Source organism: Pinus tabuliformis, chromosome 8 (assembly GCF_031772625.1).
Source record: "Pinus tabuliformis cultivar Carrire ecotype Pingquan chromosome 8, CPIR1, whole genome shotgun sequence".
Classification (NCBI taxonomy): Eukaryota; Viridiplantae; Streptophyta; class Pinopsida; order Pinales; family Pinaceae; genus Pinus; species Pinus tabuliformis.
This window is the reverse complement of record NC_142294.1, coordinates 1,603,724,995-1,603,797,083: the sequence shown is the minus strand read 5'-3', so window position 1 is coordinate 1,603,797,083 and position 72,089 is coordinate 1,603,724,995. Positions and strand designations below refer to the sequence as shown.

At 38.6% G+C, this 72,089-nt stretch overlaps 1 protein-coding gene across 1 annotated transcript; it reads right to left on the bottom strand.

Moving 5' to 3' along the window:
• Positions 1-12,442: 12,442 nt before the first annotated feature.
• On the bottom strand, positions 12,443-55,998 carry LOC149242178 (uncharacterized). The gene is made up of 3 exons (XM_089374183.1): positions 55,212-55,998; positions 13,417-13,482; positions 12,443-13,200 (listed from the first exon to the last, which is right to left on the bottom strand). The coding sequence occupies exons 1-2, from the start codon at positions 55,911-55,913 to the stop codon at positions 13,423-13,425; spliced, it is 762 nt and encodes a 253-aa protein (XP_089230309.1). The 5' UTR covers positions 55,914-55,998; the 3' UTR covers positions 12,443-13,200; positions 13,417-13,422.
• Between the last annotated feature and the right edge of the window lie 16,091 nt (positions 55,999-72,089).

Here is a 72,089-nt window from a genome sequence, read left to right as displayed (position 1 = left end):
GGGTCAGTGTGAGAGATGATCCAGTGAATCATATCCGCACATGGGAACGCGGGGTATCTGCATGCAATCCAGTACAGGCCGAACTTATGAATGTTCACGTACACCTGACGGTCTTCAAGGTCTTCCCCAAAAGTACCTATGAATGTTTCATTCACCTCTTGCCACTTCAATTTGATGTCCTTGTCTAGATACAGCTTCGTATCTTCGTAGATCGACATGCTAGAGGACACTTGTTCAATTGTTGTTCCAACTGCAACACCATCAGTGTCCTGGGATCCTATTCTCTTGGAAGCCATTGAGACAGATGAACACCTGAAAGATCTGGAAACAAGCAACATGCATGGCAAGAAATATGTCAGTGAAAACAAATCAAATCTGGGGAAGGTCATAGCACATACCTGGGGAACTGATGAGCAATATTGCACAAATTTCACTGGGAGGCTGAGTGACTGGCTGCCAGAACTACGCAAAAGGCAGTCTGGACTGACTGGGAGGCTGAACTCACTGCTGGGTCTGCAAAATGTGCAATCCAATTGGGTAGTTGGCTACTGGGATTGCGCAACGCACAATTCCAACTGGGAAACACTACTAGCCTAAGGACAGTTTTGCGCAAATTTTGGGGCCAAGCAGTCACTGACCTCCAAAAATGCGCAATTCAGTGCATGAGGCTAGTGTCGGGCCAGAATGCGCAAATTTGGAGAGAAGGTGAGCCTTCCTTCTCCAGATTGCGCAAAGCCGCCTTGGTGAAGGTAGAGACCAGGCCAAGGTTGGCCCGACTCGCCGACGGGCCACTGAAAGTAAGTCGATGAAATGCATGGTGACACTAAGTGATAGCAAAAGTGATAAAAAATGCATGCAAAACATGAATGGAAGATTGAGCAAACAGATCAACATGCATGTGGGTGAGGTCGTTCGCTAGTTGGGCGAACATCCATGCAAAACAGTTTCATGCATGCGACAGCAGTGAGATAGCAACGAAAATTGAAACAAAACTAGGACAATCTATAATATATGTAAACAATAACAGGCGTTCAAATAAATCAAGCAAACAACACTCACACAAGCGAATACACAAAAAGCGACAGAAATGCTAAAAAAGACAAGTTTAGGCCACTTACCCGTGAACAGCGGAGCCAGATGTGTCAAAGAGTCCTAGATGTGATGTGGGATGTCAGAGCTCTAAGATCGATGTGAATGAATGAGCTCTGATGCGTCGAATAAATAAGTTTAGTCCCAAGACGCGCATGCCACAAATCTAGAAAAAAACGACACTTGGAGGGAAACTTCTAAAACAACTTTGCATGTAACCCTCGGCTGCTAAAAATAGCTCCTTGAATCATGAGATACCCTTTTCATGTTGCCTCTTGCTATTCGGGGAAGATCAAGTCATGCAAGTCAAATTTCCTCAGTCTCAGGTGGAACTAGTCAACTGAACTGTCCATACATGCCAATGCTCCACTGCCTGGGAAAAATGTGCATTCCTAACTGTAAGTTGGGTTGACTTCCCAAGGGGATTGCGGAATTTCTGGGCCCAGCAGCTGACTCCTGCCCGGATTTGCGCAAATCATGGGCTGAACTCCCTGTTGATGGGAAAAATTGTGCAATTCTCACTGGGAGGGTTGGCTGGCAAGATTGCGCAATCCAGGAGACCAGCAGGCTGTCAGAGAGGATTGCGCAATTCCTGGAGGGAAAGGTTGGTTTCCCTCCAAGAATGCGCAATTTCCAAGGGGAAGTTGCTCAGCTTGTTGTTGGACCAAGTCCAGGTAAGCAACCTGTGAGGGAATGGATCGATTGTGTTCAACAAGTTACCTTTGTGTGAGGAAAGCACTGAAGCTTGAGTACTTAACGAAGCAAGACAAGGTGTTGTGTAAGGTTGGTAGGGAGGCTCCAAAACAGGGTAAGGCAAAATTTTGGAGGGTGGTTGTAGCCACTACAACACTTGGCAACACACTGGTAGAACTCCAGCTCTCTGCATAGACCTTGTTCGTGAAAAGCAAGTCTAACACCTCTGGAAATATTGTTCAGTTCTTAGCTCATCTTGGTTTCACACTAACTTGATTGTAAGATGTAGCATCTGCCAAGCCCTTGGTCGATTGACACACATTCCAAGCCAAGGCAACACAGTTGTTTCGATTGGGGTTGAGGGATATATAAGTGAATAAGCAATATAGTCGTCAGAGTCTTAGTTTCATCTCTGGTGTTGCTCCACTGCCAGCAGGCCTGGACAGTACCCCGGTGGAGTCACATAGGAACACAAATATGGCTCTACTGCCAACAAGCCTGGTCAGTACCCCGGCGGAGTTACTTGCATCACCTCCCTATGCAGGAAGCCTTTCTCTTCTTTCGCCTTATTCATTTTGAATTTTGAATTTTTTGACTTTTCATTTTTTCATTTTAATCATTTTTACTATGCATAGCACTTATTCATTTCAGAGGCGGAAGAGGGATCCCGACTTATTGAAAGTAGAGGAAGTTGTTCCAGCAGAGAAGTAATTTATTATATCTCTGACGTGCCTATTAAGGTTTTTCCCCTCACCTTACTCTACTTGATTGAGCTGGCAAGGGTTAACCCAAAAACAATCGACTAGATAAGGTGACACTAATTAGCGTGCAAGCGTTGTGTTTACACCAAGGTTCACTTTGAAGAGAACATATTTTCCTTCGACGTATCATGGACTAAGAGTAACAAGTTCATCATACAGATGCAAGATGAAAGATAACCAAGTAGCGATAGTTGTACAAACCCTCTTATACTTTACCCAGCTTGTTTCATGAGTCACACATGGTTTCATGCAAACTAACCTATGAACGAACGAAACAAACAACAAAGCAAAGCAAGAGCAGAAGTAAAAGTGAAAGAAAAACAAGAAAGCACACAAACAAGCCATCAAAACATGAAAGCATACAAGCAAACGACTAAAATCAAACACTACTCCTACTCCTACACTAACAGTGCATGGGCCTGATCACGTGAAGTGATACTTCCAATGCAACCACCGCGCACGGGTAGACCCATGTGGGTGGAGGCTTGGTCCACAAGTAATCCAATTGTGCGGCCCAGCATACAAGAAAGATATGACATTGAAGACAGCCACACTTTGTGTTTCAAAGTACCGTAGGACATGAGTGAGTGCATGTGCATGATAGACTGTTTGTGGACTTATCATGGTGTTGTGTGACACTATGTGCAACTTTGAAGCAAAAGCACACTCTTGACTGAAACATGCAAGAAAACGAAAAAAAACAAAGATAACTTGTGTCGCGCACTAGTGCTTGCAATGTAAGGCTTCTCCAATGCATGAGCAATGGGATCGTGCAGTTCGAGTGGAGGAAGTGTGATATATGTGTAATATGGGTCTTCAATGCATACAAATGAGTGATGAGGAGCCTTGGGTGATTGAACAGTTTCATGATCAGAAGTGAGACTAACCCCAAGAGAGCAAGGGCCTGACATAACCATCAACTCGTGTTGAAGTGCCTCCACAGTCTTGGGTTTATCAACTTCATCATCAGGTAGATCATCATAAACTGATGGCTTCGAAAGATCAACTGCGATAGATTCATGATTGTGATAAAAAAGTGGAAGCAAATGAATCACGACCGCCACGATTAGAAAAATCAATGAATTCTTCAACATCCTCGTGATCAGTTGAAACAAACAGAGGGGTAGATGAAAAGCGAACGAACTCATCCTCTGTGTTTCTGGAAAATATAGATGAAGGATCATGTGGATCTTCAATGAATAACTTATCCTCTACATTGTCAAATGATGGAATAGCATCCGGTGAGTCCTGCGAGTGATCAACAATGGATACATCCGTAGATGAAGACACACGTACAAAATCATGGATGGCAGGTTCACCAAAGAAGCTAGGAAGGAACGGAGGGCACTTGACAGATGGGAGTCCTAATTAGACCTCAGACCGTTTGGTGTAGAAGTTTAAGCAGTGGGTCATAAGGTAATGCCTTGACCGCGATGTCGCACAAAGGCAAGTAAGATAACTTTGTCAGTGGCAAGAGTGTGACTGATGCAGTGAGTCAAGGAATGAGTATGAGAGGTTCCAACACTTCAAAGGGAGAGGAAGGTGAAGGTGAGTTTTAGGTTGAAAGGGTCAGTCCCAACTCGACTAGGAACACACAACACAAAAGACATGCACAGTTTCCGGCAGAGCAGTCGACACGGATGCGACAGTCACAACATACAAGGTAAGATAACACGAACAACACTCACAGATCAGTGCGAGACGAGTGTGATGGTTGATATAACAAGATTCATGAGAGGTATGTCTAGTGTTCAGCAAAGCAGTGGACACGAACGGTGATAACATTAACAACATATGCAACACATAACAACAAGATTCATATAATTGCATACAAATCAGTTCATATACAAGTATGTATGTTAAACAACGTATATCATTAAGGCAACTGGAACAGTCCAACTACAATAACAACATATGCATGAAAATGTGTTGGCTCTTATTATTAAAGAAGTGTAAGTCACAATCATACAATACACCATGTAAACCTGCTAGCCCCATTAGTGGAACATTATAGCCACATCTGCCTGCTCCTCCAAAGAGATGTACTAGCTCCATGCAGTGGAGAAGTGAAAGCACATTACAATATTGTCCAAGCCTTCTTCAAGGTAGTCTTAGTAGAAGCTTGGTTGACCAAAAGCCTTTACAATGAGTTATGAGGGACTATTTATAGCAAAGGGTGGGGTGATCCTTGACATTCCCCTTTATGACAGTTCAACTACCCTCATGACTCTTCACCTACTCTATGACTGTTACATTCACTCTTGAGACTCGACTTACACTTGACATGACTCAACATTACAATGCACATGTACCCATTGAACAATGGCTTGAACAAGAAAAACTAGGCACCACTCTGACTTAGACAACCATAGAAGTCCAGCTGCTCGACATCCTCATGTTGATCAACTATAACATATTGGTGCCAAGATTGGTAGTCTCTGATAGTGTCTATGTGTTCCGTTGTGACATCCGTCTGGAACCTGAACCTTGCCTCCATGGGATTTGGGTACACTTCTTGGGTTCCTCTGTCCAATTCATCTAAAAGAATGTGCATCATTGCCCTCAATGTGGTCGGACCATCAACATACTTTCGCATGATGTCTGCATTGATAGACAAGTCTGGACTGGTGGCGACGCACATCAACTCGTCGAAGTATGATTGAAGCTCCTATTGGACCTGCTTCTTGGTCTTCGCTTGGGAGAGTCCCAAGTGATGGAATCGCATATGTGTGCACAACAACCTCCATGCTCTTGAATACTCATGCATGGGAACCTTGAATGCCAGTGATGAGTTGTGGTAGGTCCTCATAGTTCCAGATCTTACTCCGAATACGTGCTTGCAACTCGACCGCATTGGCCTTCATCATCTTTGGCAAATGAAACGGGGCTCCTTTATACTTCATCGTCCATGCTCGCAAGCTATCAACGGCAGCATGTATGTTCTTCAAGATGCGAGCTCTTCTCACACATCAATGCTACCAATCGTGAAGATGAACGAATGCTTGATGCACAGTACTGAATTTGGAGTATAATGCTCGCATGACAGTGTCCAAGGAAAATACTTCAACTAGTATTGTCTTCTTCAGTGTAGCTTGGGCAGACATTGTCACCAAATCTCCTCCCTACTTGACCACCTGTAGTTCCTTTGCCATTCGCTCATTCTCAGCTATGAGGAAGCGAACACTTGAGCTAGTGGCTTTGGCATACATTCTAGTTGCATCAGCCAAAGTAGTTGGGTCCTTGTGCACATCGGTCACGATCACTTGTTTTTCAACTTGCGCAGGGGATGTTCGGTCCTCCGCAGTTGGTAGTCTGCACATCTCTGCTTCCCGCTGACCACGAAGGATCTCAGTACATCCTTGGTCATTCGAGACTTTCTCATCATCTGGACGCATGGAAGCAGGCAAGCCAACCTCTCTGTAGTGAGGCATGAGGTCAGTATCCTGTTCCAAGTTCCAACTCCTGTTGCTCCATGTCTGCATCCAACAGTTCAAAAGCTTGTTTTATCTCATGAGCAAAGTCTTGCCCCTGCGAGGGTTCACCCTGTTCGCTTGATGCCGGTTGTTCAAAAGAATCAACTACTTGTATGGGCATTGCTTCGTCTGGCTATACGTGATGCGCCCCCTGCTGAATCTGTGTTTGTTGCGCTTACTTCTCATGTTGGCGCAGTTCTTGTTCTTTCCGGAGTTGCTCCCTCAACTCATGCAATTCCTTCTTTGCTTCTTCCATTCTCTTCTGACCCCTCTACCTTCACGCGATTCTCTTGTCGCGTTGCTGCCTCTTTTGTTGAATAGCCATAGCTGCTTGTTCTACAAGTGGATCTGCTCGAAACTTACAGCTTTGTTCCTCCTCCATGCGGTCGACAATCTCTCTTCCCTTTGTCACGCGCAGGTATGTTTGACTCCGCTGCCTCTGTTGTTGCTACTACTACTGCTACTGCGAGTGTTCTCCGTCACGTTGCTTCATGTTGTCGTGCTAACCATTCTATGGTGAAACTGACCTGGTCATTGGGTCTGGAATGACGGTAACAATACCTCCATCAGTCTTCCTCAGCCCAATGAAATGCCCCATGGATCCAATTCAACTGAACTCTCATGCAGTGATCCATCACAATGCAATGTGGGTCATAAGGGTTGAAGCTTCAGAGGTCGAACGGGTACTTCCTCATTTGTTCAGCTTCGACATCCACTTCCTTGACGCTCCAGATCTCATACAACCCAATCTGCAACGGAAGAGTGGGCCAAGGTGCCTTCTTCTTCCGTTGCAGCCTAGCTGTTAATCCTGCTGAGATATGATACGCTACTTCCTACATGACAAGCACGTCCAAAGAAAACTTTGGCAGAACATGCAGAGGTTTCTCCGCACTGAACACTCGGATGAACGTGTTGTCCGGTGAGGCATACCAATCTGCAATGCCTAACAATGCCTTCATCGCTTCTTCTAACATGCAGGGTGGATCTTGTTCGAATATCAACCTGTACATTGGGGCAACAAGATGGTCAAACAACCGTTTGATCACTCCTCTGAAGCTGCACTCGGAGAATAGCTTGAAATATGTGCTCACAACAATCTCCGCCGGAAACCATGGCCACTCTAAGCCCAGGAACTCATGTCAGGCACAAACTGTATCTAGAATGTAGGCGGACATACTAACCCTTGCATGCATGCCTTCGGGCACCTGTCAAGCCTTCGTGACTTGCTCCTTCAGCTGATGAACCAGTGTGTCGAACCAATTGCATGGTCTTCCTTCTTTAGCCAATTGGTCCAGCGCGACCACCCAACTCTGAGGGAAGGTCTCAGTGCTCGCTTGGCCACTCAATGGGCATGCGAATATGACCAAGTATTGGTATGCCTTCCTCAGTATCTTTGTCTTATAGATCCGATTAGGGGTCATCTTGAAACGCACTGGGTCATTTACCCAATCCTTCAAAATATCTCTGGAGTGGCCTCTTTTGTTGGGCAAGCTGAATGGAGGGGTCATGACAGTCATGGGCTCGTCCATCCAATACATCTCATCGTAGTCTCGTGCCCAGAAGGTTGCAAGCTTCGTCCCACTGACACTGCGCAAGGTCATCGTCTCGGGGTCAGTGTGAAAGACGATCCAGTGAATCATATCCGCCATGGGAACGCGGGTATCTACATGCAATCTGGTACAGGGCGAACTTATGAATGTTCACGTACACCTAACGGTCTTCAAGGTCTTCCCCAAAAGTACCTGCGAATGTTTCATTCACTTCTTGCCACTTCAGTTTGATGTCCTTGTCTAGATACAGCTTCGTATCTTTGTAGATCGGCATGCTAGAGGACACCCATTCAATTGTTGTTCTAACTGCAACACCATCAGTGTCCTAGGATCATGTTCTCTTGAAAGCCATTAAGACAGATGAACAGCTGAAAGATCTGGAAACAAGTAGCATGCATGGCAAGAAATATGTCGGTGAAAACAAAGCAAATCCGGGGAAGGTCACAACACATACCTAGGGAACTGATGAGCAAGATTGCACAAATTTCATTGAGAGGTTGAGTCACTGGCTGCCAGAACTACGCAAAAGGAAGTTTAGACTGACTGGGAGGCTGAATTGGTTGCTGGGTCTGCAAAATGCGCAATCCAGTTGAGCAGTTGGTTGCTGGAATTGTGCAATGCACGATTCCAACTGGGAAATACTATTGGCCCAGGGATAGTTTTGCGCAAATTTTTGGGCCAAGCAGTCACTAACCTCTAGAAATAAGCAATTCAGTCCAAGAGGCCAGTGTTGGGCCAGAATGCACAAATTTGGAGAGGAAGGTGAGCCTTCCTTCTCCAAATTGCACAAAGTTGCCTTGGTGAAAGCAAAGACCGAGCCAAGGTTGGCCCAACTCATCGACAGGCAACTGAAAGTAAGTTGATGAAATGCATGGCGACACTAAGTGATCGCAGAAGTGATAAACAATGCATGCAAAACATGAATAGAAGATTGAGCAAACAGATCAACATGCACGTGGGTGAGGTCGTTCGCCAGTTGGGTGAGCATCCGTGCAAAATAGTTTCATGCATGCGACAACAGTGATATAGAAACAAAAATTGAAACAGAGCTAGGACAAGCTAGAATATATGTAAACAACAGCATGTGTTCAAAGAAATCAAGCAAACAGCACTCACACAAGCAAATACACAAAAAGCGACAGAAATGTTGGAAAAGACAAGTTGAGGCCACTTACCCATGAATAGCTGAACCGGATGTGTTGAAAAGTCCTGGATGTGTTGTGGGATGTCAGAGCTCCAAGATCGATGTGAATGAATGAGCTATGAGGCATCGAATAAATAAGTTTTGTCTCAAGACATGCATGCCACAAATCTACGAAAAAACGACACTTAGAGGGAAACTTCTAAAACAACTTTGCATGTAACCCCCAACTGCTAAAAATAGCTCCTTGAATCATGGGATACATTTTTGCATGTTGCCTCTTGCTATTCCGGGAAGATCAAGTCATGCATGCATGCAAGTCAAGTTTCCTCAGTCCTAGGTGGGACTGGTCAATCGCACTGTCCATGCATGCCAATGCTCAACAGCTTGGGGAAAATGTGCATTCCAAACTGTAAGCTAGGCTGACTGCCCAAAGGGATTGTGCAATTGTTGGGCCCAACAGCTGACTGCCGCCCAGATTTGCGCAAATCCTAGGTTGAACTGCTTATTGATGGGAAAATTGCGCAATTCCTGCTGGGAGGGTTGGTTGGCAGGATTGCGCAATCCAAGAGACTAGCAAGCTGTCAGAGAGGATTGGGCAATTCCTGGAGGGAAAGGCTAGTTGCCCTCCAAGAATGCACAATTTCCAAGGGGAAGTTGTTCAACCTGCAGTTGGGCCAAGTCCAGATAAGCAACGTGTGAGGGGAATGGATCCACTGTGTTCGACGGGCCGCCTTTATGCGAGGAAAGCATTGAAGCTCGAGTACTTGACGAAGCAAGACAAAGAGCTGTGTAAGGTTGGTAGGTAGGCTCCAAAACAAGCTAAGGCAAAATTTTGGAGGGTGGTTGTAGCCGCTACAACACATGCCAAGCTTTCTACCTTCTCTACTCCACTAACTAATGAAACTCATCGAAGAACCTTGACTCGTCAAGTTCCATTAGTTGTCTCAGTCTCTCTCTCAAGGCCATATTTTCGTCATTCCTGTTGCTTCAGATATGAATTTACCCTTAAGTTGTCGTTCACCCTTTGCTACCTCAATCTCTAGGTAATCACCACCCTGAATTTAGCCTTAAGTTGCCTTTGTCCCAAGTTAGATCTCAGTGCATCATTGTCTCAGGGATATACATAAATAATCCTTCGCTACCCAAAGAAGGTAAATAACAACCCCTCACTATTTCAAGAAGACAGACCCCAGCCCTACATTGGCACAAAAAGATGGGTCCCAGCCTTTGTTGCCTCAGAAAAGTAATTTCCAACCTTCATTGTCTCATAAAGGTAATTTACCAACCCTTAGCTGCCACACATAAATAAACTCCAACCCTTTGTTACCTCGGAAAGTTATAACTCGGCCAAAATTTGGTCTTGTAGCAAGAAAAAAGTGGAAGATTGACTAGGGTGGAATCTTTCACCACCGAAACCAATCAAAGAAAAGGGGTCTTAAAACCCTCCAAGAGCCTTAGCTCAAAATCAAAAAGAGTAGCAATCCATGATGATCATAACGACTCTCCTCCCTTCCTTTAATAGCTTCTCTCTGGGGCTTTTTCCTCCTAAATTCAAATTTCAGTCACTTGCAAGTTTCCCTCCATTTGACCCAATTTTATTTATATTATCTAATGTTACCTTAGTAACATCAAATAATAATTCTCACTTTTGAAATGACTAGCCTAGAGGGTTAAATAGGCTACTATGTCCTTGGACAATCAATTCGAAGAGGACATTACACTTTCAATTCAATATACCCATAACCCAATAAGTAGTTGAAGCTAGAGTCCAAGGAAGAGGCCAAAGAATCTGACAGAAATGTAGTGGTGGCAAGCCAGCTTTGCAGCTTTGCAAACATTTTCAAAGTTCAAGGAAGAGGCAAAAGAATTGGACCAAATGGTACCAGTGATAAGCAGGCTCCAATGTTTGTTACAAACATTTTCAAAGGATAGATTATAATATGTTTATATTTGCTAATGACAAATGGGTGTTGTTAGTCAAGCATGCATCCCACAAACCCACATGTTCACACAACACCAAACATGATGTTCAAATCCAAACTACAAAATCAATTCTCCATGAGAATAGGAATTTGAAATGATGTTGCAAACTTTGCATAGCATTAAATGCTATATGTGAAGACTTTTTGGAGGATTTTCCGGTAGCCTTTCTGGTTAAAATTGCCCAGAATCCGGAAGTGACTTACTGAAATCACAAAGTTTGAGATGAGAACTCTCCATACTCAGATTGCTCCAGTAGTTTTTCAACCTGTTGAATTCATATATGCAGTCAAAAATCCATTTTAAACAACAACAAAAAATGAAGATTTCACCAAATTCCAGCCAAAACTCAAAAAAATCTCACCACTAGAGAATGCCTTTATTAAAAACATTCTCTAATTACAAACATCCTCGAGTAATAGAATATAATCCTTTTTTGTTATATTTGCTTGTTTGCTTATGACAGGTAAGTGTTGTTAGTGAAACAACACCTAAATTAATTCATAGTATTAATATTGTCATCTCTTCATTAATGAAAACTTAATAAATAAATAAAAATAACACAAATCCACTTGTTGACAATACCTGACGTTATATTCGAAATCTGTTGACAATTCCAGATATCATATTCAATTTCTAAATTACTTGACTCGATATTAATTCCCGTAGGAATTCAAACATGTTTGGAACTCTGCATAGCACAAAACGATTTACTCCATTTGACTTAATCACTGTAAACATTAATTCTCCTAGGAATTTAAACAATGTTTGGAACTCTACATGGCACAAAACAATCTACTCCATTTGACTTAATCACTGTAAACATATACCACATTCAATAGTAGGCATTCATAAATATTAAGTCAATTCTGCAAAAGTAATCGCTTAGCTCTTCCAGAACAGTGACACAGTAATTGGGATCAAGCTAAACAGTTCAAAATGTCAATTCAAGTTACATAGGGAAAATGTTCAATTACAATACCTGAGATTGCATTAAAAAACTAAATTAAATAAGTCAATATTAATTTTCCTGAGAATTGAGACAATGTTGCGAACTCAGCGTAGCATAAAAATAATTTATTACTCCATCTGTCCTAATCACTGCAAACATATACTACCCCATTGAAGAGTAGGTAATCATAAATGTTAAACCAATTCTGTGAAAGTCATCCCTCAGCTCTTCCTGAACCGTACAATAATTGGGCTCCACATAAATAGTTCAAAATGCCCATTCAAGTTACATGGAGAAAACATCCATTTCCTGAGGTGATCGCTTGGTACCTGTTGGGTTTTTTATAAAGTAGAAATCTACTAGTTTGAGCTTTAACCGATTAAGCTCCAAGCAGGAAACAGATTAAGCAATTATCATCATCACAGAGTAAACAAGACGCAAACAAATTCATGCTTAGTTATGCTAATCTCAACAATACAAGAAAACTTCAAAAGGAATGATCAGAGCTATATTATATCATCTTCACCAAAGCAGATGCTTTAGACAATACAATATATGATATTTTTTAGAAACCCAACCCAAAGTCACGGATGCCTTTACTTCAGATTTCTCTCTATTCTAAAGTTACAAGCTCAACACTAGCCATCCATCCTCTCTCCTTTACTACGGTTCCCATCCTTGTATTTATCAGCTTTGTAAGCCAATTACAATCATGCTAACCATTTGTTTGCTAGAACATCAATAAATATTCTGTGCATAGAATAAGCCAATATGTTACTAATTCCATGGAAGATTCATGATTCATCAAGAATGACTCAACTTCTCTTGAAAATGCCATTACCAAGAATAATATAATACAGACCGGCATGCTCGGACAGTGCTACAAGTACAGACAGAAACTAACCCAAAGAGTGAGAAAGTAGCCCATAACAGTCTAGGATATAATCTTATAGATATCCCAAATGCTTCCAAAGGATATAAACTACCTTAATAGCAGTTCAAAACATGGCCTGCACATACTGGAAGCCTTCAAACTACTTTTATTTCAACACTATTCTAAATTCAATGACTTAGCCGACCATTCATCAATAAGATATGAACACTCCAGACTCATACAACGTGCCAAAATAATATGGCATACTATAACTACACTCATTCTTGTCTTCAAAGAAACCCAACATTTCTCTTGAAGCAGGCTTCAGGCCATCCAATACACCGAATTCATGCAAAACACCTAGTAATTCAGGGGAACATTATAAGCAGAAGACACCTATTATTGAACTAGAGCTACTAAGTGGCATACACATCTCTAGTCAGACCAGTGCTTGAGCTATGAAACTACTACAAGAGAAACAAGAAATCACACCAATGAACAAAAGCACTTCCTCGCCATCTGATATTTCCATTAACCTTGCATGGCAGACAAAATCCATGTCCACTTTGCTTTCTATACATATTCGCAGAGTAAAGCTAAACAATCATCATTAGGACATTCGATTTTCTCACCAAAACTTTTGCTGTTGTTCTTCAAAGAGATAGCCAGATGCCCAACATAGTTCTGCAATGCAGAGAGTAAATGGATTAACATTACATTTCACAAGCATCATTGGTTTTATTCATTAAAATGCTTGCCAATGTCTGACAATTTTCTCCAATGTACACTTACCTATTTGGTTTAGGATTCACTCAGAACAAGCTAGGAAAGCCTACCATTTTCCATCAAATTGTGTACAAAACAATAATAATCTCTTCTTGATTAAGCTACATGTCATACCTTGTGCTACTGAATGGCTTTCCCTGCAGCATTGTCACTCTCGTACCGGAATCTGCCTGATAAAGTCTGAAAAGAAAGAAAACCAACAGATTAAAAAACTAAAATACAGAGAAAAATACATTACATAGGGCTTCATTTAAGTAACTGATACACCATCAATTTCTAACTTTGGCCAACCGTCAAATCATGGATACCTATACATAAGGTTTCCTGTAAACCAGAATCCATGCTTTGTCAAAGTGTGGCTGTGCTGAAGAAGCACCACACTTGAGTAAGTCAAAACCTCTATGTCATTGAATATCCACAACAAGAAAGAAAACTGTGAATCAGCTTAGGATAAGAGGTTTGGACTCAAGTTTCAGAGTTTTCTTATTATTCTCACATTTGGCCATGAATAGCCGAAATTATTTCACATTTTCCGCTTCCATGTTTGTGTCAAATGCACTTCTAACAGGAAACAGTTTGCTATTACATAAGGTCATCTCATGAATGAGGCAGAACTGAAAGCAGATATCAAGGCTGATGTGTAAGCAATATTTGTACAATTTACTTGTGTATTGGTTCAAGTCAATCTCACCAAGATGGTTATTATGAAAAGGTCTCAAAATTTGAATATGTTAGTGCTCTGTAAATTAAAGGACAGCCATGTCTTTTATTCAATTGGGAGCACAAGTGAAAGCAGATATCAAGGAAGATGTGCAAGCGGTTTTTGTACAATTTACTGGTGAATATGCTTCAAGTCAATCTCACCAAAAATGACTGGTCATGAAAAGGTTCCAAAATTTAATGATGCAAGTGCCATACGAATTAAAGAAGTTTCACGTCTTCCTTCATTAAATTGGAAGAGTATTTTTCATTCAATCTTTTGTTTCAATTCTAGTTGATATCAGATTGAAACTTTCGACAAAGAAGAGCTTCAACTAGAAAGCATCTTTACATTTAAACATAACAAATGAATCTATCATTTAGCATCACTTTATACCAGATTGGTCAAATTTGCTTCCAATCCATAAATACTAATGACAGAAAACATCTAGTCCAACTAAACATTTTTTATTCCTCGACTTGAGAGTGTAAAGACAAATATGACAAAAAAGAGATGGGGAATTCTAAAAATGTTAACCACTAACATCTGAACAATCAACATCCTAATGCATCTGTTGCATAATAGATACTAAAGACAGAAAACATACAGCCCAACTAAACTTTTTCCGTCCTATATTTTATTCATCAACTTGAGATTTTATCATTTTACAGAGAAATATGACAAAGAAGAGATGGGGAATTTCAAAATAATACTTAACCAACAACATCTGAAACAATGAACATCCTGATGCACCTGAATGCCCAGCATCTGCTGGGTGCAGAGCAGATGCATATTTGGAATATTCTGTCATTATGCCAATCAGAAGAAAGGAAAATTCTGCTCAAACCATGAGATAACAACTGAAACAGATTTAAATTTCTGTCTGAGATAAGCTCAGAATAGGTATCGTGAAAGTCATTTCAAACAATCAACGGTTACAACTGCAATTTGGATAAACTTCCCGAGACAAATAATCAGTAACATGAAACCCATTTTAAAGAAGTGGCGGTAACTATTAAATATGGAGAATCACTGTAAGACCTATTTAGTATTGATGAATGTTATAAGCTAAATCACTGGGTTCGGCAAATTTTAACATTAAAATTCGAAATTCGCCAAACCTGAAAAAAATCGAATTTGTTCGTTTAAATTCGTTGGAAAAATTCAAATTAAACACAAACATGAACCTGAAAATAATATTCAAATAGATTCAACAAGGGTTTAATCCTATTTAAAATTTGTTCATTTAAATTTGCCAGCAAAATTCAAATTGAACACAAATGCAAACCTGAAATTAATATTCTAATGGGTTCAGCGAAGGTTTAATCATTTTTTTTAAATAGGGACATTAATTCTTGAAGCATCTGATCTGTGCAGTTCAAATGGAAGCTTAGATATGTGTAAAAAAATTATTTACATAAAAGGTTTTTAATACTCATAATTTAAATTAATATAACTTGTTTATTTATGACAATAACTATATGATAATATAAATTTTAATATAGTTATAGATAAAAAAAAAAAAAAAAATTATACAAAAATTTAAATTTATACAATCATAATTTAAATTTACATATTTATTTATTCATTAATATGTAATGATATATAAATTTTAATATATTTTAAAATTAATTTACAAAGGTTAATAATTTGAATTATAATATATAATTAGTATTAGAATTATTTAATATTTTTATTACATTATGAATGTTATATTAGAACATAAAACAATAAATAAATAACAAAAAAAAAAATTATAGCTTGTCGAAGTCAAATTTTATCATCTAGTTTTTTATTGTCGATTTTCTTTTGAATTTGAAGGTTGTCAAATTTTCAAACACGAACTTGAACCAGGTGACTTAGGTTATAAGTGGCAGGTGCAGACCTCCCAAGCCAAAGTGAAAATGTGAGTTCCTAATTAGTATGGAATTATGTAGCCCACAGGAGTGTGGTCTACCAGCAAGCAGCAGTTAATTGGAAACCCAGGTTCAAACCCCACTAGTGGGAGCAGATGAGGTCACGGAAAGACCTGGGTGATTTTTATAACATAGATATGCCTCTCTATGCCGCCCCTCATATTGTTGCAACTTGGCCAAATGAACATCTGTAAGTTCTATAAGCAGTATTTCCCTGCAAAATAAAGAATGGAATTGTGTTTGAACCTTAAGCTTCCTGTCAGATTTTACCTGTTACTCCACAGGAAATTCTCCATCAGCGGTGACACACTCAGCAGATCCATTTTCCAGCCTAGATTCTTGTGCAGGTTTGCTTGTAGTTAATGAGGAAGGCACACTCGAGATTTACTGGGGCAAGCACTCCAGTTATTAGTCATCTTTTCTGTATGACACATGCATGAGAAGCCCTTCTGGAAGGTGCGATTCCCTATGCATGTGAAGGCAAATGCTGTTCTATTCCTTGGAGGTACAGTTCAGTTCATGTTAAGGTACCTTGCATGTGTTTTGTTCTATTCTAGGTTGGTCTATATTCCAAGGCCAAGTCACCTGGTTCTAGTTCATGTTCGAATTCGACGATCTTGAAGTTCAGAAAAAATTCAATAATGCTAATCCAGGCAATAAGATTCAGTATTAAGCTCGACAAATTATTAAATCCAAACATTTCAAAATTTAAAATATATAAAATAAAATAGAATGTGCTGGCTAAAAAATATATGATCAAAATGGAATTCAAATAGCAACTTGAGCTTGCAACTTTGTTCCACCTCCGTGTTGTCAACAACCTTCCTCTTGTATTCTTTGCATCTGGTATGTTGCTTTCAGCTGTCGTTCATGATGTTGCTCGCTGTGATGTTGCGGCGATCACATCTTGATGTCCTTGCCTATGAACAGCTTGATATATTCGTGAGTAGGCAAGCTCATAGACACTTGATCGACTACATTCCCAAGTGTGCTCTGAACGATGTCTTCAACTCTACTCTCCTGGAAACCATTGTACCTGTACTACTGAGAGGCAGATGAACACCTGCGATACCTGAAGACATGGCAACACTCATTGCAAGCAACCTGTCAGTGAAAAACCAAAATGAACTTGAGAACTGTCTTGCAACATACCTGTGTCACTGATCATGAAGGTTGCTCAATTTCCGTCGGGAGGTCAGGAGATTGATTGCCAAGACTGCGCAAGGCACAGTCTTGGCTGCTAGGAGGCTGACTGGCTGCTGGAACTGCGCAATGCACAGTCCAATCTGGCCGTTGACTGCTAGAATTGCGCAATGCGCAATCTCAACTGGCAATGGTTGCAGGCTCGGTGACTGCATTGCGCAATTTTCAGGGCCAACAGTCATTGTCCCTCAGAATTGCGCAGTGCAAGACTGGAGGACAGTCACTGGGCAGAAATGCGCATTTCCTGAGAAGAAGACAGAGCCTTCCCTCTCAGGATTGCGCAACAATGTCTTGGTGAGGCAGACTCCGGAACAACGCTACCCAGACTCGCCGACGAGCAACTAAAAGCGAATGTGAATGTGAATGCATGGCGACACTGAGTGTAAACATAAGTGAATGATCGTACATGTAAACAGTGAATCACAGATTCAAAAAACGGAACAACATGCATGTGGGTGAAGCGAGTTGCCGAATCGGCGACCGTTCATGAAAAACAGTTTCATGCATGCAACAGTAGTGAGATGTTAATGAAAACTGAAACAGTGCTAGTAAAAACTAGTATGTATCAAAATAGCAGCAAGCGCTCACTGAAATCAAGCAGACAGCATTCATACGAAGCGAAACACAAAAAGCGCCAGAAAAGCAACACAAGACATAGGAAGCAGGCTTATCCCAAAACAGTTGAGTTGAATGTGCCGACGGCTCCTAGATGCCATGTGGGATGTCAGAGTTGCAATGTTGATGTTAGGAATGAGCTCTGCAGCGTCCGGTTCATGAGTTTTGATAAAATCGAAGATGTGACACGCATGCCACAAATCTAGGAAGAGCGACACTTGGTGGGAGGTTTCCGAGATGATCCTTACATGCAACCTCCAACTGCTAAAAGTGGATCCTTGAATCAAGGGATGCCTTTGCACGCTGCCTTGGGAGAAGCAGCCCATGCATGCAAGTCTATTTTGCTCGGTACCGGAGGGAACCGGTCAACTCTGTTGCACATGCAAGAGGCTGCTCAACCGCTGGGAGAAAATGCGCATTTATGGTTGGGAGTTGGGTTGGTTGCTCAGAAGATTTGCGCAATTTCTGGGCAGAGCAACTGACTGCTACCCAGATTTGCGCAATTTCTAGGTGAAGCTTGCTCAGCAGAATTGAGCAGTTCTGGGGCCCAGCAAGCTACCAGTCAGGATTGCGCAATTTCTGGAGGGAAGGCTGGTTGCCCTCCATATTTGCGCAAATTCTTGAAGAATTTACTCAGTCTGTTGTTGGACCAACAGCCTGTGAGAGGAATGCATCAAGGTTTGATTGACAGGCTGTCTTTTTGCAAGAAAATCACTGGAGCTTGTGTACTTGACGAAGCAAGACATGCTGCTGTGAAGGTTGGTAGGAAGGCTCCAAAACGAAGCTAAGGCAAAATTTTGGAGGGTGGTTGTAGCCGCTACAACAGAGTATTAGGTTTTGTTTTCATTTTTTATAATTTATAAAGAGAAATGAATTTCAACAAATATCAAGTGAATTAGTTTGAATTTAGGCCAACTAGACAAATCTCAACAAATTCATTTGCTGAATTTGTTCAACTTGAGATTCAGCTTGAGGTTTAGTTTTAAATTCAGTAGACTTGAACAGAAAAATTCGAATGGGATGCAATAGTTTAGCACACTTTGAACTTGAAGCTTAAAGTTTTGTGAACATGATGACTTAGTCCCAAGGCAAAATAGGTACATGACTTGTGGATTTTCTCATGCTTGTGCTTTGTTTTCCACAGGCCAGCAAGCAATTTGGGGCAAGCACAACATGCATATTGAATATTAAAGATGGGCATTGGATTATTTACAGCCCTGGCCTTTAATGGCTTCCGCATGATCAACTTAGTGGTCACTGACCAGCACAAACAGACTTGATATAAGGTTGATAGCTAGAAAAGTTGGTTTTGGAGTCATTGTGGCCCATTGGCAAGGCGCACCACAGACATGTTGGGCACCCTTGCTCAAACTAGGCACACCGCAAACCTTGGCAGCTCACATTAGTTGGATGCACCAAGAGAAGCTTGAAGACATATTGGCAAGGGAAGGTAAAGTGGGGGTTGTGGTATATGACCCTATCCAATCCACAAGTATGATGCATGACAGACAAGATTGGCATAAAGAAATTGACTAGTCTTAATAGACATTGGGTGCTTGCGCTACATGCAAACCCAACGAGTTGGGTGTTCCACACTTGGGGGTTGAGGCAGACAACAGAAGCACATTTGGGCAGAAGCATCTGTGGTAGGCAATCGTGGAATGCAATAGTTAAGCACACATCCATCAAACACACATTCATTGAATGCACTTGTTGGCGTTAAGCATGTGGCACTTTGGGCACTTATGCTTGGGTCCACTTATGCTTGGAGGGGCTTGCAAGTGCAAGGCAATTCCTGTATAAACAATGGAGGCCTCAAAGGTGCTAAGGCACCAATCATTCACTGATCATTCACCAAGACTGTAAAGGAGCTCTATGATTGTGCTATGTTCTAGGGTTGGCAAGGTGGGACAAATTGCACTCACTAAGTGAGAAGAAGAAGAAAAGACCCATAGGAGGCAGGCCTTGGGTTGCTTTAGGGGTTGGATTGCGCAAGTCCATTGGGCAGTAGGAAAAAAGGAACCTTAGACTTGCCTGTGGTTGCTTCAAGGGTTGGATTGTGCAAGTTTGTTGGAAAGTAGGGAAAGGGAATATTGCCTTAGACTCATTATACATATATAACAGAGTTGCAGGAAGAAGGTTGCAACTCCCTTCTTCATAATAAAGTCAAGGCCTGTGCCTTTGATGCCACCTATACTCAAGTGTTGTAGTCTCTTTACTTGGTTGTTGGGATGTTTTAAAGGCCACAGTTGGATGTGTTCACTACTATTGAATGAACTTTGATGGAGTAGGACTTGGTTGCATTTGACAAAATGTAGCTTAAGGTGAAGTTATGGGTAGACATTAATTGAAGAGGCATAGTCTGATTGTAGTAATAATAATCTAGCCAAGCAATGCCAGTTGAGGCATGGTAGTGTCGCACAACCTCGGGTGTTGAAACAGAATTGGGGGAAACTCAACTTTGGAAATAAAATTTCGGGCAAGCCATAGGTCCATGACATTATAAATATTTGCAAATTAGCCATAGGGATCTATGACTTCCAATTGATAACGGACCAGTTAGAAGAATTAGGCTGCAAAAAGTCAAAAGAGGAGGCAGTTTTGAGATACTTAAGCATGAAGCCCAATTCAAAAACCTTTGTTGGCAATGACCTTGGCAACTACTTGCCATCTCCTTTTCTCTAACAAGTCACAAGGTGGCTCACTGCTTAGGAGCAAGTAGTGGAGCCTAGAGCACCTATGGAAAAGGTGCCTTGGAAAATTTTGTTTTGGAAACAACTTAAAAGCATGGAGGTGAAAGCGACGATCTTGATGTTGTTCAAAAAAATTGTACAACATCATTGAGCACGAATGGAATTGAATGTTTGAGCATAAAGATGTACAATCTCATGGTTTGGGAATGATGGTTGAACTAATCTCCCAACTAGCTCAAATCTTGAGGGCTGGTAACATACAAAAACATGGAAAAGTTGGTCAAGTATTGGAACAAAAATAAGACTAAAGTACAACACCTAGACAATTAGTAACGTTTGAGTTGCCACAGCAGCAAAAGATAGCAATAGCATTGAACTTAGATTCCAACCATACTAGGAGGTAGTAGTAGCAACAAACATCTAAGAGGCACTGTTGGAAAAAGTACTTTGTTCAAAGGAAGAATTGGAAAATGAAAAGCTCCATAGCAATTATGGCATTAACAGTGCAAGGTGGTTGAAGAAGTCAATTGTATATGGATGAATGGGTTCATAACGATGTTGCTAGGGGCAGCATTGGCATTTAGAGGGAGAGGATTTAATGCCCTATCCTTGAATGGCTTTAGGCACATCCATCGCATGATCACCTCAGTGGTCATTGAATGGCACAAACAAACTTGGCGTAAGGTTGATGGTTAGAAGAGTTGGTTTTGGAGTGCCTTGGACCATTGGTAAGGCAGACCATGCACATGTGGGCTGCCTTTCCTCAAACTAGGTGCATCATAGACCTTCACAAGTTGCATTCGTTGGATGTACCAACAGAAGCTTGGAATAGAATTTGGTGAGGGAAGACAAAGTGAGATTTATGGCAAATGATCCCATCTAACCCATAAGTATGGTCCATGATGGACATTACCAAGAATTTGAATAGATTTTGTATACTTGGGTGCTTCGGCTACATGTAGACCCAATGAGTTGGATGTCCCACACTTAGGGGGCACAACAAATGGCAAATGTGCCTTTGAGCAAAAGCATTCACAGAATGCAATCATGAGACACACGCATTGGGTACACACCCACCAATCATATATCCATTGGACACAATTGTTGAGCGTTATTACTGCAAAATCTAGCAAGCCTAATGCAATGACTCACTAGGCAAATCCAAACCTCAAGGCAACAAGAGAACGACTATTACTATCACCTCGGCAGCCTTTCTCTAGTTATGTAGTAGTAAGTAGACCACACGGGAGGCTTCCCTATATATATATATATATATATATATATATATATATATATCACTTAATGGATAGTCAATAATAAGGTTCAAAGTGATGGATATGGTCTAATGACTGGGAGAGGGTCCTGGCAAAGCCTGGACGGCTAAGATAATTATTATCAAAGTACAAGCACTCTGTCCCTAAACCATTTAGACAAATTACAGAGCTGTTATAGGTTAGGGTTTGACTGATTTTCAAGGATAGGGCATACAATGTCATATAACAACCAGAATAAATAGTCTTGCAATCGTTAATCCATAAAGGACTGAGACAACAATTAGATACACATAATTTAGGGTTTGTAAATGAGTTTTATGGTTGAAACACACATAAAACCATGATATAATAATGATATCAGCCCTATAAATAGTGCTTAAGCATGAAATAAATGCTAGATTTTTCTTTTTCACAATTATGTAATGCAATTCCTTCTTAAAGAGCAATGACACATCAATTAAAATTACATTTTTAGCAAAATTCCATAGAAAACCTAACCCCAACCCTAGATATCCAAAATTTAAGAGAAAGAGAGAGACATATTAGTAAAAATAGGTGATTTGATCACCACCACCTAGACTGGTGCCTTGATCTAAATGGAAAATGGATTCTTCCAAGGCAAATTGACCTTGTTGAAAAGGGTGAGATGGCAAGGAAATCTACTTACAAACCCTATTGGCTTCCTTTTCAAGGAGATTTCAAATTTAATACATGCACAACTCAGAGTTCTCTTTAAGGATTCAAGGAAAACAATTTTACATACGATAAAGAAGCAATATTTCTTGATAAATTTAGCAATTTAACCATGGCATATGTAGAAACCTACTTTACACAATATAACATGCAAAATATAGAAGATCTGCAACAAACTTACAAAATTTCCACAAGAATCTCTTCAATCAATCCTAAGAAACCAACTTCAAGCAAAATCCCACCTCAAAGCGCAACTCACACCATAGACATCACATTATGGCTAACTTTAAGTAGAAGAGTTAAGGAGCTAATGCACACTTCTAAAGAGGGGAAAGTGTGATGAATGAATGACGATCCAAGTGAAATGAGACCTCCAGTTTCCTACTTATATGAGGGCAGCCAAGTCTCATTTTCACAATTTTACAAGCAACACCCCTAAAAAGTTTGCTTGAGTGTTCAACAAGCTCAAAAGGTCACAAGTTGACCTTAAAATAGCTCTAAAACATAACAAAATGCCAAAAATAGCCGATGTGTGGGAAATAAATGTCTCCACCATGATCTAATCTTCTAGAATGATCAAGATCCACCAAGCAAGTGATGGGTCCGTGAGCGCTCCTCAGTGCAAGAAATACTCAAAAAGCATGAGTACATCTCTAAAAAGTGCCTCCCCAACCATGATGTCATCCATAAAGAATCCTATGTCACCCTTCTAGGGTTTGTGGGGGTGGCATGGCATCACACAAGGCAAGCATTGGCATCCAAGGAGAATATGTAAGCTCATCCCAAGCCAAATCATCCTCATCTGGGCTCTGGAACAATTAACATCCATCAAACAAGGTCAACGCCAACATGGGGGCATCTTGAGTCCATTTGGGCACACATCATTAAGTAGTCCAACACCCAAGCTCTATGGCTCAACATTTCAACATCTAAAAGTACATGAGGGTGTGTAGTACCATGTGGAATCATCTCATAGCCCAACACTCATCTCTGCAGGGGAAATGTTGAAGCATCAAGGTCATCTTTGTTCTCAGACTGGGGAAAAACATACTCTGGCATGTCACTAAGGGTCAAGCCCTTCCCTTGAGGGATCTTTGTTGTTGTCAAAACATCACCTAACACAAACTTCTCAAGATCAAGTGAGATCAACACTCATTATAGAAAAAAACTATTATAGCATCATAATCGACCACGTCTAATGCTAAGGGCACAAGAATACTTCATATAAAACTCACCTTCAAATTTCTAACTAGATTAGGAGTTTTAGACAAGTTACCTCACTTATGTCAAGAATGATTAGGTCAACAACCTCCAAGGGGAATGATATGTCCCATGTTAGTCCACCAATCTATAGGTGTGTGAGAATAATGGTCACAAAGTGGGAAAGACTCTAATGCAAGTACCATAGCCATGAATCCAACCAATGGGGGTCCAACACAATCATGGTGGCATGAGTTACCCCTTTCCTTGGCCTGTTTTCTCCACCCCTTTGGTGTGGCTTTTACTTTAATGATTTGTCGTCATTAGGTGCATAGCTTAGGAGCCCAAGCCTGCTTTTATATTTTTCCACTACTCCTTTAAGATGTAGCGGCTTCTTGTTCATCAAGGTTCCTTCATTTGGTGCAAGCTTAAGAGCCCAAGCCTACTTTTTGTATTTTTCCAATACTCCTTTAAGATGTAGTGGCTTCTTTCTCATCAAGGTTGGGACTTTCAATAGTTTCTTTGAGATGATACAATGAATGCTTGAGGAACTAGGTGATGGCCAATGAGCGGGTTAGAGCTCATGCTACGCTTTTTCCCACACGCTAAATATTGTCAAGGTCATCTTTTGCATTTTACATTTTCTTTCATTATGGCTTTTATATGATTTTAACTTTCTTTTAGGAGCATCAACATTCGAAGCCAAGTCTCTAATCCCTGACTGAAGGATGTGGATGAAGGGTGCCAATCCCAATGACCAATGACTACCAATCCAAATAATAGAGATGGATAACTGGGAAAAATAGAAAGTGGTAAGTATGATCCGTGGACATGCTATATCAATCAGTTCCTTCCCATTAGTTCTTTTCCTAAACCCTAAGGCCTTAGAGGAGGTCCGGATATACTAGAGTTAAAGATTAACCTACCAGGTGAAGTGTGGGAACAAAAGTACATTTGAGATCAATGAATCCTCTAGCTTACCCCCCAATCCATATTAATATGCCCATAACATTAAATGAAAGCACATGATTGCAAGAATGGTTACAACAGCTATCGAGTGATGGCCCACCTCCCTTCAAGAAAAAATGCCAGATGGGATACAGATCGAACCGAAGCAATGGGTGGAGAAATCTAGCATAGTGTTATGTGTTGACCATAATGGGACTATTCATTCGCTAGCTATCAAATGAGAAGAAAAAAAATTCTCCTAGGGGTTACCCACTTTTGGTGGGTAACAAGCACAGGCATGCCAAGTGCACATGGGCACACCCTTGGGCGCATGGCATTGACAATGCAAAGCATTTGAATAATTCAATTGCAAATGGATGCATGGGTTCTTGAGGATGTTGCTAGGGATGGCACCAAATTTAGTGGGAAAGGATGTGATGCCCTAGTCTTGAATGGCTTTGGACACATTTGTTGCATGATCGCTCCAATGGTACTAATGGCATGAACAAAGTTAGTGTAAGGTTGGTGTTATAAAACCAGCTCACAAAAAGATAGAAAAGATAGATCAACGCCTTAGAATTCAGCCTTTTTGAGGGGGAAACCTCCTTTACATTACACAAATGAACAATTCTTCGATGATACAAATGAAAATACCTCCTTTCTATATATAGGAGTCTAAGGGATCATAATATAATCAAAGACGACATAACAATAATAATGTAAGGGCATAATAATAACAATAGTGGGCTTCTATGGAGCACAATAGTAACAATATGGGGACTAAATGGGTACAACAATATAATAAGGGGGTTGTACTAATAACAATAAGGGGTTACACTAGTAGTATAGGGGCCTAACATGCCCCTCTCCTTCAAAAAGGGTTGTCCTCAATGCTTGAGTAGTTTTTGATGCTTCTGTATAAAAAATTTATCCTCCCATGTGGAATCTTCAGCGGGTAAGTTCTTCCAATTGAAGAGATATTCTGAAATTGATCGATTTCCTAGCTATCGGGTTCTTGTTTCTGTGACTACTCCAGGTTCAAATATGATTTTTCCTTCAAGTTCTGGCAATATTGTTTGAATTGGGATATTCTGCAACTTTTGAATGAGTGGCCACACTTCTTTGTCCTTCTTCCATTCATCCCTTGCTTCGTTTATCCAATTTGGTTGGATAATAGAAATAGCACAAAACAATGCTTCCACATCCTCATCCTTTCTTGAGAGTGCATCTACAACAAAAAATTTCTTCCCTTTTCTGTAGATGATGTCAAAGTCATAACCCAACATATTTGTGACCCATTTTTTATGTTCTTCTAATGATAATATTTGTTCTAAAATGTATTTAAGACTATCATGATCCATTTTTACCTTGAAGTGTCTTCCCATTGGATAAGGTCACCATTTCTTAAGTGCATGTAGTATTGCCAACATTTCCTTCTCATAAATAGCTTGCTTGAGATGTAACCATAAAAATACCCAATCACCTACATAAAAACATTTTTCACTGCGATGTTGATCTACCTGTTTTTTCATTCGATTCTGCACCAAAGTGGCATTATCCTTTAAAAGTTGGAGAACTTCTTGTTGATGCTCGATGTGATCTTTCACTACTTGAATCTTTTTCTTCTTGATATTTCCTTCTATCTTGAGTGTTTAAGGAGTGGTAATTTCTTCCAAATGCTTTAAAATATATGGTCGGATTCATTTCTTGATGCTCGATGTGATCTTTCACTTCTTGAACATTTTTCTTCTTGATATGTCCTATCCTGATAGTTTGAGAAGTAGTAATTCCGGCCAATGCATTACAAGATATGGTTGGATTCATTTCTTCTTTCTCGATGTGATCTTTCACTTCTTGAACCTTTTTCTTCTTGATATGTCCTTCTATCTTAAGAGTTTGAGTGGTAATTCTTGCCAATGCTTTACAAGATATGGTCGGATTCATTTCTTCTTTTTCTGGGGTTGGGTCTTGTCGTATATCCTCTTCTTTTGATGTTTCTTGATCCTTTTCTTCCTCCTCTTCATACTCTATGTAAAATAATTTCTTCTCAGCACACTTATGACCTTTAGTGCATTTTCTATCACAATTGTAACAAAGCCCTTTTTCTCTTTTTCTTCCAATTGTTGTGGTGTAAGCGTTGTAGGTTGTGAAAGGCTAGGAGAAGAAACACTTCCATAATTACAGTCATGAATGGTGGGATTTCTTGTTTTCATAATTTCGCTTTCAATTTTTCTTGCCAACTCGAATGCCTCCTCCAATGAATCAGGTTCCCAAAAACGAACCTCATGTTGAACATTATCCTTTAAAATCCCTATGAAGACATCAATCCTTTGCTTCTCTGGAATATAATTTACCCTTCTATTCAATTTTTGAAAGTCTTTAATGTGCTCTTCCATTGAACCCTTTTGTTTGAGATTTATCAATTGGCTAAAGGAGGAGTTTCTCTTTGTATCCTCATAATGTGTTACCATTTCCTCCGTAAAAAATGACCACGTGACAAGTGGTTTACGAAAACAAAGCCCTTTATACCATAAAAATTGATTCGGTTCTAAATTATTAAATGCAATACATACCTTTTGTAACAGTGGTACACCATGTAGATCAAAATATTTCTCCATCTGTAGTATCCAATTTACCAGATCCTTGCCATCAAACTTCCTCATCTTGCTTTTTCTTGATTTTAGGAACTCGATCTTGAAACGACTGTAACTTTGTAATTTCGGATCTTCCAATTCTGAAATCGTGACCTATAGTAGCCCTCTGCGTCCTCTTTCCAATGGCACCAGTTTGATCCAAATTGGATTCTCCAAGGAAGAGTTATGCCAAATCTCCCATGGTGACCTGATTATAGACTAGTTCAGTAGAGCAAACTTGTATGACGTGCCACGTGTCACTGTTTCGACCTTTGGATCTGAAAAATGTACGCAAGAAACTACAATCTGTCCTCTTTCTGTAACTTCTGACGAAATTTCAATCCGATGCTCAGAGAGAAAGTTATGATGAGTTTCCCCAGGTCACCTGTTTGGAATGTAATTCAGGAGTCTGCTAAAAGACCAACTTCCTCGGATCATATCTCCACAAATATTGCGCGAAAAGCTCTAAAATTCGGACCCAAGGTTTAGCGCGATTTCGTCTCAAATGGGTTTTTTTCGCTTTTGAAATGTCGCGGAAAAAAGTTATAGCGAAAATGCCACGACGACCTATTTGAAGCAGCGAAACCCTAGAATCCAAAGCTCTGATACCACATGTTATGAAACCAGCTCACAAAAAGATAGAAAAGATAGATCAACGCCTTAGAATTCAGATTCTTCGAGGGGGCATCCTCCTTTACATTACACAAATGAACAATTCTTCGATGATACAAATGAAAATGCCTCCTTTCTATATACAGGAGTCTAAGGGGTCATAATATAATCAGAGCCAACATAACAATAATAATGTAAGGGCATAATAATAACAATAGTGGGCTTCTATGGGGCACAATAGTAACAATATGGGGACTACATGGGTACAACAATATAATAAGGGGGTTGTACTAATAACAATAAGGGGTTACACTAGTAGTATAGGGGCCTAACAGTTGGTGGCTAGAAGATTTGGTTTTGGAGTGCCTTGGCCCATTGGCAAGGAACACCTAGACATATCGAGCACCCTTGCTCAAACTAGGTGCATCGTAGACCATGGAAACAAGCATTAGTTAGATGCACCAAGAGAAGCTTAGAAAAGAACTTGGCAAGAGAAGACAAAGTGGGGTTTATGGCAAATGACTCTAATCCACAAGTATGATGCATTACAAAGTGGATTTGGTGTTAAGAAGTTTACTAGCTATTATAGACTTGGGGGCTTGGGCTACATGTGGACCCAACAAGTTGGGAATTCCACACTTCAGGAATGGAACAAGTGCCTCTGAGCAAAAGCATTCATGGAACGCAAACATGGGACGCACAAATTGTGAAAAGATTCACCAGGCACACATCTATTGGGTACACTTGTCAGGCACACACTTGCCAAGCACACTTGAGCACACCCTTGTTGAATGCACTTGTCGGGTATATGGCAATTTGGGCTTTGACACTATTAGACATCGAATAGTCAACAGACAAGTCATTAAGGGGCGAATGGCACCATTGGGCACAATTTCAGACATTGGATAGTCGATAGACAAGTCATTAAAGGTAAAATGGCACCATTGGGCACAATTGAAATTGGAAATATGGCACTTGAATCCACTTAAGCTTGGAGGGGCTTGCAAGTGCAAGGAAAATCTTGTATAAATAGTGGATGCCTCAAAAGTGCTAAGGCATCAATCAGCCATCCATCATTCACCAAGAGTGTAGAAGAGCTCAGAAATTGTGCTAGGTTCTAGGGTTAACACAGTACGGAGAAGAAGAAGAAAGCAAGGCTCGTAGTTGCTTCAAGAGTTGGATTGTGCAATTCTGTTTAACAGTAGGCTAAGGCAATATTGCCTTAGACTAATTGTACATCTGTAATAGAGTTGCAATCAAAACGATACAACTCCCTTGTTGTACATATGTAACATTCTTCATAATAAAGTTAAAGCATCCTCCTTGGATGCCACCTATACTCATGTTTTGTAGTCTCTTTAGTTCGATGAATGTTATGTTCCTTGCAATGTATTGTGTTGGCTAAGTATTATTGGGATGTTTTAAATGCCACAATTGGACATGTGCTCATTATTGAATGAACTTGGTTGAGTAGGTTTTAGTTGCATTTGACAAATTGCAGCTTAAGGTGAAGTCATGGGCAGACCTCAAGTGAAAAAGTGTAGTCTGGTTGTAGTAGGCACAAGCTGGCCAGGCCACTGTGCTAAAACAGGGTTCGGAGAAACGCAAATTTGCAAAGAAAAATTCAAGCAAACGGTAGGTCCATAACAAATGGTCATTATGCATTTTGAAGGAAACTTTTGATTAGCAAAATACTGCAAACATAACAAAATAGTGGACTGTGTTCATATGTCAAATTTTTAGAGTCAGCAAAAGCATGGTAGCAGTGTGCAATTTGACGTTCGTTGGGGCATGAATCATGGACAGGCATGTTGAACTTGAAATGTTAACGTGCACTTGGGATAGGCTTCCACACATGGAGCAACAAGAATGGAAGATAAAAGTTCAGGCATTAAATAAATGACTTAATGAACCATGTGCCATAAAAAACGCCAGATTTAAGGACAAACCCATTATATAGGGCATAGGATGTCGACAGGGAATGGGAGGCCATGTTTCAAGTAGTAGAGATGGTGTTTCTTCGATATGTAGGACAAAGACAATGCTTTTATCAGCTATAAGTGGTTGGAGAGCACTTTCTCCAAGACCAGAGAACATGGAACTAGCACAACCACATTAGCAAATATGGTTGATATACACCAATTGGCATCATTTTTCCCCTTTTAAAATTAAGGACGCTGATCAAAGCATATCAACCACTTTCACTTAAGTGGTTGTTGCCAGCATTTTATCTCTATATATATAATGAAATCAATACATCAAACTATATAGTAAACATGATATATATTAAACTAATATATCAAATATATTAAACTAATATACTATATATTAAATATATTAAAATTATATTTAAGAAATATATATATATATAGTAACATATGTTAAATACAAATAAAACAAAACCATTAAACAAATATATATTAAATAATTTATTTATTTAAATAAAGCAAAACCATTAAACATTAAAGGAGAACCAAAATGCACAATTGTAACACAAGAAAACCATAGATGAATCTGGACAAAAGTTTAAAGGAATATGCATCCATTTTTAAGCTTTATGATTCATGCTATGAAACCGGATCCATCCCCCCGGTCTCTCGTGTCCCGAATCAAGCGAATCGGACATGATTCGGTCAAATTCATGTCCTTCCGATAATGTCTAGATCGTGTTCTGATTCTAGGAGACGAATCCCAAAAAACAGACTTCCGCACAGCGTTAAAAGACCGATTTGGCCATTCTAATTTCACATTCACCTTTCTTCTTGGTTGTGGGTTTGTTGTGGGTGTGTGAGAGCAAAGAGCAAAGGGTGTGGGAGCATTTTCAAGGAGATTCAAGCAACAAGTAAGTGCATTTTCTCTCTATTTTTTTTGCATTTTTATTACAGCAGTTTGCATGTGCATTTCTTTTACAAATTTGTGCATTTTTTGTTTATTTTTTTACAGCATTCATGGCTCAATCAAGGGCAGCAGGGAAGGGGCAAAGGAAGGGGAAGAATGTCCCCATTGGAGATGCCCCTCCTGTTCCAATTTCATTAGACTCTACTACAAGTGTTCCCTCTATTGCAAGTGGGGTTGCAACAGCAGCTTCAAATGTTGAGGGAAGACAACATCCTCAAGATAACAAATATCCCTTGTGGAAATATGTCACAAGAGAGCAAGGGCCAGGCAGCAAGATGAAGGGAGGAGGCAATGTGAGTTGGAAATGCAGCTATTGCAACACTAATTTCATGAGCACATATTACCATGTGAAAGCTCATTTGTTGGCTTTACCAAGTTGTGGAATTGCAGCTTGTACAAAGGTGCCTTTACCAAAGAGGAAAGAAATGGAAAGAGAGGCCAATGTTGGTATGGCAAATGTGATTGCAAAATCTTAAAAAAACAAGAATGATGACCCCCTTCCATTCCCGAAGAACAGCAATAATAAATTCCCATTTGAGAGTTCTGGAGGGGGACAAGTAGCAAAAAGAAAGGCAATTGGACTTGGTACAATGGACAAAATTTTTCAGAAAGAGAAACAGGAAGAGCTTGATCTCACCATTGCCTTTTTTTTCTATCAAAACTTCATATCCTTTAATGTCGCACGCTCACCTCTATTTATTGAGATGTGTCGAGCTCTAACTCAAGGGGTTCCATCAAGGTATGTGCCTCCTGGGTCAAAGAAGCTTAGAACCACATTGTTGACGAAGGCAAAAAAAGAGGACAAAATGCTTGAGCCTATTAAATCAACATGGCCAATATCTGGGGTTAGCATTGTTTATGATGGATGGACAAATCCAGCACGGCACCCTCTCATCAACTTAATGGTGTCTTCCTTGAATGGTCTAGTTTTCTTGAAATCAGTGGACGCACTTGGACAATACAAGGATGCACAATATATGGGTGAGATGTTTATTAAAATTAATGAAGATGTAGGTGTTGATTCTTGTGTGCAAATCATTATAAATAATGCACCTATTTGCAAGGTTGTTGGCATGATTGTGGAAGCTAAATATCCACTAGTGTTTTGGACACCTTGTCCATTCATTGAACTTAGCACTTAAATCTATTGCTTCTGATGTGCTTTGGATTGGAAGCATTATTGAAGATGCACGGCATATCCGCAACTTTGTACAAAATCATACAAATGCCCTCACTATCTACAAGGAGTACACCAATCTATCATTGTTGAAGATTGCGGATACACGATTTGCCTCTTCATTCATCATGTTGAAAAGGTTGAAGGAGGTCAAGACCGCTCTTCAGGCCATGGTTATTTCAGAGTTTTGGTCTTTTTGGAGAAAGACAGATCACGCAGCCTCTAAAAGAGTGAAAGACACAATGTTAGATGATGTTTGGTGGGAGAGGGTAGATCTACTTATTCAAATCATGGACCCTATCATTTCTTTGCTTTGATTTGCAGCCACATACCAACCCATCCTAGGAGAGGTTTATGAGGGATGGGATTCCATGATTGAGTCTGTGAGGAGCCTTATTTTACAGAATGAGCGCCCCGAGTATGAGACATCATCAGAGGCCTTCTTCACCACCATACAGGATATATTCTTGTCAACAGACGGGGCAAGAATTGCACACCTTTACATTGTTTGGCTCACTCATTGAACCTAAAATACTACAGCCATGAGTGACTGAATGGTGGACCTTCCCACAGATTCCCTCCTCACATGGATGGTGAAATCTCACAGGGGAGGAAAGATGCATTCAGGCAGATTTTTCAGGATAGAGTATCCCTTGATGAGGTGGAGGATGCATTTGCAGAGTTTTCCACTGGCATTGGTCAATTTGCAAGATATGATGTGATTAGAGACATGGGGGCTAAGAAGCCCTATTCTTGGTGGGCAACTCATGGGGCAACAAGCTCTCCTCTACAGCAGTTAGCCATGAGGCTCCTCTCTCAGGTGACTTCATCCTCTTGTTGCGAGAGGAATTGGAGCACATATGGGAATTTGTATAGTGTCAAGAAGAGCGGGCTTGAGCAATTCAGGGCAGAGACAATGGTATATGTGCACACAAACCTTCGTCTTATTTACAAGCAGAGGGATGAGTGGTTGAAGGGAAAGACAAAGATGTGGGATGTCTTCCCTGATGATATGGGTGTAGACAGTAGTGTTGAGTTGGCATTGGCCAACTTGGATCTCAATGAGCCAGTGCTAGAGCTTGTCACATTTGATGATGGTGACACTGTAGAGGGGTCATCCTCCACACCAGCAGATGCAAAGATGACTTTGGATACAGAGGAGGAGGATGCAATAGAAGAGAGTAGTAGTGACCATGATGATGAGTACAGTGATGTTGATTTTGATGATGAGGATTGATGACTCATGAGCTACCTACTACCTTGAGGCTTGTAGACTTGTAGTTGTTTTGTATTTGCTATGTCTATTTTCCATTGGTATTGTACTACCTATGTAACACATTTTGACTTTGATCATTGATGAATTGAATATGTATTATGATTTATCATTTGTCACAATTGTATTTGTATGCATAATGTTACTTTGTAAAACTTACATCTAGATGAAGATTTATGTTTGAATCAATGAATTTGTATCATGAATGAGAATTTGTGTAAGAAATATCTAATTTTTAATATATATATATATATATATATATATATATATATGTCATGTTTTGGGGGGTCAACGTATCTATGTTCAACACTCGAATCCCCGTGTCCTTCGTGTCCCCGTGTCAGATGACTTAGGATTCATGGATTGAACATATGGCAACCTATGCCCATTTCTTTGTTTTACAGAACAGTATATCCATAGATCATAGTACAATCTGTATCATAATATCACATGAAGATTTGTTTAATCTGTTTTATATGATCACGTCAACCATTTGTTTTATAAGTTTATGTATCTGCGGGATGCCATTTGTTACTTGATAATTTGCATGGTAATTCCATAATTGTATTAGGTAAATGTGAAAAGACAAACATTGATTTAGAGATGCAAGTTAGTTAACATATAAAATTCCATCCATTGATGCAGCATCTTTCATTTATGACCATAAGATAAAAATTTGGATTTAACCAAAAAAAATTGCCAATATTCAATAAGGGGTATGCTATCAGTGTAATAAGGAGATCAAGTTTCACTTTGTCGTGAAACATAAAGCCTATTTCTAGAAATTGGTTAGGATTTATATTGATGAGCGTATACATCAAAAGAAAGATCAATCTTGACTCTCTCAAGAAAGTGATGTGCTCAAAGTATTGTTGCTTATTAAGAAGATTTTAATGTAGTGATATTTATTATTGATCATCCTTTAATCTCCATTTCTCTCTATATTTGCATGTTAGTTTTGTATGTTGACAATGTGATTCTCTTATTTCTGTGTGTTAATATAGTTTGAGTTGTTATGGATATATCTACCATGCACTGTATTAAATATATGTCTGCTGAATTTGTGATCTAAACCTAGGCGTTCACTCTATCAAGGACATAACTGGATTTTTCCCTTATCAGAGTATGCCAAAGAGGGAGCTCTAAGTTAGGCAAGTTTATAGTTGACTTTGGTTGAATCGAACAAGGTGGATGACTTGAAAGGAGAGATCATTCCTTGCTTCAAGATTCATCTACTTAGCACCGACATATTGGTTAGTGCCCAGTCTTTGGGGACGAACCCAAAATGAGATTCCTCATTAGCATTCTTCATCACGGATCAAACCCTTATTCATCTTCTTTTCGCTTCACAACCCAAGCACTTGGCACTAGGCATGTCAAGATTCATCACTAAATCTTTTATTTTGTCCTCGTATTTTCACATAACTTGTTAAACATTTGAGGATTCGAGCCTCTTGAAGTTATATCAAGGAATCCCCCCTTGACATAAGTGATAGGAGTGGTTGTTGTGATTACATTCAGCAGCATTCCTACATATCACCAAAATTTTGTTGACTGGTATTAGGGACCTAATATTCTGATCTGTGGTGATAACATGCCCCAAGAAAGTTTCCTACTTCTATTGTATTGATATCTTCTCTCATTGATTTAGAGCCTCCTAGCTTTGAGGAGGCAAATGTAGAGTAGGTATGGCAAGATGCCATAACCAAGGAGTATAACCACAGTTTGATTACTAAAGAATGATCTATACGAGATTGTTCCAAGACTTGTAGAGAAATCTATGGTCAATTCCAAGTGTTTGTTCAAGATCAAGCATGTGGCTGATGGGAGCTTAGAAAAGTGCAAGGCCAAGTTTGTGGCATTAAGATTCTCTCAAAAACAAGAAATTGACAATGAGGAGACTTTTGCTCCAATTGTCAGGTATACTTCTATTATAGCCATCATGTTTAATGCATTGTTTCTTCGTTGGCCTTCATACCAAATTGACATAAGCATTGTTTTTCTGAATGTCGTGATTCAAGATGAAGTACAAATTGATCAATCAAGGAGTTAAAGTGTATGAGTGAGGTACCAAATTGTGAAGGTTGAAGGCGGCCCCTTATAGGCTAAAACAAGCACCACATTCATGGTACTAAAGGATTGGCTAAGTCCCCTGACATGGGGGCATGAGATACGGATTCTCATGATGATACAAATTCAATCATACATTATGCATACAATCATGATTCATCAATGATACAAGTTTACAACTAGTACTTACTACTACATCAATGACGATAAATTGACAAACACAAGAAAATAACCATAAACTGTAGATTTCTCATTGAGTCATCAAAATCAAAATAAATTACATAAATACTGAGTCTTGAGAACTCTTGACTAACTGAATCACAAATACTATATGTGGGAATGCCAATGGAAAATAACAAATACAAAACATGGTAGATACTAGAACTGTGATCAAGATGGAAGAATCTCATAGGCAACTGCCATCAAGCTATAGGCTATAGCCCATCAACATCAAAATCGACATCAATACCACCATTGCTCTCTTTTGTATCCTCCTATGTATCCAATGTAATCTTTACATAATGGTGTGGAGGATGACCCCTCAAGAGTATCACCATCATCAAAAGAGACAGGCTCTAGCACTGGCTCATTCAGATCCAAGTTAACCAATGCCAACTCAACATTGTTGTCCAAACCCACATCACCAACAAACACATCCCACATCTTTTTCTTTCCCTTCAACCACTCCTCCCTCTGCCTACAAGGTTGGTGTAAACATACACCATTGTCTCTGCCTTGGACTACTCAAGCCTGCTCTTCTTCAAACCATATAGATTCCCATATGTGCTCCAATTCCTCTCGCAATAAAAGGATGAAGTAACCTGAGAGAGGAACCTCAAGGCTAGTTGTTGTAGAAGAGGGCATGTTGCCCCATGAGTTGCCCACCAAGTAGAGGGCTTCTTATCCCCCCTGTCTCTAATCACATCATAACCCTGCAAATCGCCCAGAGCCAATGGAAAACTCTACAAAGACATCCTCCACCTCATCAAGGGATGCTCTATCCTAAAATATCCATTTCGATGCATTCTTCCTCCCCTATGAAATCTCAACATTCATGTGAGGAGGGAATTTGTGTGAATGTCCACCATTGAGCCACTCATGGTTGTAGTATTTTGGATTCAATGAGTAAGCTAAGAAATGCAAAGGTATGCAATTATTGTCCCAACTTTTGACAAGAATATCATGTATGGTGGTGAAGAAGGCCTCCGCGAATGTCTCATACTCAGGGCACTCATTCTGAAAAATAATGGTCCTTACGAACTCAATCATGGAATCCCATCCCTCATAAACCTCTCCTAGGATGGGGTTGGCTTGTATTTGAAAAAATGTAACAACGCAATGATAGGGTCCATGATCTTAATAGTACCAACCTAGATCCATCTTAACTCCAGATCTACCAAGTGTCGAGAGGTACCAAATCTCTTTTCACTCTAAAAGAGGTTTGCATATCAAAAGATTTGATCCCTCTCAGCGCTTGGTAGATCCGGAGTTAAGATGGATCTACGTTGGTTTAATTTCCCTTCTTAAATAGGTCAATACCATGGCTTCTCAATACCATGGGCCATTTTTATTTTTATTATTATTTTATTTTTATAGGATTATTTTTATTTCATTATTATTTTTTTTACCAAGTTAAAATGTTTACATTACATTACATTATAGTCTTTTTATTTTATTTTAATGTTATTTTTATGTAATTTGACTTAGTCAAAATGTTAAACATTAAATCACAACATCTCTACCATACTGGGCTAGAGAGAATCTCTTGGCGCAAAGATATACCCTCTCCCACCAAGCATCATCTAACACTATGTCCTTGACTCTTTTTGAGGTTGCTTGATCTGTTTTTCTCCAAAAAGACCAAAAATCTGAAATAACCATGGCCCTAAGAGTGGTCTTGACCTCCCTCAACCTCTTCAACATGATGAATGCAGTGGCATAGCGTGTATCTACAATCTTCAACAATGATAGGTGTGTGTACTCTTTGTAGATTGTGAGGGCATTGTTATGATTTTTTAAGAAGTTGCAGATAAGTCATGCATCCTCAATAAGATTTCCAATTCATGGCACATCAAAAGCAATAGATTTAACTTCCATAATCATGTCAGCAACCTTGCAAATAGATGCATCGTCTGTAATGATTTGCACACAAGAATCATCACCTACATCTTCAATAATTTTAATGAACAACTCACCCATATATTGTCCATCCTTGTATTTTCCAAGAACATCCACTACTTTCAAGAAAATTGGTCCATTCAAGGAAAACACCCTGAAGTTGATGAGTGGAATCGTGGATGGCAAGCTACATCTAGCCATCCATTAGAAACATTACTAACCCCAGATGTTGGCCATGTTGATTTAATAGGCTCAAGCATTTTATCCACCTCCTTTTCCTTAGTCAACAATATGGTTCTAAGCTTCTTTGAACCAAAAGGCACATACCCCGATGGAGTCCCTTGATACATCTTGATAAATAAAGGTAATATTGCAACATTAAATGCTATGAAGTTGAGATGGAAAAGAAAGGCAATGGTAATATCAATCTCTTCTCGCCTCTCTTGCTAAAATATCTTTATCCATTGGACCAAGTGCCCTCCTTTTTGTTGCTTGACCTGCACTCCCACTAGAACTCCCAAATGGACAATTTCTTTTCCTTGAGAATGGAAGGGGATCCTCATTCTTCTTTTTCTTGGTTGTTGCAACCACCATTGCCACATCAACATTAGCCTCTCTTTCTAATTATTTCCTCTTAAATGGAGTCACTCTTACACATGCTCCAATTCCACAAGATGATGTGCCCAACAAATGCCCTTTCACGCTAAAATAGGTGCTCTTGAATTGATGGTTGCAAAAGTTGCATGTTCAAAGAACATTTCCTCCTCCCTTTACCTTCCTTATTGGCCCTTGATGTCTTGTAACATACCTCCACAAGGGATATTTCAATTCTTGAGCCTGTTGTCTTGCTAAATTGATGTTTCTCTCAACATTTGAAGCTATTGTTGCAGCCCCACTTCCAACAGATGGAATACACAAACCTTGATGAGATTGAAAGAGGGGGGCATTTCCAATGGGGACATTCCTCCCCTTCTTTAGCCACTTCCCCGCTCCCCTTGATTGAGCCATGACTACTGTAAAAATAAAGAAAAATGCAATGTTGTAAGGTTGTGCATGTAAACAAAATGGACTGGTAGACTGTTGTAGCAAAACTAGAAAAAAAATGTAAGGAAAATCCACTTACCTGCACCTTGAATCACCTCCAAAAGTTGTCTATCTCCTTTGTTGGTTGCTCACACAGTCCTACAACACCCAAACAACAAACCAAAATGAGCAAATGCAGCCCAAATCCGGCATTTATCAAGCATGCAGGTCACTTTTTGTCAAACACATGTTCTAAAATCAAGACACAATTTCAGCACGTGCCCGACACAAGTTTGACTCATGTCCCTCATCTCAGACATGAGTCAAACTCATGTCTAGCACGTGTCACCCTCATGTCGTGACCAACACAAGGGGGGGCAGACATGTCAGGGGACTTAGAGGACTGGTATATTTACTAAATTTGAGCTTCACCAAGACTATTGAAAATTCTAACTGTTATTATTTATATGATAAATCTAATATGTTTATGTCTTGGTTTTATGTGTAGATGACCTCGTTCTTATGCATAGTCATGATAAGCTCATTTCATGGTACAAGGAGAAGTTGGCTCTTCAATTGATCGTTGCAAAAGTTGCATGTTCAAACTTCAAAGAACATTGCCTCCTCCCTTTAACTTGTTGTCTGGCCCTTGATGTCTTGTAACATACTTCCACAAGGGATATTTCCATTCTTGAGCCTGTTGTCTTGCTAAATTGACGTTTCTCTCAACATTTGAAGTTATTGTTGTAGCCCCACTTCCAACAGATGGAATATTGGCAAACCCTGATGAAATTGAAAGAGGGGCATTACCCATGGGGACATTCTTCCCCTTCTTTTGCAGCTTGTTGCCCTTGATTGAGCCATTACTGTTGTAAAAATAAAGAAAAATGCATTTTTGTAAGGTTGTGCATGTAAACAAAATGGACTGGAAGATTATTATAGCAAAACTAGAAAAAAAATGTAAGGGAAATCCACTTACCTACACCTTGAATCACCTCCAGCAATCTTTTATCTCCTTTGATGGTCACTCACACCGTCCTACAGCACCCAAATAGCAAGCCAAAATGAGCAAATGCAGCCCAAAACTGGCATTTAGCAAGCACGCGGTCATTTTTTGTCAGACGTGGCTGAATTTCCGAAAATCTAGACACAATTTAGGCACGTGCCCAACACAAGTTTGACTCATGTCCCTCATCTCGGACATGAGTCAAACTTGTGTCAGGCACGTGTCCCCCTCATGTCGTGATGAACACAAGGGAGGGGATGTGTCAAGTGACTTAGAGGACTGGTGTATTTACTAAATTTGAGCTTCACCAAGACTATTGCAAATTCTAACCATTATTATTTATATGATAAATTTGATATGTTTATGTCTTGGTTTTGTATGTAGATGACCTCATTCTTATGTGTAGTCATGATAAGCTCATTTCATGGTACAAGGAGAAGTTGGCTAGTAAATTGAAGGAGACTACGTCACCTAACACGTCCCCCCCCCTTGTGTAGTGAATCCTTCATGTCAGACACAACACAAGGGGGACACGTGCGTGACACAAGTTTGACTCGTGTCTGACACGAGTTAAACTTGTATCGGGCAATTGCCAAAAGCGTGTCCCGATTTTCAGACACATGTCCGACAAAATGTGACTCTTGTGCTTGCTAAATGCCGAATTTGGGCCACATTTCCTCATTTTGGTTTCTTGTTTGCATGTTGTAGGACTATGTGAGCAACCAACAAAGGAGATAGATGACTTTTGGAGGTGATTCAAGGTGCAGGTCTGAGGTAAGTGGACTTCCCTTCAATTTTTTCTAGTTTTGCTACAACAATATGTCAATCCATTTTGTTTACATTCACAGCTTTACAACCATGCATTTTTCTTTATTTTTACAATAGTCTTGGCTCAATCAAGGGCAGCAGGGAAGGGGCAAAAGAAGAGGAGGAACATCCCCATTGGTAATGCCCCCCCTCTTTTAATTTCATCAAGGTCTGCCAGTATTCCATCTATTGGAAGTGGGGTTGCAACAACAACGTCAAATTTTGAGAGAAACATCAATTTAGCAAGACAATAGGGTCAAGAATTGAAAGATCCCTTGTGAAAGTATGTTACAAGACATCAAGGGCCAGGTCGCAAGTTAAAGGGAGGAGGCAATGTTCTTTGGACATGCAACTTTTGCAACCATCAATTCAATAGCACCTATTTCCGTGTGAAAGGGCATTTGTTGGGCACATCATCTTGTGGAATTGGATTGTGTAAGAGCGACTCCATCTAAGAGGAAAGAATTAGAAAGAGGCCAATGTTGGTCTGGCAATGGTGGTTGCAACATCTAAGAAAACAAGAATAAGGATCATCTTCCATTGTTGAGGAAAAGCAATTATATATTTGGGAGTTCCAGTGGGGGTGCAAGTCAAGTAGCAAAAAGGAGGGCACTTGATCCAATGGATAAGATATTTCAGCAAGAGAGGCAAAAAGAGATTGATATTACCATTGCCTTTTTTCTATCTTAACTTTATGTCATTTAATGTTGCACGATCACCTTGATTTATTAAGATGTGTCGAGCTCTAGTTCAAGAGGCTCCATCGGGGTATGTGCCTCGTGGTTCAAAGAAGCTTAGAACCACATTGTTGACTAAGGCAAAGAAGAAGGTGGATAAACTGCTTGAGCCTATTAAATCAAGCAAGGCCAACATCGAGGGTTAGTATTGTTTCTGATGAATAGACATATGCAGCACACCATCCACTCATCAACTTCATGGTGTCTTCCTTGATTGGTCCAGTTTTCTTGAAAGCAGCGGATGCTCTTGGAAAATACAAGGATGCAAGATATATATGGGTGAGTTGTTCATTAAAATTATTGAAGATGTAGATGTTGATTCTTGTGTGCAAATCATTACAAACAATGCACCAGTTTGCAAGGCTGCTATAGCATGATTGTGGAAGCTAAATATCCACAAATATTTTGGATACCTTGCATTGTCCATTCCTTGAATATGGCACTTAATTCCATTGCTTCTGACGTGCCATGGATTAGAAATATTATTAAGGATGCATGGCATATCCGCAACTTTGTACAAAATCATACCAATACCCTCACAATCTACAAAGAGTACAAACTCCTATCATTGTTGAAGATTGCAGATACATGCTTTGCCTCTGCATTCATCATGCTAAAGAGGTTTAAGGAGGTCAAGACCACTCTTGGAGCCATAGTTATTTCAGAGTCTTGGTCTTTTTTGAGAAAGACAGATAAAGCAGTGTTAAAAGAGTTAAGGACATAGTGTTAGATGATGCTTGGTGGGAGAGAGTATATCTTACTATTTAGATCATGGACCCTATCATTGTTTTGTTATGATTTGCAGATACAAACCAACCCATCCTACGAGAGATTTGTGAGGGATGGAATTCCATGATTGAGTCCATGAGGGCCATTATTTTTCAGAATGAGTGCCCTGAGTATGAGACATCTATGGAGGCCTTATTCACCACCATACAGCATATTCTTGTCAGCATGTACGACAAGAATTGCACACTTTTCCATTGCTTGGCTCACTCATTGAATCCAAAATACTACAACCATGAGTGGCTCAATGGTGGACCTTCACGCAGATTCCCTCCTCGCATGGATGGTGAGATTTCAGGGACGAAGGATGCATTGAGATGGATATTTCAAGATAGAGCATCACTTAATGAGGTGGAGAATGCCTTTGCGGTGTTCTCCACTAGCACTAGGCAATTTGCATGCTATGATGTGATTAGAGACAGAGAGCTAAGAAGCCCTATGCTTGGTGGCCAACTCATGAGGCAACATCCCCTCTACAGCAATTAACCATGGTGCTCCTCTCTCAGGTTACTTCATCCTCTTGTTACGAGAGGAATTGGAGCACATATGGGAATCTATATAGTTTGAAGAAGACCGGGCTTTAGCAATCCAAGGCAGAGAGAATGGTGTATGTTCACACCAACCTTCATCTTATTTACAGGTAGAGGGAGGAGAGGTTGAAGGGAAAGGCAAATATGTGGGATGTGTTTCCCGGTGATATGGGTTTGGACAAGAGTGTTGAGTTGCCATTGGCCAACTTGGATCTGAATGAGCCATTGCTAGATCCTATCACTTTTAATGATGGTGATACTCTTGAGCGGTCATTCTCCACACAAATAGATGCAGAGATTACATTAGATACAAAGGAGGAGGATGTTGAAGAGAGCAGTGGTGGTACTGATGTTGATTTTGATGTTGATGAGCTATATCTTATAACCTATTGCCAATTGCCTATGAGATTCTTCCATCTTGATCTACAATTCTAGTATCTACCCTATTTTGTATTTGTTATTTGCCATTGGCATTCCCAGATATATTATTTGTGACTCAATTAGTCAAGAGTCCTCGGGACTCATTATCCATGTAATACATTTTAAATTTGATGACTTAATGAGAAAACTGTTGTTTATGGTTAATTTCTTGTGTTTGTCAATTTATCGCCATTGATGTAGTAGTAAGTACTCGTTGTTAACTTGTATCATTGATAAATAATGATTGTGTGCATAATGTATGATTGAATTTGTATCATTGTGAGAATCTGTGTAATACTATGTAAAAATTATATGTATATAGTTTTTACATAGTATATAACATGTCCTTTGTGTCATGTTTCGGGGGGGTCGTCATGTCACGTGTTGGACACTCATATTTTCGTGTCCTTCGTGTCCTCGTCCCAGGTGACCTAGGAAGGACATCAACCATTTTCATTACATTTTGGGTGTTGAGGTATGGCACAAGTGAAGTCTTCCTTGAGCAGATGAATATACACAGTGGAGATTTTGAAGAGATTTCAGATGTTGGATTACAAAAGCTTGGCCACCCCTAGGTGGAAAAAAATCTCCTATTTGTTTCAGCCTACCAGCTAGAAGCCCTATCATGATCCACAAATAGCCAGCCCCATATGCCTCTCATCCACTCTTCGATCATTGCATTCATTGATCTAGCTTGCTCATCCAATGAAGGTTGGTCTTCTATTATGAGGTACATTAACCATTTTTGCAATGTTCCACCAAGGTTCCGGGACGAGGGGGCGAGGGAGCGAAGGTGCGCGGGAGCGGCCTATGCAAAAGCTCCCTACCATTTTTTAGAAAACGTGGGGGAGCGTCAGGGTCTTAAAAATTTATAAATATAAAATATAATTTATTAAGTGAGTCCACTATGACAATTTGGTTTGAATTGAAAAGCTGCAAAGCATGATCATTGATATGAATATCATTTGACATTATCCAAATTATAATATCATATAAAATAATAAATTTAAAATTATAATTCAGCTTGGTCAAATTCTAATTTAGATTTTGGCCAGACAGAGGGAGAGCTTCAGCTTGATAAGGTAGCCACTGAATTCTGTGAAAAGGTAAATGAACAGATCAGGAAGACTGCATTGGCAATAGAAGGGGCAACTACAATGGGTTGTCCAGCTGTATTGGATCCAACAGCTAGAAAGTTTGTTATATTATATATAATATAGATAGTACACCATATGCTGAAAGAAGAGTTTTAGTTCCAGGAGAGATGAGAAGATCACATGAAAGAGTTTCTGACAGTTTACTATCAAATGACATTGACTGCAGGATGACCATCTGCGAACCAACTTGGGTGACCAACGATGGCATGGATAATTTGTCTACCTTATTAGAGCAATGCCATGCAGTTCAAACTTCAAACTAGCAGTGTATTTCAGGGGTGAAAATAATTTTCAGACCTGAGAATTCAAGCTGAGCAATTGTGCTCTGTGTAAATTTTGTAACTGTATAAATTCATATATAACGACAGTTCCTGAGATTTCTTGCTGCCCATAGTATTTTGTCATGCTTGCAGTAAACGCATGTTAGTCTATAGTCCACCCAATTATTTCCCACATGACATAGGTGCTGCTTCCATAATTTGTATGTCAAATGTCATGCAAATTGAAAACACAAACAGAATGTCTCATATTCTTTGCCTGTCAATCCAATTATCTCCCCACTGTAATCTAGCCATCACTTGAGAAAAAAAGGAGAAGTTTTAAAAGGGAAAATTCATGTACGTGCTATATGGTCCAACAAATTTCCATGATACTGACCCTCTAAAATAATGCTCTTTGAAACCAAAAGACAGCACAAGATGTTATCCCCATACAGAACATGAGTAGCTTTGTACCACTTTAGGTATATTAAATCATAAACTATAAGCAAGGCCATTTTTTTGGGAGCGTGGGGAAACGTCCCCTCAGGGAAGGGAAACGTTTCCCTGGCACGTCCCCCTGAGTTTCCTCCATTTTGGGAGCGTGGGGAAACGTCCCCTACTCGTCCCCAAGTCCCCGGAGCGCGGGGGAGCGAGGAAACTAGACCCCTAAGGGGGGGGGCGAGTCCTCGTGGAACACTGCATTTTTGTATTCAAGTGCTTTCATTTAATGTTTTAAGGGCATTCCCCTACAGTATTAAGAAGTTAAGAACATCGATTGCTTCCAGCAAAGAAGTTGCAAGAGGGGCGACAGAGAATTGAAACAGCCATCTGATCGATTGCAAGCAAAATCAAGGATAGTTGAACTTGAACCTGCCAGCAGATTAGATGCAGAAATTGCATCTGCCAGCATGCTGATTGAAGTGATGAGTAAAATTCTCTGTTTTAGTAAAGACAAGTACAAACTGATCAATCAAGCAGTCTCTAGCCAAGGTGAGATTTGTGGTGTAACTAATTTAGGACCTGTGACACAATCAATGATGTATGCAACAATTTAAGTAACAAGAGTTAAGAGTTGTTAAAAATATGAAATATTGGCAGTTGAGAGTTGAGGCCCCATAGACCAGGTCGTGATTTTGCAGAAAATTAACTTGCAAACAATCAATTGATGTTGGAAATAACAACTGCGATCAACAATGTAATAAATGAACTATTAAGTATGCACTGATCTATGTATAAGGTATCTATCAGTCATAGTTACCAATCATACTTAGTTTCAAGAATATAGATCCGTATTATTGCATATGGCACCTTTGCCTATCAATATGCATACTTGCATGTACTTGCCAGTAAAAAGGTTGATTAATGTGAAAAAAGATACCTTAAGGATTATTGACCAGACGGCCATTCGGGTCTGACACCATCTCAAAAATGGTCTGGAACCTTTTCAGACATATAGCTGTTATGCAGGTCCTGAATTTCCAGCGCATTTATTGGGTCCTTCCCATAAATTTTTGGCATTTTTGACAGTATAGGCATCTATGACAGCCAAGCCTGCCAAACACATAGAGCTCGAAATAACTTTGTAACAGTCTACATAATGCCCAAAACAGAGTTCATATGTGAAACTGATAGCCCCAAGGCCTGAATTCTTTTAGCCACGTCAGCTCTTAGGATTAGGGTTTGGGTATTATGTTAAAAGGTAGTTTCAACCTCTTGATATAGGTTCTTTTGCAAATGAGTGTTGTTGTCGCATCTCTTCTTAAAGATAAGTTACCACCATTCTAGCCACTTTGTATTCTTATGTACATTGCAGTGTTTTCATCACTTGATTTATTAATAAAGTTCATTTTTTACTGTAATAGTCTGCTGTCAATATTGTATCGTGGGGTTATCTCTGCAATATTGTCTTCTTTCATTTTGTTCTCGATCTAGTTCAGATCAATTATTTCACTAAAATACTGGGAGAAAATGTAGAAGTTATAAAATGTAGCTGCAACAATTTTGTTTGATTATCCATATACTTAAAGTCCGCCAAATTTTGCTACCACATTCATTACAAGGGAAAATTTGGCGGAGAAATCAACAATTTCTGTCTCACGATTCCATTAGATTAAAAATCAAAGCCAATTCCACAAAGGGTAAACAACAAGCTGAAGGAGAGTTCTCAAAATCAATTTCCTACAGAAAATGCCAAGTTCTAGAAGCCAACTCTGCTCTAGGAAACAATGAAAATAATTAACTTTCATTGATTAAAATATGTTACCAAAATAGTTTTCGTCATTCTTCTAACATTGAAATTCCAGCAGCAATGTTTATCACAAGAACAAGCATACTTTCTGTTTTTTTCATATCTCCAATATTGTTGACAAGCTTTGACAAATTAAAAAAAGAAAAATTATCTCCCATAGCTCCTGTGTCATTTGTGACTGTGCTATCAATAGACAACGAACTTGCCAATAATCAAGAATGTAGACAACTATTCTTCACTGCAAAGCACAAGGGCTGCTTGAACCATGATGTTGGTTGTTACAGGCATGTTGCATAACAAGTGGTTTAAACTTAATCAGTTTTCAACTTCTTCTGTTATGTTCCCAACTACTACTTTACAAAGAATATTTGCCTACGGGTCTCTAAATGCTATGCATGTGTTTTCTGTATTATTTTTTATAACATCATGTGACTATTATCCTCAGCCTTGTCCATGGATTCACAATTTCACATGCACTAAGTGTGTACCAACAAAGATGTAATTTGTAAACAATGGATTCATTTCCCTAACCATGGAGTTCACTCGGTCGTATATAAACTTAACATGTTTGCCCACCAAATGTATTGCCAGCGATAATCTTTGAAACTTCCTCGTCCAATTATGAAATACAGACATATGGATAGGCGTGTGTGTAATATGTTCCTTTGAATTTTAAAGAAATGGTGGGGATTTAAATCTCTAATGCAACAGCCTTGAGTTTGTTTACAAGCGGAAGGTAAGAGAAGATGATAAGAACCCAATAAATAATTGATAGTGATTCAATCTACAGGGAATTTCAGAGGAAGAATCTGATAATAAAGAATTATAACAAGGGAATAGAAGCACGAGACTTGAAAACTAAGACATAACAAAACCAAACTTTATATATTCTGCAAATTCAAACAAGTCTAAAATCACCTTCAAAAAGCATCAAAACTGAACTAAAATTTACTGCAACGGAGTCAGCTCAATAACCCATATGAGCAATTTACGAGCTTAGAAAATCCATAAGCATATAACCAAAACAAAGAATTTAAAGCTCAGTCGAGAAAATAATACATGTTATAGAGTTTTGATTCGAGAAATTAAGATTTTCCAGAGCTAAACCTAAATCTAGCTCCTGGATACATCATTAAGATCTGGAAAATATATATTGACGCACCCCTGATGATGGACTCACTTGGTAGTCCGAAACGTTAGGTTCACAAAACTCTATAACAGGTCATTCCTCCTCTATAAAAACTATCCTCACCTGTATGGATTCATTATTTAACAAAATAATACATACTGGACAAGAAACATTATTGAGCACATGCTTTTAAAGAAATGCCGCTTTCCCATATCTAAAACAGCATATGTATGGCAAATGACCAAATTAGCATTTTGGGACAACAACCTAGACAAAACAATTTGGATAATGGTGCTTACCAGTGTTACTTGGGAGCAGGAGCGAAAACAGGTGCGGGAGCGACATTTTCAAAAGCTCCCGGTTTGGGAGCGAATCCCGGAGCGATTTATATATATATATATATATTTCATATTTTTTATATTTTGATAATATATGTCAACAAAAACATGTAGAATGATGAATTAGATATAAAAAACATAAAAAAACATAGATTGATCATTGAACCATATAACACCAATCATCTAGAAGTTATAATCTTCATCAACCACATCCACAAGTTAGTAACATACAACATATTGAGTCTTGTGAATCATGATTCATCAATCTTAAAGTTTCAACTTCAAGCTTTCAAAATTGAAAATTCAATATATAACATTTATCATCATTGATCACCAAAGTTGTACTTGTAGGCTAAGTTTATACTTTAACCATTACAAGAAATAATATATAACATGAAATGAAATGTTATAAAATGAATTATGAAATGAAATGAAACAACTTTCACGAAGCATCATATTCCATAATTCAGAATCATTACCAATGAGTTATAATTGCCAACTTCAAACTTCAAACTTAAATTGTCACAGCCATATATTGTTTACAAAAAATATCATTATGATATGAAAGAGTCAAGACTCAACAGTTATGAAAACTAATAGAAACTAGAAAAGACAAGTAAATTGTAAATCTATTATCTACTACTTCATGTGGCCCTTGCCACGAGAAGTGTCTAATGTATGAGCAGGTCGTGGTGGTCTTCTAGGAGTCTCCTCTCGCACAGACCAACGACCAGAACCAAAAGGCACATGCCCTCCACATGAGGGTGTAGATGGAGGCGGCGACAGCAAAGGAACAAGACTTGGAACTCGAGCACTGCTACTGGATGGTGGAGGTGGCATGGTTGTTGCTTCATCTTCCTCTCTCATAAGTTCCGCTTCCAATTCTTCAAGATGTATAATGCCATCCTCCAAATTATCATCCTCTAGGTGGTTGTCCCAAATTTTATATGTTGGATCCTCATAAGCCCAATCACAGTAATGACTCAACAACCTCAAGTTGTAGTGCACATAAACCAAGCTTTCTGCCCGGTTTTCATTGAGTCTGTTTCTTTTCACATTATGTATGACACTGTAGGTGATCCAACACCTCTCTGCAGAAGAAGTATTTACAACCTGTGAGAGAACTTTTTTTGCCAATTTTGGCAAAAGTCCATGGCTGCCATATGATTCCCACCATGTGAGAGCATAAAATCTGTCTCTATATTCCATTGCATGAAAGGTACCAAACAAACCAGTGCAACTGAAGTATCTGCCTAATTCAAGACGCACACTAGCACATTCCCCTCTGTCAGGTATCAACTTTTCTAATGCTTGCAAATATCCTGTAGATACCTCTTCACCTATATGGGGTTTGACCCTAACCCCACCCCCTGGTGCAGGTTGGCCCAACCAAGATGTAGAGTAGTATTTTGGCATAAGGATATACGCCAAACAATGTAGTGGAACATTAAGTTTATCCCACCATATACACACAATTGTGAATCAGTTTATACAAGTTGGGATCATTGTTATGAACAATATCTTTTATTTGCCCCAACATGGTATCCATCTGCTCATACACCTCGCTAATCACTAGTTTATCTGTATCTGCAAACCGAATCATGTGGTAAATGGGCTTGGTGAAATCCAATACTTGCCTCACACGTGCCCAAAACATACCATCAAGAGCGGCCTCCTCCACCTGTTCAAAACCTTGCCTGTCAGCTGCATTTGTAGCCCTTTCCTTTAATACCTGCCAGTGTGGACTTGATACCATGCTAGCCAATGACTCTCTTACCTTCAAAAGGCACCTGAAGGTGAGGTAATAGCTACCAAATCTAATCCTCACAATCTTCAACAACTCCAATCTTGAGTGACTGCGGAAAAGGCCATGGGTATTGCTATGATTTGTAATAAATTTTATCATTTGTTTGCCTCTCTTGTACAAATCACCAATCCATTTGTATTGTTCGTTTTTGTTCTTAACAATATCATGCATCAAAAGGTTCATTGTGTGAACCAAACACCCAGACCAAAATATGTTGGGGTATTTATCCTCAATAATTGCTGCCGCTGCCTTACAATTAGGAGCATTATCAGTGATGACTTGGATGACATTGTATGGCCCAATATGCTCAATTGCTTCAAGTAATCGTTCTGCAATGTTGATGCCGGTCTTGAACTTGTCTAAGTAATCATATGCTGAAAGAAAAATGGCACCACTAACAGACACAGCAAGAACATTTATCAATGGCTTGCCTTTTACATTTTTCCATCCATCAGATACAATGGACACCCCATGGTCAGTCCAAGAACTTGTCATTCTATTCAAAGAATGTGATATTTTTGCTTTTTCATGATCAAGTCCAATGGTTCTTGCCTTGTCATACCCAGGGCTCTTGTATCCTTTAGGGGCATCATTTATGGCAGAAACCATTTCATGCCAATAGAGTGAGCGAAGAACATTGAATGGTATCCCACATGCATAGAGAAACCTGTAAACTTTTCAATCCACATCATTCCTAAACCCTTCATCAAGGAAATCTGATATGCTTCTACGCCTTAAACCTAGTGACCCTGTGCCTCCATATCCACTGCCTTGGGAGGACACTGAAGGAGTTCTTTGTGCACGTGATTGTGAGCTTGGTTCAAAGAAACCCTTTGATTTTTTAGATTTGTATTAAGCTTCCTCCTCTTCCCTTATGTATTTGGCTCTATCTGCTGCTGACACACTTGAACAAGTTTTGATTCCTATTTGTTTATCTCCATCCCATGGCCTTCCCACAGAGGTGCTTTCTAGCACAGGTGTATGAACCTATGTAATTATTGTTGCAATGGAGGCAATGAAATTTAGTGGTTCCACCCCCTTTCCCTGCTTCAGGCCTATTAACATATTTCCACAATGGAGTTTGGTCTTGTTTAGTTTTTTGAGCTGACTCATGTTCACTCTCCTCCAGCTCCTCCTCGCCGAGGTTTTCATCAAATCCATTATGACCCCTTTCTTCATTTTCAACCCTCCTTTTTCTACTCTCCAACACCATAATAACCAAAAAAGGAACCAAGAAGAAGAAAATGCCAAGAAATATAACCATGATGTTTGAAATTTGAAGTTTTGAATCTGCAAAATTTTAAAAAATGGAATGGGAATGGGAATGGGAATGGGAAATAGAGAAAAAAAATTATTTATTTATTTAGGAATGAACATTAAAAAAAAATTGCTAGACACTTTATTCAATATTGTAGAGCCTACCTCTTTGGCGTCCAATCTCCCCTTGCAAGCTCTTCAATCTCCCCTTGCTCCTTGCTTTCTCTTGCTCTCTCACTCTATTGCTCCTTGCTCTCTCTTGCTCTCTCCTTGCTCCTCACTCTCTCACTCTCACCCTCACGCTCACCCTCACTCTCACTCTCATTACAATGATGAAATGAATGAGGGAGGGTCTATTTATATTCTTTCTGTCCCTCCCTCACTTTATTTCCACACAAATCGCGGTTTCTTTTTATCTGCATATTTTTCCGGGCGTCACTCACTGCCGCCGGGAGCAATCACTCCCCCCCGGAGCGACGCTCCATATATCAATTTGAAAAAAACCAGGGAGCGGAAATTTTTTTAAGGGAGCGCGCTCCCGAAATCGCTCCCTTTTCGGGAGCGAGTTCGAGAGCATGCTCCCAAATCGCTCCCACCCAGAGCAAGGATTGGGAGCGGGATCGGGGGTGGGGGCGGCGCTCCCCCGCAACACTGGTGTTTACCCTTCTTGATGCAAATCATTTTAATGTATTGCACAAGCAACAGTGGTTCTTGTGGACTTCATTTGGGATTTTAAATCATAACAGAACACCAAAAGCTTCCTTACTCTTGAATATCATTCTTATGTGATGGTAATTGAAAAAAATAGATGTCTTGAATAATGATTGGAACTGAGATTATGCCCAAAAACCCATAACACACTGAACAGACTTATTTAACAGATGAACTAAAGACAAATATTAAATCCCACAGAGCAAGACTATTCAAGGGAAAGCTCAAGAAAATATGGCATTAACAACAAACTCAAGCCATAAACATTTTTGTCTAGACTGACGAATGTGATGGAAAGAAAGAAAGCTATCAGAACAAAAACACATAACCTAAAAGGTGAGAATGTTAAATAACTGAGGCCAAACATATCTGTGAGAAACAGAATGCCTGAGCCATTTCAATTGAGAAAAATTGGAGACGGGTAGCATGCACTGGCACTACTACATTCAGTTCTCATTTGTAATCCTGAGAGGACACAGAGTTCTACTGTGCTATTAATGAAAAGCTGGCTATGTGTAAAGTCTGTCCCAAATGGGCAACTCAAGAGCATTAGAAAGCGTAATGTATGTTCGAACATACAAAGAAATTATTTTCTCACTATAAGCTTTTCTTTGGAAGTGCTTGAACAAGCCTCTCCAAGGAGTTACACTGCATAGTGGATTATCTCTAGCTTAGGTGCACGTCTAAGGGATATCAATTTATTTTATTTGGAAGTGCTTGAACAAGCATCTCCAAGGAGTTACACTGCATAGAGCGGATTATCTCTGCCTTAGGTGCAGGTCTAAGGGATATCAATTTTGCCAAAATCATGTAGCACTTCAACTGGCCTCATTCTTTTGGAACTCATGCCACACAAGTGGGGCAGACTACAGTGAGAATGGAACTCTGATGAAGAACTTAACATTTCTTCAGCATCACCAGTGAACCAATGCCCTGTAGGCACGGATTATAAGTTTTTAATCAATATCTGATTGATAAATAGTTATCTGAGTCTTAGTCACCTGCTTTATGTTGGTGATCAAGTTTGACAACCATGAAGTTCAGCAAAAACTCGTTGATGCAAAACCATGTAACAATATTCAGTATTAAATTTCAGAAACCATATAATTCAAAATTTAAAGTGTATATAATATATCTCCATGTGCTCATTAAAATTGTATGATAAAATGAAAATCACTTACGAACATTAAACATATATATTTCAAAAAAAAACTATATTACGTTAAAAATTTTAGGGTTAGGCAAGGTTTTACAAACTAGGTTCTTTTTTTTTAAATGAATTCCATAAAAAGTCCAAATAAATTCAAAAATAACCTGGCTTGAAGTTCAGCGAATTTTGAATTTCAAACTTGAAATTCATCAGAGATAATTGTGACTATATGCCGATTTGTTTTTTCACTTTAACATCACCAGCAAAGTGGATGCTAAAGCAAAGAACAACACCACCTAAAATATACCATCTCAACTGTGTCCTCTGATTTGAGATTTGCACCGCACCTCATCCCTCTCATTGATTAATTTGTTATTGAAGTATAAGTCAGATTGTTTTTTCAATCACATCATCAAGAAAGTTGGCGGTAAAAAAGAGCAAACCCAGTGAAAAATATCATCCCAATTCTGTCATCTAATTGGAGACACCCAGAATAAGCCCCAAAGGCATATTTATGTGTAGTAAACTGTAATACACAAGAAAAGACCAAAAACGAAGTGGCAAAAAGCCAATGGTGTGTCACTTCACTAGTGAGGGAGGTAATGGATATTTTTGTTTTTAAGATTTAGAGGAATCGATAACTCGTCAAGATTACCTGGGTGATACCCAAGTTCAAAGCTGACTGGTTTCCATTATAACCTCTAAGCTAGTGCCAACAGCCCACAAGCCAGCACGTAGCAAGAAACTTTTGACTTAGCAAGGGCTGAGGCGTCCCAAGAAACAGAGGGGATGTGAACCTCTATACAGGGGTCATCCACCCTTAGGAGGATAACGGATTGTTACAACATCCCCCAAGATCCACTCTAGGCCCTAGGGCAGGTCTCTGCACCACAAAGGGCAGGCTTCCTTCATGGTATCTATTATATAAATTTCACCCAGGACTTGCACCTGGCTCTATCCCTTTGAGACTCATGACATGCAGGTAGGCAAGACTGCAATAAGAATGGAGCCCTGGTGGACACTCTGTCAACTATTATATAAAACTGCCCAGGACTTGCACCTGGCCCTATCCCTTTGAGACTCGTGATATGCAGATAGAAAAGACTGCAGCAAAAATGGAACCCTGCCGAACACTCAACACTCTGTCAACCTCACAAGTGAACCAACATCCCATTGATGGTGATTATGAGATGATAAAGGTCTGATTGAAAAATTTGTTATCAACTTATCAAACTGTCAATAACATGAACATCAAGGAATGAGTGCTAAAAGGAACAAACCATCTGGAAAAACATGATCCTAACTCTGTCACCTGATATAAGACCTCCGAAAAGAGGTCCCAAAGGTATACTTATATCTAGTAATATACAAGAAAAGAATTAAATACAGTGCGCTAGAAAAACAATTGGTTCACTAGTGAGCAATGGAAATTGAAGGCCAGTTAAAACTTAAACCATGCACCATTTTCCCCTTGAGGGGAGGCGCCTGCACTGCAAAGAGCATCCTTCAGCTTATGTGCCAGGTATAAGGGATATGTCTGGCAACAAATCTTCAAGGGAATTGCACCCAACCTTATCCTATTAAAAATCATGCCATGCGAATGGGATAGACCTCACTGTCGATGGCTTGACACTCCATCAATCTCACATGTGAATCTATGCCGCATTGACACTGAATATGATTTTATGATCAAAGTCTGATTAGAAATGATCATCAAAGAATATGTTGATTTTTTTCACCCTTAACCATCAAGAAAACAGGGGCTAAAAACAGAGCAACTACATCTGAAAACTATCCAATGGGAGGTCCGTTGCGCTAGGTAACTCGGGCAGGCCAGGTGTATGTCTCGGGCAATTTTGGCAGAAGAAATTCTCAGGTTGTGGCAATTTAGCGGGGTGTAACAATGACCCTAATGAATTGCTTCGTATACTTGAAGAACCCCAAGGCAAAAGTCCCAAAAGCATATTTCAGTCAGGTAAAACATAAGAAAAAATAAAAATATAATGGCAAAACCAAATGGGGTTGTTAGTTCCCATGTTAGAATGGTGACCTGGTATCTATGCACGAGGTTCCAATATAGAGGAGGTCCCCCGCTCTTGGTAGCACGGTCAGGCCAGGTGTACATGTCTTACGCGATTTTGGCGGGAAATGCTCGCATGCCATGGCAACTTGGTTCAGTGTAGCAATGACCTAATCCAACTGCGTCATCTTATTGGAGAACCCCAGGAAAAAGGTCCCAAAACCATAGTTGTGTCAAATAATAATAACGAAATGGCAAAAAGTCCATGGATGTTCGGTTCACCAGTGAGAGGATAATGGCTTGTTAACCAGGTTCCGATTTAGGGGAGGTTTGCGGCACTTTTGGATTTTGCGGCTAGGCACATATTCCGAGTGATGTTTATGGAACATATACCCTTATCAGGTGGTCGAATCCTCTTCGGCCCGGAAAATTGAAGATTAAACGGCGAAGCATCACTTACCAAAGATTAAAATTAAAAACAGTAATAAGTACAAACACACCTTGGTTAGCATCTCTGAGATGATCTTCCCTTCCATCAGGTCAGACTCAGCTTGCACGCCATTTTCTTTACAGTCGGGAGGGTTCTCAAACAGAGAAAGTGACAATTGCTTATAAACGACTCCAACATCAAAATAGATCAATCCACTGCTGGGAATGTCCACACGGATACCCTTAACTGGAAACCAAAGAAAGAGCTCCTGCGCAATAATGCCTGAAAGCCCACCGATCTGACCATAACTGAGATTGCCCTTTACAATTTTCTCGTAGTAGACCTGATTCTCGAACTTGGCATAGCAGGGTTTATCCAAATGAACTTCAAAATTCCCCTGTTCATCTACAGTGAAGCTATTCACGGCCTTGGGAAGGAGGCCTTTGGGCAGGCCATTCATCTGCAAAGCATCATAGATCGTCTGAGGCTTATCAGAGGACGCCACGTATGATGAAGCGTCTATTGTTAAGCATATGAATAATATGAGCAAACCCAAGAGGCATGATTGAGCTTCCATGTCTGCTGAAGGAATTTTCAGGGCTGGATCCGAAGATTGCAACAAAGAGATAGCAACTCGGAACTGAAAAGCAGAAACGCAATAAATCAATTGATCACAGAAGTTGACAGGCAGAATATGTAGGAAAAAACAATTAGATATAATAGTTGATGTAGATGTGAATGATAGTGAGGGGAAGGGGCAGAGGGTGTGCATGTGAACAGCAAGGCTAAATCAATAATTTTCACAAAGGTTTTTGTCTTGGTTCATCATTAGATGCCTATTTTGAAGTGGGTCTCACTCTGCCTCCTTTTTATTGGCAAGGTGTGACCCAGGGCCAACTATTGACGTTTTGGGGAGTGTAGGATGACAGCTAATATGAAACACAGAATCAATAATTAAATGTAAATGTCTCTGATCAGGGCCTCTCCCATGGCTACACTCTGTGTAGTTGGCAGCAACGTTCAAACCCGCTGATTATTATTTGTCGTTGACAAGTTTCAATCCTCATGATCTTCTTGTTCACTGTTTTGTATATGAGTTTTATGGTGAGGGTCGCTATCCAGATCACCTTCCCTGAAAGGATGTGGTTTTTGTGATGAAGGTCACTTTCCAAATGATCTTTTTTGGAAAGGATGGTTCAGGAAAGGAGTGAATGGTAAATTCTCACGTGGTAAACTTTGCTTTGTCTACTAGGTATCTATATCATTGACAATGTGTTGGAACTTAATATTTTTGTTAAAGATTTTAAATTGGGTAATAATAATGTTTTTTTGGGCTATATTAAGTATTTATTTGTTTTATTCACCATTTTAAAAGGTGGACATTGGTAAGAAAGTAGATTAAGAACATGTTAGTAAATCTAAAATATAGATTAATTTATAAAAAGAAATAGTGGTGAGTCACATTTGTTTTATTTGTAAATTTTGTTTATGATTAATAAGTGAAGAGTTATAAACATTAGCACTACATTAATATAATATAGATTCATTTTTAAAATAAGAATGAAAGTTTTGAATTTTCTGTTTTCTTCCATATATACATATGATATGATGTGTGTATGTAATATGATTTATTAGGCAAGTCAAGTTATTTGATATTTTTTTCCTTAAAATATTAAAGAATTTTGATAAACAGTTTATTGTATTGCTTTTCTTTAAAAATGGCGCTATGAGAATGATCACTTTAATTTACTAATGGTTTTGATATTGTGTGATATAAATTTTAAAAAATCTAGAGATAGAAATAGATAGTGTTGATAAAGGTAATGATCATCCTACTAGCATGATAGCTAATTGGTAGTGTAAAGAATATGTGTGCTTGGGCACATGTTCCTTCATAAAACATGCCACATAGGTGCAACTATATGAATAATAAATAGAGAGATATATTGTGTTTAGAATCTTGAAATGATTTTTACAACTTTAAAATCTCCTCTCAGCCCGGCTTTCTTGTGTCCTAACAGGTTTTATTGTTGTGTGTGTGTATGAGTGAGAGAGAGAGAGAGAAATTGGAGTAAATATTTCAATTATTTATAAGGAGAATAGAAATTATGTTAAGTATATGTGACTTGAAGATTCCAATGTAAACAACTAGGTTAAGGAAACTTCCCAAAAACTCACACTATAATTACTTCATATGTCTTAAAAATTACATAAAGTTTAAATATTTTGGGAATGGTCATCCAATCTAACAGTTTAATCCAATAATGTTGAAAAAACATAATATGTACAATCTAATAAAAAATTAAAGAAATTATGTTTAATCAAAAACTCCTACTTTACAAGTAAATTACATAACAACCTAACTAGTACTGATCAAGTAAATTATGTAACAATGTAACTAGTACTAATCAAGTAAATTATGTAACCATGTAACTAGTATTAATCAAGTAAATTATGTAACAATATAACTAGTACTAATCATAGAACCTTGTTAAAACAAACTCATTTTCTATCATTAGCTTTTATTTTTAAGGGATGTTATTTTATCATGACATCATTAAAATTGTTAAACTAATAGATGATTTAATAGCAAGGTTTTTATTTGATCAATTATACATTGTAGTTTAATATAGTTTAATATCACATAAACTCCAAGTTCAAATATGTGTATAAAGTCTAAGTATATCTAACAATTTAATGCCTACTTAGTTTTAATTTAACATTCAAAAGTGGGATGTCTATTTTCTATATATAAATAAAAACACACAAAAAAAATATTGTTAGAATTAAAATTTATGTGACAATAACCATATTTGACATATAGGTCTAACAGACTCAAAACATGGATATAATATTTAGCAATTGACCATATGAACTAAATCTTAATAACAAATGACAATTTAGATCAAGCAAATTTACATACAACCTACTTATTGCTCTTTGGCTACATATATGTTATAAGAAGTTGTATCCCTTTCTTAGGGATTTTGACAAATTATTGGTTGCCTAATTCCACTTTTTCTTTTAAATATCTTTTCACTCAACTAAATGGTATAAGGCTCATGGAGACTCTAGCTAACCTAATTGTGAATTGAATATTGGACAAAGGTAATTTATCAAGTTCTAGATCAAAGTTATCTAAATCATGTCATCACTTCAACCCCATGACAAATTGTATGTCAAAATAATACACGAGGACTTGGTTAGAGCTACATTTCGAGGAATTGCCTCATACCTAATAATGAGGGAGAAGAACATTTATCAAATTAGTGGGCTTGGAACAATCAACTCCTTTTGTAAAATTATTATAGGAGTCCAATTCAATCCTTGAGATTTAGCAATGTCTTCAATTTTCTCAAAAAAAACTTAACCTTGCAATACATTTCCTTTAAATAATCCTTTATTTTACATATTTTACACTTGAATGTTATATTTTCCAAATTCAAATTAAAAAAAAAAAATCATTTTACATTAAAATAATCTATAATATTCTTTTTACTTAAATATAATTATGTACCAACCCTAAACTTTTTTACTTAAATATAATTATATACCAACACAATTAACATAACAATCTTAAAATTAATGTATATTTATATTTAAAAATTATCCTAAATTATAATTATCTAAATCTAATTTAAATAAAAGTCCATTAAAAAACTAACTCTATTGAACCAAAAAAAACTTAAAATAATTTAACTTCTCATATTAACCTCTAAGCCATCAAGACACAGGGAAGAGGAAGCCCACTTAAGCAATCAAGACACAGGGGAGAGGAAGCCAACTCAACAGCCCTCCTTCCTCCAAAAGCCTTGTGACTTTTTCAAGATACTAGTATAGCTCACTTTATCATAACTAATAACTAACTAATAACTATATCTTATATGGAATATTTCATTATCTTCCTTTCCAGTTGTATTTCAAGGAAACCTCTTAATGGCTCGATTCTTCTCTCTAACGAAAAGGTGGTTGATAACTTTGAGGTATTTTCCCCTTTTTATCCAAGTCCTCCTTTACCACTTTAAGGTCTGATGCTAAATTAACCCACCAATCTTAAATGAGTCGATACTTTCCTCTGTGTTGTTTCACCCTGGCAATATTTCATGTAAAATGTTGGTTGGTTCCAATCTTGCACCAATAGATAATGGGCCCTACACTTCTTTAATGAAGAAATGAAGAATTTCTTGTTCTTTGTGCTCTTATTGTCTAAAATTCCTTGGTCTTGTGTTTTGATTTTAATGTATAGAAGGTCAAAACACAAAAGGTTCCAATCATTACACCTCACCTTCTATCCATCCTCGAGATTCGTGTGGGCTGACCCTACCATGAAGATAAGCTTTACTTGTTCATTCCTTGCATCTCTTTATGTTATCATTCATGGTACCTATTGACCCATAATGAATGAAGAGTTGAGTACCTTTCTTAACGTAATATATAATCTTTTCTACTTTACACTTTTGTTAGAAAATTGTGGTATAACTTCTAGATGAAGCCATGTCATAAGGAGGGATTGACAACTCATATGAGATTAGATGAAGCCATAAAAAGGGGTTCACAGAGATGAAAAGGATTTTTAATAAATACTTTAAAATTTTATTATTTTTTTTTTTTTAATTGAATTATATTTTATAGTTTTGTTGAGAGGCATTTTTCAACGCAATATTGTAGAGATATTGTAATATAATGTTTTGTTTAATATTTTGATTCAGACAAAATAATATAAAAATTAATAAATAATAAAATTAATAATTATAATTATCAACTAAACATTTTGAATCAATCAAATTACATAAAAATAATTAAATTAATCTAGATCCATCTTAACTTTGGATCTACTAAGCGTAAAGAGGGATCCAAACTCTCGAGATGCAAACTTTTTTTAGAGTAAAAAGAGATTTGATCCCTCTCGACACTTGCTAGATACGATGTTAAGATAGATCTAGGGGGGTTTAATATGAATGAGTTTAGAAATGGTGTTGTAAATAATGTGATATTTGATATTTAAGTTTGACATCTAAAATGATTATGAATTTGGTTTTGAATAGAAATTGTTAATTCTATTTCTGAACTTTGTTATGTATAAAAGGCCCATTTGAAAATAATTTTAATAATAAAAAACACTATATTAAACAAAGAAAAAGTTGATGTTTTAAGGATTTAAATAATTAGTTAAATCTCCTATCAAATAAGGATGATATTGAAGATCTCTATCATAATTTTATGACAACCATCTCTACTTCCATTAACAAGTTCTCCATCGAGGTGTTGTGTACAAATTAAAATACAACAACCAACCATTAGTATGATAAAGACACATGGCTTCACTCAATGAACCTCTGACATATCACGTGCTTTCGTGGCATGCTAAACAATACCCTTAATTTGACTACATATTCGAAAATACCTCTAAAAATCACTTTATTTAATCCCTTACCAGTACAAATCCAATATACCTTCCCAATTTAAAAACCCCCTACTTTCACTAGATATTGTAGGTTTCCAATTTTCTGTTGAAAATAGCAACAAGAATGCTAAAAATAGAACTGCTAAAATTAGTAATGCTATAAATAGCATTTTGGGATACATTCCTATTTTAGTTAGTCCCTGAACTAAAATTGAGAAGTAAAATTAGAATTTGTTCTTAGCAGCTGTTTGATTAATAATTAATTAATTCATCTTGAGTTAATTAGTTGGAGAAAATCAAACATGAAGTCTATGTGAGGACATGCAACAATTATCCCATTGATTGAGGAATTTATCCCTTAGTTAAAGAGATAAGGATGAGTTGTAATTAGTTAGCTCAGTTAACTGAGTTAAGTCCAGTTAGATTAGTTCAAATAGTTTGTTGAACTAATTGTGAGTTCAGTTAGTTAATGCATGCATGCATGTAACTACTGCACTTCAGATAACTGAATATTCTCTCATAAATAACTCATGCATGTCAGTTTAGACAGAGACCCAGTTGAGATCAGATGATGGGACAGTGTACTATCAGTTGCAAGAATATTTCATGGAGGATATCTCTTGCATGCATAAGGAATTCATTCCTTGGAGATTGCACAGTTACTTTTGGGTTTGGTGAGTGTGTGATGAGGCCAATTCACACAGGTGGTAGCATTGGACGCTAGGAGAAACTGCGCAAGGAAATAGGAGGCTTGCAGGGTTGAGGGAAGGCATATCTTGTGTCTATTCAGTCTGTGAGCTATATTGTTCAATTGTACTAAGAGCAGGATAGTTTGTGAGTTGATTCTTTGTGTAATCTGAACATATTTCCACCTGTATGATAATACAGAGATTGGGGTTTTTTAGCTGAGGATTTCCCCAGAGTATTCTTCTATGTTCATGTGTGATTGCTTTCTCATTCTCAATTATATGTGTTCTATTTGATCTTGCTCATAATCGATTAAGCTTCCGCAAGTTTGTTGTAGAAGTAGATCTTGTATTTTGCTTTAGTATATTGCATAATATATTGATCTACGGTGGGAAATTTCTACATTTTCATTAACATTTTGTATACCCCCTTTATATTTATATCCCTGATATAATGACATGATGCCTCTCTTATGACCCCACATGCATTCTACAATGCATCTTTCTTCTTTTGATATACATTGTAGATGTATATTAGTTCTCCCATAATGCAATTACTCAACCCACATTCAAGCGCATCTCACTATGATTTGTAACATTTAATTGTCTAAGACACACAAAGATCAACCATGTTTTAGGAAGATTGATTATGTGCGTGTATGTAAAATGAAATATAAATTCATTTATATGATGATAAAAAATCAATTGTTGAACCTCTATGAATTCATTTGCACCAAATAAGGTGTCCAAGCACAAGTCTAGACCCTCTAGATGCAAGACCGCTATCTACAACCAAGGTTGGGGCCCAAAATCTCAAATCCATATAAAGTGATGAGTTATAACCCATTACTCAATTAATCCTTCACTCACTATCTCTCAAGCAAGGGAACCTATTACAACCTATTTGGGCCTTTGGAGAGGAATAAAGAAAGCAACCTCCTTGTGTGTTATTGCAATGGATATTTAAGAATCTTGGTATACTCATGCATCCATGGTGAATTATGATGGACATGAAATACCACCCTTATTTATAAGTAACAACCTTTATTTTTGTAGTATTTACAAATTACAAGCTATAGACAAGAGCAATTTGCTATTTTTTTGGCAAATGTTGTATATATAGATTATGATATAAGAACACTAAACTAGATGAAAGATTGTCTAGTCTCTATAATGATGTGATGTTCTCCCTTGTAAATCCTCAATAAGATCAATATTTTCTTTTATTTACCAAAAAAAAAATTAATGGGGTCCAAGTTGCCAAGTCAAATAATTGTGTATTCATAAGCATGTGTGCTTGATTAAGTATTGTATTTTATGTTGTGATTTTCCTAGTTCACTTATAAACTACTACAAAAGCTCTAACACATATTAAATATGCAGTCACACTCCAACAACATATAAGAATGAAAACTCTAGCAAATTCTAATGTCAAATGGCATTCACATTGAGAATACCCTACTAGAAGTTACACTCAACCTTCAATTATTACCCTCCCTTCTTCAATCCTCTAACATGGATTATTCCTTCTTCAATGTGAAATATTTCTCTAATGTTGATTTGTAACAGCCCTAGTGAAAATTTCATGCAATAAAAGTTAAAAACAATAACCACGGATGAATGGGACATTTATTCCAAGCTGAATGTTGGGCAGGAATCCTAGGGGGTGTTCATTTGGTTGTTTATGGCTAAGGAAATTGGCAATGGCAATGGCTAAGATTTTGGAAAGGGAAAATGGCATTTTTGGCACAATTATTTATGAAAATAATGGAAATTAGGAGAAAAAGGAGGTGAAAGATCACAGGTTGCATGTGAGGAGGAAAATGAAGGAAAATAATGGAAAATGAAGAAAATAGAGGCCTCATTCATAAAAAGGCTTCTGATGATCAATTGGTAACCTTTTGCCATATCAACCTTTTATTAGTTCAGTTTTGGAGGACTCTCATTATTCTCTCTCTCTCTCTCTCCTACTTTTGGATACTTATAGCTTTCTCAGAGCACTTTGGCATTGGAGCAAGAAAGGCAAAGAAGGAAAGAGGAAGCAAAGATCAAGCAGGGAAAGTCAGGATCAAGCAGCTACAATAGGCTTCATTGCAGGTATCAACTTTCATGTGTATTTTCCTTGCTAAATTTGGCATGCATGACATTGCATGTGGCTCTTTTCTATCATGGCATGGGTTTTGTCGGGTGTAACAATGTTTTTCAGCCTAGCCTTTTCATTTCCAAATAGCCATGATGTGATGGGGTTCTCATGTTTATGTTGAGCTGGATTGCCAGATGGATTCAAAGATGAGTGGGGTGGATCTTCGAATGATAAAGCACATGGCCTAGTGGTCCCTGAACCAGACTGTGGGTCATAGTAAAGTCACTGGCCTAGTGACCCCTGAACCAGACTGTGGGTTGCGGTAAAGCCAACATTGTGTTGCCTCAGATGGCTAGAAATCCTTGTCGGTGAATGGCAAGATATACGGTAAATACTAGAGGTGGTTTTCTCTCCATTGGGCCTAGTAATCTTAGGTTTGGGATATGCGGTAAAGCCTGAAGAGTGGGTCTCAGTTTAGGGCCTAGTGATCTGGGTTTGGATTGCGGTAAAGCCTAAGAGACTAGGAGACAAGAAAATTCCTCACGATGTAGGTGGAGAAATTTGGTGGCATCCATGCTTGTTTGGCTTAGTGATTGGGTGGAGATCACGGTAAATCCTGTTATGACGTGTTCATTGTGTTGGCCTAGTGATTTGGGATGGATTACGGTAAAGCCTGGTTTCTATTGATGAGGATGAGGTGGTTTAGCCTTGGTATGCTCTCATTGGTTCTTTTGGTTTGAGTCCCACATTCATGCTTAGAATATGGCATGAGGGTGAATGGATGAAGAGAGATTTGGCTCAGCCATTCTATGGTCGGGTGGAACGTGGTAGTCCCATCTCTAGTTGGTTGATTGCATTCATTAATGAGAAATTCATTCCCTTGATTTTCATGTGAAAATGTACTAATGTATATATGGATTTTGATGGCTGATATGTTTAAGGTATTTATGTTCCTGTTATGTTCGTTATATGTACATTTTGTGACAACAACTATGTATGGCTCTCAACATGTTTTTACTTGTAATTGAATGGATATGGTATCTATGACCTAATAAGTGATAAGGTAGAAAATGGCATGACAGAATAATGGTTCATTGTGATCCTCAGATAAATATGAGATCCCTACACTTAATTCTGTTGTTTACACCTATAGACTATATGTTGACAATATGTTTGATGAAATGTCTGTCATGGCTAGTAGGGGTCTCGTTAAGGTCTTGTTGAGTTTATTGTTTTTGCATCATTGTTTCCCTATACTTTACTTGATTTTGATCTTTCATTCTATTCTGGGCAGTGGCCTTGGCTCTAGGACTAAAAAATTGGCTTAAATCCTAGGGTCGCTGGCAGAGAACTGGCAACTTTAGTCCACAGTCGCTGGCAGGCAGGCCTATGAGAGTGACTTTGGGTTTATGCTCGCTCCCTTGCCCATAGAATGAGAGCAACTATGGCCCCAAAAGTCCTAAACAATAGTGGGACCCAGGGACAAGCTATCTGAGTGGCTGACTTGTCTCCTGAGGGTCGTTGGCAGAGAACTGGCAACTTTAGTCCATAGTCACTGGCAGGCAGGCCTATGAGAGCGACTTTTGGTTTGTGCTCACTCCCTTGCCCATAAAATGAGAGTGACTATGACCTCAGAGGTCTTGAACAACAATGGGACCCAGGGACAAGCTATCTGAGTGGTTGACTTGACTCCCGAGGGTTCTGTTGATGATGTTGGATGATTGTGTGTGATGTTCCGTTGATTCCACTTCCTTAAGGTTACCTAGGAGGTCAAATCTAATCATAGTAGCCTCTCGTCTCATGTTTACCCCGGTTGGCATGGTTACTTGGGTGGATGTGGGAGGAGGGTGTTACAGAGTGGTATCAGAGCATGGTTCAACTCTCAGACTGGATGGGTTGAATGTGTTAGTCATGCATGCATGTCAGTTGCATGTGTGTCTCTTACACTTATATACTTTTTGCAATTGTTTGATGTTGGATTAGGGTTGTAGTATGGTTATCATGGAGAATTTGATGTTGATTTCGTGAAGAGTATTTGACATGAGTATGTGACTAATTGTATATGGTTATTTGTTGCTTACATGTTGATTTTATGTCACCTACTTACATCCTTGTATGTTAGGTTACATTTTGAATATTTTGATTACATGTATCAGTCTTGTAGGTTGATTGCAAGAACTGATCGATTATGTTCGACTACATGCATTTATGCGTATTTGTAGTTGGCTAGGAATTGCTTATGCATATTGTCAATTACATGTAGCAATGTGTATAATGGAGTGATGGTTGTTGTCATGCATGAGGTCATAGCATGCATTGTTGATATGGCCTTGCATGGATGATTGGACCCTAATTAGAGTGATGTTTATATGTTGGTACATTCATTTGCGAATGTGTATATGTTGTTATGTTTATGTTATACATGTATCATGTTGATTTGGTGGTATTGCACACAAGGTATCATCCCCAAGCTATACTGAGGTACGTTGGTTTATTGTGATTTGGTTTATCTAACATATTATGCATTTCAGAAAGAGAAAGATCAAATGGCTAGCAAGTTGGTTGACTACAAAGACTCTCCCTATGAATCCGAAGGGTGGTATGGTGTTGGGAACTCTTCAGATTTGGAAGTTACATTAAAAAGTTTGAAGGAAGAGATAAGGAGTTGTAAGGCAGATAATGACCAGATCATATAGGCACAAGAGAAGTAGGCAAAGGTGAATGCTATACTTCTTCAGAGTTTGTCAGACTTGCAGCGTCGGATTAGCCATGGACATGAGGATAAAAATAATGGGGCATGTGGCAGTAGATCTCCTGGTAGACACAAGTTGGATAGATATGATACAGTGAGAGATGTTAGGTTGTTGGACACTCTAGATAGGAGGGGTGGTGAACACAAGTATTATTCTAGTTTTGGTTCTGATTGACATCATGAGCGCCATCGCTATCATCCTTATAGGAGGAATGATAAAGGATACTTACCAGATGAATTCGAGAAAGAAAAACCACCTACTTTTAATGAAGATGTTAATAAGTCAGAAGATGCAGAGGCTTGGATACTTGGAATAAATAAATTCTTTGAGTTGCATGAGTACACAGATAACATGAAGGTCAGAATAGTTATCTTCGGCATAAAAGGTAAAGTAGACATCTGGTGGGAAGATGTTAAGCGGGTTAGAGACCTCATAACAGATGACTTGAGCTGGCAGGAGTTCAAGAGACTTTTAAGGAAGAAGTACTTGCCATAAAGGTACTACAATAGTAAGGCTAAAGAATTCTATGAGTTAAAGATGGGATCAATGGTAGATGAAGTGTACACTCCCAAGTTTCTAGAACTATTAAGGTATGTAATGTATCTTACTGATGAGAAGGCTAAAGTTTAGAGATTTTTCAGTGGTTTCCCATTAGTATTTAGAGATCAGATTGAGTATGATTAGCCTCGGTCACTCGAGGAAGTTACTGGGAAACTCAAGCATTGTTTATTGTTATTAACAATCAAAGCGTAAGAATGAATCTCAACATGGATGTAAGGGAAAAGAAAAAGGTAAAGGTAAATGGCAGCCTAAGAGGACAAGGCCTCAACATGCAGATGAGAAAGAAAATGTGGCACCACAAAAGAGATTTAACGTAGCTAGATAGGGACATGAGTTGCGGCAGCAACATAGAAGTGTTAGTACTAGTTGGTTGGAGTGTTGGACATGTGGCAAGGAACACCTTAAGCGAGTTTGTCCACAAAATCAGGGAGGTAGGCCTCAAATATACAGTGCACAAGAGGTGCAAATTGTTGGGGATGTTGGTTAGAGTATTCCACGTATCTATGCAGCAGTGGACAATAGGCAGGCATAACACCAGGCATCTATCATTGAGATGGACGGTAAGCTTTGTGATCAAGTTATTTCTATTTTGATTGACCTTGGATCTAATTATAGCTATGTTAGTCCTGACTTGGTGGATAAGTGTGGTTTGAATAAGGAGTTGCATGCAGAGTCTTTGTTAGTGCAGTTGGCTACAGGTACAAAGAAGTGAGTGCATCATTGGGTAAGATCTTGTGCATTTGATTTAAATGGTATGCCTACAACAACACATTTGAATGTGTTACTGTTGGGATCATACAGTGTGTTGTTGGCATGGATTGGTTGTATCTACATAGAACCAAGTTTGACTGTTATGACAAAGCTATTGAGTGTATTGATGATAATGGAGAACCAAGAGTCTTGCAAGGTAAGAAGAAAGCCACATCAGTTAGGATGGTGACAACTATGCAAACAAAGCGTAGCCGCAGAAAAGGGTGCAAGCTATTTGCAGTACACATTTCTAGTGATAAGAGTAAGGGGGTTGAGGATGCTGATCCGGATTTAAACAGGAACGCAACAAATTACAGAGATAACCATAAATACAAATATACAACAGAAATAATACTTCATTTCATTAATGTAAAATACTGAAATATGATTACAAACAGAAATGGAAATAAACTAGCTCCAGCAATGGTAGCTTATCTCTGAGGAGAGATATGGCAGCTACATGCCTCTTGTTGGAAATAATACTGAGAGGGGGAGGTGAATCAGTATTAGTCAAATCAATAACTTTTTCTTTTCACACTCAAATTTATATACGCTACTTCAATGAAGGTAACTCGTGTGTACACACAACTGTCTTTAAAGCAATCAGTGTATATCCAACACAGTTATGATTCAATTAATTCATCGTATGTTGATCTCTAATCAGTGCATCTGTACTTCATTAACCATATAAACTGTAACCATGTGCAGTAAGAACAGAATAAACCATCACACATAAGCAACACACATGAACACCAAGATTTAAGGTGGAAACCCAATGCGGGACAAAAAAACACCTGCTGTTGTCTTTTTTTAATATAAGAAAAACCTGTTTACATTCTTGTACTGGTGCAGACTCATACCAGTACGCAGGCACCCACCTGCAGAAGGCTACAAACTTCTCTCGTTCTCCAGCTTCTACTGGAAGGAAGCTACAACCCCCTATCTCTTGTATTTGCCGATCCGTTTACTAGTATGTAGGCGTCGACCTACAGAAGGCTCTAAGCTTCACTCATTTTCCAGCTGCTACTGGAAGGGAGCTCCAACCCCCTGGCTCTTGTACTAGCTGATCCATTTACTACTATGTAGGCACCGGCCTACAGAAGGCTCCAACCTTCACTCGTTTTCCAGCTGCTACTGGAAGGGAGCTCCAACCCCCTGGCTCTTGTACTGGCCGACATGTTTACCAGTACGTAAGCAACAACCTACAGAAGTATACAACCTTCTCTCTTCCTCCAGGGACCACATTTCCTAAATTTTCAAATTGGATACTCTTGGAATACAACACCACACTTTGAAGGCCTCGTTTCATCAAATTTTCACACTGGACCCATCAATAACATTGAAGCTCATAATAAATCACCACTGCAATACAACCATCAAATACATCTGCATCAACCAATCACTGAAGCTCAATCATCAATCTCTGAATCAACCACAACTGAATCAATCACTGAAAACACATCATCACTGAAGTAGGTCACAATAAATCAATCTGAACATTCAGCACATTGTCACCAGAATAGAGTCACTAGAACACAAAGCAGAACCCAGAACTCTGCAACAACAACCAGATCCAACTGCAACTTCAAATATCATATTTCATAATGTGTACGCTACTTGGATGTGACTGACCAGTGTGTATACGCGCTTTTACCAAAGAGAACCAGTGTATAGATTTGCAAATACTTTCTTAAAAACTTCTCAGATATTCCAAATTGCAATCATACCCAAATCATAACATTTACATAATAAAACATGTGTTAGTATTAAGATCTAGACTATCCATGATCAAACCACATAATGATAATTCATTTCAGGCCTTAAGATCCTGATCCATCATCCATCATCAACCACATAGGTGCATCCTTAGTTTAGATCAAGTAAAGCATCAGAAATCCATAACTTGCATATTTGATCTAACACTTCATAAGATATTCAATACTTGCACTCTTGGCCTAATGATCTTCTCCTCCTTATATAGTTTTGGGCCTTTCTCAATACCTTGGACCAAAACCACTTATGACCATTACCTTGGACCAAACACCTAGGGTCAATACCTTGGACCAAATACCTCAGACCAAAACCTTGGTTTTCCAACATGTATGTGCTTTTCCTCCTGTGGGAGTGCGTGTATATGTATACACTTGTTTTATTCTATTAACCCACGTTTATACACTGCCTGGACAAAGTGAACCAACATATACTTATTAAACTACTCTCTTTCTTCAATCTCTGGAGTCTCATCTGTAATCCTTTGTTGTTGAGTTGTTGCACTGTGAACTGTCATCTGTGTGAGTTGCCATCAAGGAAAACACCTATATCATAATGCCAAAAATCTCCCCCTTTGGACTTGATGGCAACAACAACACCAAGACACTCTCCCCCTTTGACATCAAGGGCAAAGGGTGGACCAAGATATTCTCCCCTTTTGATATTATGTTGTCCATGCTCCCCCTGAGTACATGCTGAATTCTTTGATTAAGCTCCCCCTTTGTACATGCAGAGATGTACTAAACCATCCATGCGCCCCCTAAGCACATGCAGAGTCTACAAAAATAATTTTCAAAAGAATAACATGACTCTATAACTCAACTAAGTGAGTATGACCTTCCTATCACCAATGACTCATACATACATCAATCTCCCAACCAAGTGGGGATACACCAATTTTGACTCATCCACCCAACCAAGTGGGGATATACCAAATGTTTATACATGACTGAAATAGAAATTATTACATCATCCTTTCCATGCATAGTGGGGTTACAAATTAGGTATTTTCATGACCTTTACATTAAATGTTATACATGTCATTTATAAAAAGGACCAAAAATCTAAATAAGACCACAATATTCATCAACAACTATCATACACCATATATGATCTGCACCATCAGCATTTGTCAGCAACATCAGTATCAACAACTTGCATATGTCCATCATCAAAAGAGTCACCTAAATCAAATAACTATGTGGATCAGGGAATGAAATTATCATCATCTACCAAGGTCTTCTAACATAATGCCAACAATGCATTATTAGAAGCATATGCTTCCCTTGAACCTATGCCAGCCGTTCACTATCAGATCTGATCATTGCAAATATCAGTAAGAATCATCAAGGCATCATCATCAATCAGATATACGTCAAGTCATCAACAACTCAAGAGCACTTCTACATATTATCAGCAGACTGTAATCATCATCAATCAGAACAGAATAGATATTTGATAATTGACTGAACCATATCAGACCCCTTTTTTTGAGTTTGTCCCATTGTTTTTTCCTCAAACCAACATATATGCAACTGTGCAGCTTCGAACTCGCGTCACGCAACTTGTCTTCATGAAAATTGCATATGAGATTTAGAACACTGAAGTTTCACACTTTCAACTCCCCCTGAGTCTGTTATGTTTATACACTGTGCTATGCCACATATTTCTGACTGTACTTCCTTCTTCTTCCATATCTTCGAGTGTGATGATGTTTTCTCCTTTTGGTATGGTGCCTGAAATTTTCTCCTGCATTCCTTTGTTATATGTCCAAACTTGTTACATGCATAACATCTTACATGTTTCATATTCCTTCTATAGTAGTCAATGGCTTTGTGACCAAACATATTGCAAGAAAAACAATATCCCTTAAAGTACCTGGAAGCTGATGATCTTTTTGTGTGACGGTCTTGAACCATTCTACTTCTGCATCTCGTTGCAACATGTCCAAAATTATGACATATAAAACATTCAACATTATTCATCGAAGGAAATAACTAACTATCACTTCCATAGTTAGGAGTAAAAGATTTTCTTTGAAGACTTTCTTTCCTTGGTTGTTGATGGGGTTGACTTCTCATCTCCTTGTTGAGCATTTCAGATTTTTCATTAGAGTTCCTTGCCTCACCTTGTGAGCTAGATTCACCTTCAACGGTTTCATGAAAACCAAGACCAGTTTTGATGGTAGGAGACCTTTGACTACTAAGAATATTATCCAAAATCTTAGTACTATCTTGAAATCATAACAATTTATCCTTTTCTTCTAATTTACCTTTTAAGATATTTACCTCAACCTAATATTTCTTCTTTATGATTTCTTTAGCCTTTCTTCCTTCTTCCACTTGTTGCCTTAATTTGAGAATCTCATTTTCTTGTTCTTCATCTACTTGAGGTAGTTCTTCATTCTGCTTATTTGAATTTTCAAGATCTTCTTTTAGAGAGAGGATCTTAGATTCAAGACTTTTGGATCTATCTTTAAGTCTCTTGATTGTTGTGCTCTTTTCTTTTACTTCATTTCTTAATGATGTCACTTCATCCTGCAGCTTTTGACATTGATCTTCCTTTTCCTTGTATTGCGTCCTTACTTTGTTTCCTTCCTCCAACTGAGCTTTTAATCTGGTAACTTCTTCTTTGAAGGCACACTCCATTTTGTTAAATAGATCTTGTTGATCTTTGATTTTATCTGTGAGTCTTTTAACTTTTGCCTCAATGTTTCTTTCATGATCACTTTCAATATCTTCAACATTGCATGAATAGAGAAAAGTATCACTGGAAGACCAAAAGTTTGTACCTGATACTTATTTTTCTTATTCATCTTCAATCTGAGGTGATTCTGAAACTGAATAATTGCTTCCACCTAATGACCAATTTTCTCTCCTACTGTCACTGTTCCTTTGAGATGTCTTCTTCTTTTGAGGCACTTTATTCTTCAGTTTCTTTC

What these genes read in the sequence shown, in the direction of transcription:
- LOC149242178 (XM_089374183.1), bottom strand. Translation starts at nt 55,913, where the DNA reads ATGCACACCCTCTGCCCCTTCCCCTCACTATCATTCACATCTACATCA. An exon ending in TCTCAGAGATGCTAACCAAG is followed by an intron (nt 13,483 to 55,211) that starts GTGTGTTTGTAC and finishes CTTTCTTTTCAG; the next exon opens with ACTTTATCAGGCAGATTCCG.